The sequence below is a fragment of the Schistocerca americana genome, chromosome 2, assembly GCF_021461395.2.
Source record: "Schistocerca americana isolate TAMUIC-IGC-003095 chromosome 2, iqSchAmer2.1, whole genome shotgun sequence".
Lineage (NCBI taxonomy): Eukaryota > Metazoa > Arthropoda > Insecta > Orthoptera > Acrididae > Schistocerca > Schistocerca americana.
In genome coordinates this window covers 1,051,729,910-1,051,801,998 of record NC_060120.1, presented here as the reverse complement: position 1 = coordinate 1,051,801,998, position 72,089 = coordinate 1,051,729,910, and the positions used below count along the sequence as shown (strand labels likewise).

At 41.1% G+C, this 72,089-nt stretch overlaps 1 long non-coding RNA gene and 1 pseudogene across 1 annotated transcript; one reads left to right on the top strand and one right to left on the bottom strand.

Moving 5' to 3' along the window:
- Window positions 1-13,435: 13,435 nt before the first annotated feature.
- Window positions 13,436-28,129, bottom strand: LOC124594669 (annotated as a pseudogene).
- A 5,114-nt stretch (window positions 28,130-33,243) lies between these two features.
- LOC124596464 lies at window positions 33,244-67,989 on the top strand. The gene is made up of 4 exons (XR_006978302.1): window positions 33,244-33,296; window positions 52,565-52,603; window positions 61,946-62,073; window positions 67,884-67,989. It is a non-coding gene; the product is annotated as an uncharacterized LOC124596464 (long non-coding RNA).
- Window positions 67,990-72,089: the final 4,100 nt, after the last annotated feature.

The following is a 72,089-nucleotide window of genomic DNA, read 5'->3' as shown; positions in this document are numbered from 1 at the left end:
GGAGATATCCAAACTTACCTCTTTGATCAGGGCATCACTGCAGTCCACTGGGTAATGAAAAATGTTGAAGCAACTTTAGTGCCTACAAGCACTCTTTTTCTCATGTTCGATTGAGTGTCTTCCATCAAAGGTAAAAGCAAGCTATGAAATCATCAGAGTCTGACTGCACATCCAAACACGATTTGTTGCTACCAGTGTCAACATTACCACCATACCCACATGTCTTGTAAAAGCACAGCCAAATGTTTAATTGTGGTAGGGATGGGCTGTAGCATCCCCATCACTCTCTGCCCCAGCTGTGCAAAAAGCCACCACATCTTTACCCTGCAGATGAAATCGCCTGCTTCACAATCAGCAGGCCAGAAAGGACAAATGGAACACTCCCGTGAAGACTTCTTCCGCCCCTCCAGCCAAAAAACACATGGAGTCTTCATCTGCCAGCTGCAAAGGTTCTAAGAAATCAAACAAGGCAAATGGTCTTCTCCTTCCCCGACTCTGATGTCCTCTCCATCGGTGTCGCCACGTGATACCCTCACCTAACCAACCTCCATTTTGCCAGGCACACTGCCCACTGTTTTTCTGCCCTGGAATCTGTGGGCCGACCCAGAGAGAGAGCCAGTGCCTCTGTAGATCTCATGAAACAGCATCCTCAAGCCTCTGTGCCCTGTAGCAGTGAGTCTTCAAAGATTGGGATTCAACAGCCACCAAGAGGACAACCCTTCATTTGTTCTCTCCTCCAGTAGAACGTTCATGACATTAGATCGAACAAGCTGGAATTATGGCCGCTCTTGGAATCGCACCGTCCATGTGTTTTCTGCCTCCAAGAAACAAAATTGCATTCTCACAACCACTTTGACCTCTCATATTTCCTTCTGGTCCACTTTGACCTTCCCCACGAGGATGGCATTTCATCTCAGGGGGGAGTCATGCTGCTGATCCGATATGATGTTCATAGCCAGACCATCACACTGAACACTTGGCTGCAACATGTTGCAGTTTGCATTATCCTTCCTCACTTCACCTTTTCTCTTTGCAGTTCTGCGTCATTCAGTTTCGCCATGGCAGACTTCCTCCACCTTATTGGTTAACTCCCTCACTCACTCATTTTTGCTGCTTGGTTACTTTAATGCACACCATCCTCTTTGGGCTCTTCCAGAACCTGTCTGAGAGGTGCCCTCTTGGCTGACCTTCGCAATCAACTCAACCTCATTTGTGTTAACACTGGAGCACCCACATTCCTTTCAGACTCCACCAACACCTATTCCCATTTGGACCTCTTGTTCTGCACTGCCCAGTTCGCCCATATTCTCAAATGGTCCATTCTCTCTGACATGTACTTGAGCAACCATTTCCCATGTGCTGTCTGTTTGCTGACTCCTACCTCACCTATGTGTAAACTCAGTTGATGGTGTTCTGAGGCTGACTGGAGGCTTAACTCCTCTCTGATGACTTTTGACGAACAACATTTCCCCAGTTGTGATGATCAGGTAGACTACCTTACAAATGTTATCCTTATTGCCGCAGAACGTTCCATACCTCACACTTAATGTTTACCACACCATGCCCCAGCCCCTTGGTGGATTGAGGTGTGCTGCATCGCGATTCGTGTGGGGAGATGTGCTCTCTGCATTTGTAGCTATCATCCTATGTTGGTGAACATTATTTGTTATAAACATTTGTGTCATCACATTCTTCGGGATATCAAACAAGCTTGCTGGATTTCATGTACTAGTTCTTTTAACAGTTTCACTCCCTCTTCCATCACATGGGGTAACCTCTGCCGGCTCTCTCGGACCAAGGTATATTCCCCAATTTCTGGCCTGACCACAGCAGATGATGTCATTGTGGACCCTGTTGCTATCTCCAAGACCTTATGTCACTATTTTGCAGAGATTTTAAGCTCCACCCAGTATCATGCCACCATGCTCCTCAGTGGAGGCGGCTCAGGTGATACCCTTCTCCTCTCTGAATTGTGAATGTTATGTGCCACTTTAATGAGGGAGCTAGATCATGCTCTCACTTCATCCCGATCTTCCACCCCAGGGCCGGACAATGTTCACATTCAGATGTTGCAGCACCTCCCTCTTGCGGGCAAGCTCTTTCTTCTTTGCATTTGGAGAGATGGCACGTTTCCCAGATGCTGGTATCAAGTGACAAGCCCAGTAAGTTGCTTATAGTGACTGCCCCCTTTCTCTCACCAGCTCTGTTTTGCAAGGTGATTTAACATATGGTTCATGGCCAACTGGTATGGTGGCTCAAATCTTGCAATCTACTAACCACTGCCCAATTTGGTTTTCGGGCTCACCGTTCAGCAGTTGACCATCTTGTCATTTTGTCCACCCATGTCGTGAACGGTTTTCTGTGGAAATACTAGACTGTGGCTGTTTTTTTTGATTTAGAGAAAGCCTACAACACCTGCTGGAGGACTGGTATCCTGTATACTCTGTATGCGTGGGGCTGCAGAGGCCACCTGCCCTGTTTCATTCAGGTATTTTTAAAAGATGAGCATTGTTATCTTTGCTATAGCCATTAACCTTAGTAAGGATTGTCTCACGCAGGGCGTCTGTGGATTCCATTTTGTTGACAACTTTACGATCTATTGCAGTTATCCATGGACTTGTCTCCCTGTGCGGTATCTTCAGCAATGTCTTGATAACCGTTACTTGTGGAGCATCGACAGTGGCTTTCGCTTTTCCACTGATGAAACTGTTTGTGTGAATTTATGGCAGCACAGTGGGTTTCTCCCACCGCCTTTACATCGTGGCCTGTTGCTCTTCTGTTCACTGAAACTATGAAATACCTGGGGCTCATTCATGATAGGAAACTTTCTTGGTCTTCCCACCTGTCTTGCCTGGCTGCCCACTATAAGCATAGCCTCAATGTCCTGTGTGTCCTAAGCGGTACTTCCTGAGGAGTGGATCAGACCACCCTCCTTCGTTTGTCCCTTCGAAACTAAACAATGGTGTTTCATTTATTCAGCTGCACATCCATCCATCCTATGCCGTCTTAATACAATCCACCATCATGGAATTCGTTTGGCCTCTGGCACCTTTTACACTAGCTTGGTTGAGAGTCTCTATGCAGAAGCTGCTAAACTACTGGTGTGATGTTCTCCTCAGTGGATATGCATGCTGTTTGTCTTCCATGCCCGACCATACATCGTATGCCTCCTTTTTCAATGACTCCCACTGTGGGGCATGTCTTTCTTCTCTGTTACCTCTGGGAATTCACTTTTGGCTTTTGCTCTGGCAGCTTAACTTCATGCTACCTGCCATGTTCCTGATGGGTGTGAACTGTTCACCACCTTTGCTTCATGTGGTGGCGCGTGTTCATCTTGGACGTCATTTGCTTCCTAAGGAAACCACTACAGATTTGCTCTGTCGCAGTAACTTTTTTGACCTTCCCACGCAACTTAGCAATCGAACCCTCATTTACTCTAATGGCTCTAAGGCGGGCCATGCTATTGCATGGGCCGTGGTCATTGGCTGAATCATTTTTGGTATCAGCCTCCGAAACACTGCTCAGTATTTACAGAAGAGCTCTTCCACCCAGGCTTTTCAATTGTGTCATATACTCATGATTCTCTTAGTGCCCTTCAGAGCCTCTGTGTGCTGTTCACAATACATCCCTCTGTGTATCAGGTCTAAGAAAGCTTTCTCTTGCTCACTATTGTGGGAACCACAGTGATGTTTTGTGGGCTCCTAGTCATGTCAGTCTCGTGGGAAACAAGGCTGCTGACACTGCTGCCAAGGTTGCAGTCCTCCTACCTCGGCCTGCTTGCTCTTCTATTCATTGAAATGATCTCCGTTTTGCCATCTGTCGGCGGATGAAGTCACTTTGATATCACCACTGGTCTTGTCTTCTTGGGAGCCAGCTTCAGGAAACTAAACATCTCCCAGTGGCTTGGCCGACCTCCTCTTGGCCGTCTTTCTGTGAGGCACTGTGTATTTGGCACTGTTGTTTTAGCCATCATCATTTGTTAGGTGGTGATCCCCCACCACTGTGTACTCATTGTTGTCAACCTTTTGCCGTTTGCCATTTCCTGACTGAATGCTCTCTCTCTCTTTTTTAAACCTTTCTGTACTAGTATATTTTTGCCCTTTGAGTTATCGGCCATTTTAGTGAATGACGCATGGGCTGTTGATTGCATTTTGCTTTTTCTTCATTGTAGCAATAATGTGTGACCTCCGCTGTCTCTGTGATGTATTTTGTGGAGGAAATCTGTGTTCTTAGATCTCTTTCCTTCTGTTGATTGGGCCTCTTTCCTTCTGTTGATTGGGCTTAATGTGTAGTTGCTTGTAACTTCTTTTTCATATTAGTGTGCTAAGGTTACTTTTTCTTATTAGTGTTCTAAGATTATGACATGGGTGCTTTGACCTCAGTTGTCTTTTCACAAAAAAAAGAAAAAAATATTGTGGCTCTGTGAATGGCCTCCATGTGCTGTTTGGTAGTCAGCTGTGCTGGCAATGCTGTTGACCTTCCATATGCCCAGAAGAACTTGTGGATCTGAAAACAGGATGGCTACACTATCCTCCTGGCAGTGGCCCTCCATTCCCCCATCAGGTGTGTGGGTTTCCAGACATCACATCAGCTGTAAAGTTGCGACTGACGATAGCAACAAACGTGCTAATGTGGACGAAGAACTTTGTCATAGGTAGCTTTGTAGACGTGGTGAAATATCTCAGTTTCATGATTAGCCATCTTGGATTGAATGTGTGTCCTAACTAGAATGATGTCTCCTGCTGTATACCCTTTCTCATGCTGCACTTTGCTAGAATCAGATTTCTTCATTTGTTTTTGTTCCAGCTTGCTAATCTTCTCCTACCAAACCAATTCTTCATCAGGCAAGTTCCTTAGGATTTTTCTGATCAGACTGTCAGGCTCACATCTATTGGTACATACCCTGTAGAGTTAGGTGGCACATTATCGATTATGTCCTCAAACTTACTTATTACCTGACCATCATGTTATTGCACTTGGCTTCGTACATGGCACTGTGAATGATTTCAAAACAGTTATACATATACTGTTAGGTGTTTGAACATGCCCTCAAGAAATATCATGACAAAAACTTAAGCTGATCAAAGTGCCCTCACTCCCAGGGGCAAAAATATTGTGGTTGACTAATATTAACTGACCACAATTGCCGTGTTTATTATGGCAGTACACCAGACACAAGGTTTTATCTCCTTTGAGGTAGGGCTATAACATGAAATAAACACTAACTCTACATCATGTGTTCTGAAAGTGTCAGCCTGTTTCTTACAATTAAACTGGCTTCTGTTGTTGTAGATAACTCATTTTGGCATACATATGTTTATGAAGTATCCACTTTCCAGTCATTCAGAAACCTTACTCTCCATGGCCTCATTCAGTGAATACAAATTTACATACTTTTAGAAAAGTTCACAAATTACAACAATTATATTTCTCCTCCCGTTGACCTTGGTAAGGATTGTATTTGGTAGAATGGTACTGTCCCTAAGCACTTTCAGCTGTACAGGGTGCAGCAAACCTTTTGTTTCATTACAATAGTTTTTGTTGTCTAGCAGCTTTCAGACATTCTCAATAAGTGTCATATCCTCTTCGGCATGTTGAGGAAGAAACGACTGTTTCAGTGTTTCCTGAATTTCCTTGGGTCCAAAGTGTTCACAGCTTAAGTGTGGATACCTTGTGGCTTCACCTAAGGCATGTTCAGGTATGCGCAATTTCCAATCCACTTCATCCTTCAGTTCAATACCCCTTCATGTACTGGATAGGACATTTGAAATTTTTCTTCTCCACCACATCCATACTTCCTTTTCACCAATTGTACGCACTCATCAGCATTTTGTTTGCAGAGTATGTTTTACATCATTCTTTGGTTTGTTCGTTTGTGAGCCACACCATTTGTTAGGAGTATCCTGCCTTCCAGTGTCAGCATTTGTGCTTTTCATCTTCACAGGCCCACCAGTGAGTGAAAGAGCTTGTGAGCACCAAATTCTGTTTTCCTGCTCTGTACTGCACCTCAAAATCAAATTCTTGCAGAGCTAAGGTTCGTCTTGCTAATCCCCCATGTCAGAGTGTACTTGTGAATGGGAACAATAGTGTCCGGTGGTAAGTTGCCTCTAGAAACATTTGGGTAGATAATAGCCATATTTCTTGAATCCAAATAATAATTGTCTGTGCTTCCATCTCTGTTACTCATTAACATGCTGCTCCTGAAAGTTATTGTTGTGATGGTATCTTGCTACTCTTCTTTGTAGATCTGATAGAAATGCACTCCTACACTGTAGTTGGATCCCTCCCAAGCTAAACAAAAGATTTCATTAAGATGTGTGTGGGGCAATATTGGCACATTGATTAACATTGTGTTAATTTGCCAAAATACTTTCTCACAATCTTCTGCCTATAACCAAATGCTATTTTTCTTAAGTAGGTTGTGCAAGGATTTGTTGTTTATCACTTGATTGTTCATCGAGCTGCTATAGAAGCAGCACAAATCATAAAACTCTTAATTTACGTCTTGGAACTAGGATTCAGGAAACTTCATAATGTCTCTGATTTCCCTTTGTCTACTTTTATATCTCTTGGCATAATTACATCACCCAAGAATTTTGTTTTTCTAAAATCCAGTTTAGCCCTTGGGATTTTATATTTCTGGAAAATTTCCTCTAACATTGTCAGATGCTCTCTTCACGTACTATGCCATGGGAAGGACAAGCCAGAAGACTGAAACATATCAATTTATGCTGTACCTGGGGTATACAAGAACTTATGAAGATACTTTTACAAAGATGAAACCATTAGTCTACTTGGAAAAATAGAAGATAAATTTGAAATGGACTCATTGGAAAAGTTGAAAAATAGATCACTTTTTATTGAACTCTCATCTATTGCACCCTTTCAACCACTTCATGCATGTGAAAGACTGTGTTACATACAAGTGACATTTTACAAAAAATGTTTGAATATGTTACAAAGAGACCTTATGCTCCAGACAGATGAGGAGCTATGAGCTAATCTAGAATGGTTAGACCTGATTCTGTTAAAATGTCAAAAAGACAACAGAATAGTGAGAGATGTTAGCTTTTGAAGGAAATGTCCTCACAGAAAAGTTAAGGTTGTGGTGTATGGGTGTGACAAAAAAACCTTTTGCCCTACTGCCCTTGATACGTTTCTGATGCTTATGCTTTATACATACAGGGTTTTACAAAAAGGTATGGCCAGACTTTCAGAAAACACTCCTCACACACAAATAAAGAAAAGATGTTATGTGGATATGTGTCCGGAAACGCTTAATTTCCATGTTAGAGCTCATTTTACACTCCTGGAAATGGAAAAAAGAACACATTGACAGCGGTGTGTCAGACCCACCATACTTGCTCCGGACACTGCGAGAGGGCTGTACAAGCAATGATCACACGCACGGCACAGCGGACACACCAGGAACCGCGGTGTTGGCCGTCGAATGGCGCTAGCTGCGCAGCATTTGTGCACCGCCGCCATCAGTGTCAGCCAGTTTGCCGTGGCATACGGAGCTCCATCGCAGTCTTTAACACTGGTAGCATGCCGCGACAGCGTGGACGTGAACCGTATGTGCAGTTGACGGACTTAGAGCGAGGGCGTATAGTGGGCATGCGGGAGGCCGGGTAGACGTACCGCCGAATTGCTCAACACGTGGGGCGTGAGGTCTCCACAGTACATCGATGTTGTCGCCAGTGGTCGGCGGAAGGTGCACGTGCCCGTCGACCTGGGACCGGACCGCAGCGACGCACGGATGCACGCCAAGACCGTAGGATCCTACGCAGTGACGTAGGGGACCGCACCGCCACTTCCCAGCAAATTAGGGACACTGTTGCTCCTGGGGTATCGGCGAGGACCATTCGCAACCGTCTCCATGAAGCTGGGCTAGGGGACACTGAATAGTGCACGGTACATCCAAACCGTCATCGAACCCATCGTTCTACCATTCCTAGACCGGCAAGGGAACTTGCTGTTCCAACAGGACAATGCACGTCCGCATGTATCCCGTGCCACCCAACGTGCTCTAGAAGGTGTAAGTCAACTACCCTGGCCAGCAAGATCTCCGGATCTGTCCCCCATTGAGCATGTTTGGGACTGGATGAAGCGTCGTCTCACGCGGTCTGCACGTCCAGCACGAACGCTGGTCCAACTGAGGCGCCAGGTGGAAATGGCATGGCAAGCCGTTCCACAGGACTACATCCAGCATCTCTACGATCGTCTCCATGGGAGAATAGCAGCCTGCATTGCTGCGAAAGGTGGATATACACTGTACTAGTGCCGACATTGTGCATGCTCTGTTGCCTGTGTCTATGTGCCTGTGGTTCTGTCAGTGTGATCATGTGATGTATCTGACCCCAGGAATGTGTCAATAAAGTTTCCCCATCCTGGGACAATGAATTCACGGTGTTCTTATTTCAATTTCCAGGAGTGTAGTTTCGTCAGTATGTACTGTACTTCCTCGATTCACCGCCAGTTGGCCCAATTGAAGGAAGATAATGTTGACTTCGGTGCTTGTGTTGACATGCGGCTCATTGCTCTACAGTACTAGCATCAAGCACATCAGTACGTAGCATCAACAGGTTAGTGTTCATCACGAACGTGGTTTTGCAGTCAGTGCAAAGTTTACAAATACGGAGTTGGCAGATGCCCATTTGATGTATGGATTAGCACGGGGCAATAGTCATGGCGCGGTACATTTATATCGAGACAGATTTCCAGAACGAAGGTGTCCCGACAGGAAGACGTTCGAAGCAATTGATCGGCGTCTTAGAACTGGGGAAGACGTAGAATGACGAGGACACCTGCAATGGATGAGGCAATTCTTCATGCAGTTGATGATAACCCTAATGTCAGCGTCAGAGAAGTTGCTGCCGTACAAGGTAATGTTGACCATGTCACTGTATGGAGAGTGCTACGGGAGAACCAGTTGTTTCCGTACCATGTATAGCGTGTGCAGTCACTATCAGCAGCTGATTGGCCTCCGTGGGTACACTTCTGTGAATGGTTCATACAACAATGTGTCAATCCTCATTTCAGTGCAAATGTTCTCTGTACAGATGAGGCTTCATTCCAACGTGATCAAATTGTAAATTTTCACAATCAACATGTGTGGGCTGACGAGAATCCGGATGATATTGTGCAATCACGTCATCAACACAGATTTTCTGTGAATGTTTGGGCAGGCATTGTTGGTGATGTCTTGATTGGGCCCCATATTCTTCCACCTAGGCTCAATGGAGCACGTTATCATGATTTCATATGGGATACTCTACCTATGCTTCTAGAACATGTGCCTTTACAAGTACGACACAACATGTGGTTCATGCACGATGGAGCTCCTGCACATTTCAGTCGAAGTGTTCGTACGCTTCTCAACAACAGATTCGGTGACCGATGGATTGGTAGAGGTGGACCAATTCCATGGCCTCCACGCTCTCCTGACCTCAACCCTCTTGACTTTCATTTATGGGGGCATTTGAAAGCTCTTGTCTACGCAACCCCGGTACCAAATGTAGAGACTCTTCGTGCTCGTATTGTGGACGGCTGTGATACAATACGCCATTCTCCAGGGCTGCATCAGGGATTCCATGCGACGGAGGGTGGATGCATGTATCCTCACTAACGGAGGACATTTTGAACATTTCCTGTAACAAAGTGTTTGAAGTCACGCTGGTACATTCTGTTGCTGTGTGTTTCCATTCCATGATTAATGTGATTTGAAGAGAATTAATAAAATGAGCTCTAACATGGAAAGTAAACTTTTCCGGACACATGTCCACATAACATATTTTCTTTCTTTGTGTGTGAGGAATGTTTCCTGAAAGTTTGGCCATACCTTTTTGTAACACTCTGTATATCGTCCTGTTGCTCAACAGACCCAAATGCAGAAACTCTGGAAGATCACTTTACAGAAGTTGTCCTTCTGAAGAACCACCATCGTGTGTAGATTGTAAGGAGTGCCATCCTCCACGTTCAGCAGATTGCCTAGCATTAAAATAAAAATTCAAGAATATAAATAAATTGACCTCATGTCATATACTGAGACAACAAAAAAAAAGTGTGAACACATGATTCCACTTGATGCGATAACAAGTTATGCAAAAGTTGCAGCTCACTCTTTGCTTGCCTCAATTTTTCAAAACAAAAACTACCACCACCCTCCCCTCTTACGGTTCCGGAAGCACCATCTTTGGGAACCAATCTCCACTTGCCGCTGGAAATGCAGTTTCCTCTTCCGGTGTATACAGGTGATAGGGCTCTTTCGTGAGACCCCTCTCCCCAGAAAACTGCAGATGAGAGGCCCCCCACTAGCCAGTGGCAAGAGGAGCCACAGACTGTGGGTCCCAGGGCTGTCTGCTCTTCCTCTGTTCCTACACCCACAGAATTCACAAGAATTCCGACCGCTAAAAGTTGAGAAAGAGAACAAGTATAAATCTCAAGAGTTGGCTACTATGGTGACCCGAGGCATCAGATCCTCCACATTGTAGGATTCTGAACTGATGTTCATTTACATTCTTCCACCCCGACCAGTGACAGAGAGGGGTCCTGGGATGTTACCTGTCCTCCTGGACCCTTCACACCTAACCAGGACACTCATCATGATGATCTAATGAAACTGTAATCGATGATCACCATTTGTAACATATATTTATCCTGCGATGGTCACTTAAATACAACTCCCCTTCTCATTTTCTTCTGCTTGAAGATTTCAGTGCCTACCATGCCATGTGGGGAAGCACCACTTGATCTGGTAACAGACTTCGGATTGACCAGCTTCTTTCCTATCTCTATCTGTGTCGCCTCAATGATTGTACTCCTACAGACTTCCGTGCTGCTCACGGCAGAATTTTGGCTATTGATCTTTTCCCTTAATGTTGTCGCTCCAGTGGTCAGTACACACCAGTCTGTGTGACAGTGACCTCATTCCAGTGATCTGACATTTCCTTGGCACCTTCTGACAGGCGAAATACCATATTGGGCACTTCCTCTCCATCAGGTAGCATAGAGACATCTCCAAAAAATCTATCTCTTGGCTGGAACTCCTGTTCCTTTTCTACGGATCCTTTCTGCTGCCAGCTGGTGCCATGACAGACCAAAGACTTTGCAACTGCTGTTCAGGATCACTGAAGAGCCATGGAACATCTTACGCAATGTAATTAACAGACAATACTTCATCACTTTTAAGTGGCTTGTTATGAAACTCGGTGTGTAATTATATGCAGTAATAAGGAATGCTAGGAGGGCTATGCCTCTACATCCCCAGTGTGGGCCAAGCTCCGTCTTTTGTGCTGGCAGGATCAATAAGTTTGCTGGATGTTTCTTTCAAGGTGTCTTTATACTGACATGTCAGTTCTTGCTGAATATCTTGTAGCCCATTTTGGGACAGTGTTGGTGTCCTCTCCTTATCTGGCTGCCTTCCGAACGTCTAAATGACAAATTGAAGACATCTCCCTATCCTTCACCCTCCCCAGCTTGCCGAATTATATATCAGATCTTTCACTGTTGGGGAACTGCTTCAGGCTCTTGCCTCATCACATGATATGTCCCAATATTATATTCGAATCGTAATCAGATGATCCAACATCTGAATGCTACTCAAAGGCTCAGTCTACTCAGTTTCTTCAACCATATTTGTTTCAAAGGCAGTGATGAAAAAGTATCATTGTCTCAATCCTTAAGTCAGGCGAAAACCCAATGTCCAGCAATAGCTACTGTCCAGTTAGCCTCACCACCATGCTTTGCAGACTGCTTGAAAGTATGATTGCCCATGATTATTCTTAATTCTCTTTTCTTGGACCTTTAGTCCATTTAACAGTGTGTTTTCCAGGAGGGATGATCCACATCTGATCATTTGTTTAAGTTCAAAATGGCAGACCAATAGACACTTTCTAAATACCCACCCCTAATTGTGGTCTTTTATGACCTAAATAATTCTTACACTACTACTTGGTGCCATTACATTTTACTTGCCGCCCACGACTGGGTGTTTTGAACCTCCCTATCAGTTTTTATGTTTTTATCCCACTTGTTGATTCAGATTGGAGTTGTTACATCGCTCAATCTCCATAGTTTCAACAGAATGGCATCCTGGAGGACTTCATGCTGACTGTTGCACTCCTTCGTCATCACCATCAGTGGACTTGTCAGCTCTGTCGGGCCACTGGTCATTCGTGTGCTGTGTGCTGATGACTTTTGTGTTTGATACAGCAGCAACTCTGTATCCTCAGCTGAGCACCAGGTACAAGACACCATCCAACTCTGCCTTTCTCCTTTCCCATAGTTTCCGATTCTCTGCTGCAAAAATGCTAGTCATGCATTTCTGTTATCATAGCATGGTCCATCCTGACCTGGAACTCTATTTGGGTTCCTAGCACTTGGATGTTGTTGCACAGTCTCAATTTTTGGGTCTCCTCTTTGATAAAAAAATTCACCTGCTCATGCAATATTTACCAGCTAGAGTAACACACTCTTTTTTTCTTTGCCCACATCTCTCTGGCTGAGGATCGCGTATCCTGATTGGATTGTGGTTGCCACGTTTAAGACTCGGTGGCACATTCAACCTTGAAACTGTGTGCTGATGACTTCATTGAGTAGCGCTGACCACACTAACCCTATAGACAGCTCCTTGCTGAAATAGGGACCTTCCCTCTTCAGTTCCAATGGTACCAAACTTTACTCACTTATACAGCCACCACCTGAAAATTCCCCAGTCATTCAATTTACTACATCCTTTTTGCATTCTCCAGGCATCAGCCTACTGACACCCATTCTCAGGTGGGATTACCAGTTGGAATATGCCTCGAGGTGCTCGACCAGGACCTCCTCCTGTCCTCTTTACAGTGTGCACCTTGTGATTCGCAGCGCACAACCCCTCGGTTGGTATTGAAACTGTGAAATTGGATTGATCTACTTGATGGTACTAATGTTTCAGGCAGTCCCATGATCTTTTGCTATCGTTCCTTTCATTTTTTCATGAGTATCAGGTTGCTCTCATTATTTACCCTGACAGCTGATTGTACATCTCCTTTTAGTGTTTTTATGATGGAGCTGATACTTATTAACAGCCCCCACATTTTATTAAGCAGATGACCTTTGGCTGCATTTTAATTTTTAGTGACCCAGTGAGCAGTCTCCAGCCCATTGATCAATGTTGCTTTTGCTACCTTGTGATGTGTGCTATTCATGACTTTCTCCCTGACCTTAGATGTACTGCCTCCTGTTCAGGTGTCTTATTTTGGGTCCAAGGGCATGTGAGTATGCCAGGAAATGACTGTCTGAGTGTTTGGCTAGAGAAGCAGTTAAGCAACTACTTGCTCAACATTTGCTTTGGCAGTCCCAGGTACTGATTTGCAGCTTCTCCTCACTCAGAGATGGAATGTTATCTGGTGGGCCACAACCCTCTTTAATAAGGTTTGCAATATCGAGGACACTACTGCTGTATGACAGCCTTCCTGCCATTCTGTTGTGTCTGTAATGGGAAACAACAAATAACAGTAGGACTGAGTAGACAGCAAGTTTATGCCACAACAAGGGAAAAGTTAAAACTGATCTGGAGGTTGAAGGTGTCGAAGGCACTAAGACCAAAAATGTTAGGACTGTGACGGGAATTGCCTTAGATGTAGATCAGTACTTCATCTGTAGAAGACAAGTGCCTAGGATTGCGTTGCGATCACCATTGTATGTGGTGATGGCCTGCATGGCGGAAATACTGTAGCAGGCCTCAACTGGCAGAAACAGAATGGTTCATGTGTGTGGCATCGTTGACAGCAATCTGATGGACATCCGTTGCCTCAGAATTGTGAGAGGACATGGAAACAGCCAGGCCCTCAATTTCTTTGAGCAAACCTCTTGGGTGAGCCCATACTTCTGGAAAACAAGCATTTGGCTCAGCAGAAATGACAAGCGTCCCTATCGTGAGAGTTGTAGCACTGAGGGCAGGATTGCAATTTGCCACCATTCCAGAACTGCCACGGGTGTGTCATAGATTGTTTACAGTTCCTGGAAGAAGCGGACTTATGTGCTGGAATGTGGAGGAGAGGGGGGGGGGGGGCGGTGGGTGTCTTAGAGTGGCCTCCACAGGAGCCAACATTTCCATCTTTGCTGTGTCAAACAAGTCCTATGCCTCAGCATCCTCATGCGAAGGGCCTGACAACTTGAGGACCTTTGCTCACAGTCTGGAATCGGTAACATTCCAAACGATAGAGATCCACAACATGGCGTCTGTGTAAGACTTATCCCGAGGACATGTCTGATGACTACAGCAGCAGACATGTTTGGCTCCACCAGCCCACAAGTTTCACACTGCTGTAGAGGAATGGACAAATTCAGACTGCAACTGTTTCAACACTTTACGGCCTACATTTCAGATGATGTTCAATGCTAATATCTCTTTTCTTGGGTTGGCATGGATATCTGGCACATTTGCATTAAGTATTTACCCCTTACTCAGCTCAAATCCGTTTGTTTCCAGAAGTCATTGCCTCTCTCAATAAGTATTTCGACTCACAGGTGTCGTTCGCCACCACTCCATATAAGTTCTTTATAAAGAAGCATCAACCTATCCAGTCCTAGCGGCAGTGGCTCACAGAGTTATGTGATATGACCTACACCTGCAAATTTATATGTAAAGGCAAATGTCTACTTGTGTCTGTGTATGTGTGGATGGATATGTGTGTGTGTGCGTGTGTATACCCCTTCTTTCCCCCTAAGGTAAGTCTTTCCGCTCCCGGGATTGGAATGACTCCTTACCCTCTCCTTTAAAACCCACTTCCTTTCGTCTTCCCCTCTCCTTCCCTCTTTCCTGATGAGGCAACAGTTTGTTGCGAAAGCTTGAATTTCATGTGTATGTTTGTGTTTGTTTGTGTGTCTATCGACCTGCCAGCACTTTCGTTCGGTAAGTCACATCATCTGTGTTTTTAGATATATTTTTCCCACGTGGAATGTTTCCCTCTATTTTTATATATATATATATATATATTTTTTTTTTTTTCTTTTTGCTGATGATACAAGTATAGTAATCACACTTGACAAGCAAGAATCAGCTGAGGAAATTGAAAATAATGTCTTTTAGAAAATTATTAAGTGGTTCTCTGCTAATGGACTCTCACTAAATTTTGAGAAAACACAGTTTATACAATTCTGTACAGTAAATGGCATAAAACCATTGATAAATATAGACTGTGAACAAAAGTCTATTGCTAAGACAGAGTAGTCAAAATTTCTGGGTGTGTGCATTGATGAGAAATTGAATTGGAAGAAACACATTGATGATCTGCTGAAACAGTTAGGTTCAGTTACTTATGCTTTATGGTTATTACACATTTTGGTGATAAACATATCAGTAAATTAGCCTACTATGCCTATTTTCATTAACTTCTTTCATACGGCATCATATTTTGGGGTAATTCGTCATTAGGAGAGAAAGTATTCATTGCACAAAAGTGTCTAATCAGAATGATAGCTGGAGCCCACCCAAGATCACCTTGCAGACATTTATTTAAGGAACTTGGGATATTCACAGTACCTTTGCAATACGTATATTCACTTATTAAATTTGTCATTAATAACCCATCCCAATTCAAAAATAACAACGAAGTGCATAGCTACAGCACTAGAAGAAAGGATGATATTCACTATTCTGGATTAAATCTCTCTTTGGCACAGAAAGGGGTGAATTATGCTGCCACAAAAATCTTTGGTCATTTGCCAAATAGTATTAAAAGTCTGACAGATAGTAAACCTACATTTAAAAGCAAATTAAAAGAATTTATGAATGACAATCTACTCAATAGATGAATTCTTACAAGGGAATGGTCAGACTTGTCATGTCGAAATCTGTGTTGCTTTTTTTACCACTGTGAGTTAACATTGCAAGAAGTCTGTATGCAGAATTTTAGCTGCTGACATGACCTGGAAGTCTGTAAACAATTTTATGAAGTAAGACATTATTGATGCATGGTTTCCACGCTTATAACTGCCTCTTGTACAACCCTGACCTCTCTCGCTACGTTATACCAACGCCATCTAGGGACAAGGTGGCGTTAGCTACGTGCCGCTCTCTTGCCACAGCGGTGAGAGAGCTGATTCCCCCAGTGAAAGCGATCATATGATAATTAAACATTCGTTGACAAATATGGCTGATATGTTATCTACGACATTCTTTCCAAATAGCTATGAAATAGACACAAATAAATATATGGTTTAGAACATGTCCAAATTTTATTTCTTGTAATTACCATAAAAATGCGAAACATTGATACAATGTTCAAAACATAGGTTTTTTTGTGCACCAAGAACATACAAGCAAAGACGACATATGACAGCCTTATGAATCACAGACGTTGTTAGATGTCCGTAGACAAAACTGGGCTGGTGTTAGGAATGAATCAGGCCTAATATCAGCATATTTCGAGGAGTGCCATGCATATTTAATCAAATTCTGAAATCGTGGGGAGGAAAATTGATAATGTACTACTGATTGCAGCTTGAAAATATTGTCACGGTGATAGACAGGAAATTGCAGTGATCAGCACACAATAATTTTCTCTGTTAGTTTTCTGTAAAAGGCCTTCCACTGACGGAATAATTCTCTGTCTAAAGGTTGAATTACGTTGGTCGTGCCTGGTGGAATCTGAAGCATCTCTACTTCTTTGTCAGGGTGGGCTCGAAATACAGCTTTTAATGAATCAGACCTTTTATGACCTAACCACGAATCTAGAAGGAGAAGAGATTTGTTCCCGCAGAACGGAAGAAAAGCATGACGCATGAAAAGTGTAACGCTTTTTTCCCATTTTTCCAGACTTCGATGCGTCTACTACAAGACTGTTTGCATAGAACATTGTTTTTTTGACACGTGGTCCAAAACGTCCAGTTGGTTCTTGAAGACACACATATATTTTAGGCAGCAATGAACCATCCAGACTAAATATGGGCACTATAGTGTATGAATGGATGAGTGCAGTCGTGGACTGTGCAATCGCCTCAATATGTTTTTCCCGTTTGAATGACAGTGTTCTTTTCGCACGCAATTTATTTTGAAAACCTGACTGATCTGCATTGTACACGTATGATTCACTAAAACTAGCGATCTTATTTTTTGCATTTGTAAGAAAAGCTTCTATCATTTCGATTTGTGTCACTTCATTTTCCGACCAGTTTCTCGATACAAATTTTGTTATTTTTCTTGCCACAATTTTATGTTATCTTTTGAAGTGACTAATCCAACTTTGAGAAGCAGTAAATTCTTTAGTGCCTATCGCGTTGGCAATCTGTAACGCCCAATCACACAAAGTTGTATTGCTCACACCAAATGACTGTTGTCTGGCATCAGTAAATAACTCAAAAAGTCGTGCATTTATCTCCGTCACAATTTCCAGTCGACTATTACGTCGTCGAGCGACTTGCTTTTTCCATCTATACAATTCACGTTCAGAACGGACAAAGCGATACTTATTTTGAACAGTACTGACACGTAGGCGTTTCTTACCAATTTCGTTCAACCAATATGTCACCGCTTTTTCTTTGTCTGATAAAGTAATTATAGTTGCTGGTGTTACTTTCAGAGATAATTGATGATGGTAAGTGGCACTATCACTCGAAGAGTCTTCATGAGTGCAACTTTCGTCGGTGTCTTCGCCGTCTGTAGAGTCACAGTCTGCAATATCGAGTGTTCCAGTTGTTTCTAGCCCACATGTCTGCGCCATTTACATGCTCATCTAGAAGTTTAACAACCGTGTCGCACAACACATAGTCTTCACGCGTTTTCTGTTGATTGCTTCATTTGGCGTCTGTGGTATATCTCTATGGCAAGCAGCAAAACATTTACAGGGTTCGCCATCACCTGTGAGGGGAGATTGAATGTTCACCGTAAAGTGGCTTGCGGAGTATAGATGAACATGTACAGAACATCTTTCATATCTCTAACCAGTTTCAGGACGGTATGTTTCGAAATATGTACCAGAAATTAAAAGGACGTGCATGCCACAGAAACGAATATTCGTTTCCCCTTTCCACCAAAACCTTGCAGCGATATTCCTCTTTAGTGAACGCTGCGATAAGACGGCCGCACTTCTCGACCATGTGCACAACGCTCGCGACTCGCCATTTCCAGGGGTGGCCAGCCGTCACTGCAAGTGCCAAACAGAAAACACAGCCATGTTCCTGATTTTTTTTTTAGGGACTTCCAGTTCATGTCGGCAGCTACAATTTTGCAAATGAACCTTTTGCACAGTTAAATAACAGTGCTAAAAAAATCAATACATGTTTGAGCATGACAAGTCTGACCATTCCCTTGTTAGATATGAAGTAGTAACTGTAAAAAAAACAAAAATTAATTAATTTTGTGTAAAGAAAACTTATGTTAAAGTGACACGTCCCACATCATTACGAAATGTCGTATTCATGATCTATGGATATATGCTCTTCACTTTCATTTCCATTTCCATTATAGTCGAATGTGTACGTTCACACCTGTATGCTGCAAATGGAATCTGTGTTTTTAAAGTTCTTCCAATAATAATAGCTACCAATCACCGATCCAATAATAATAGCTACTAATTGCCGAAATTTCACTAAATTACTATCTGTTCCGTTTCAAGGAAATCTGGAGTGTGTTGCCTTTTTGAGGTGCAAGAAATAGTACTTTCGCATGAATTTCATTGACTGAAACATTCTGTCAGTCACATAGTCTTATCTTAGGGCTCAGATATTTACTTTCCACTTTTCCCAAGAAAATAAAAGTAGTAGCTATTAGAATTTGTTATTGACAATGAGTGATAACTAGTACCACTGGATGGACAGCAAAAGAAGTAAACAGAAAAGTTAAAATGGTCTCGAGTGCTCATGACCCTTTACAGTGAGCCCCAGCCTTGTAACATGAAAACCATTCAAACTTTGGGGGATACTCAGCGATGCATGGAGAGATGCAGGTTGCATATTACTGGGAAAGACAAGAAAGCAAATGAACAGGTTACGGAGCAGACCAAAGTCAAAGACGTAATTGTGATAGAGACTGAAAAAGGTGGAAGTGGGGTGACAGCTGCCAGGAAGGTGGATGGTACACAGCCAAAGGATATTCTCTTACGGATTCCAAGAAATAACTGAAGACAGAGAAAAACTAAAGGAAGGTGGATAGATAGATCATCATCATCATCTTGGACAGTTTCCAGCCACTGGCTGGGTCTGTCGGGAACACAAGCCTCTCCATCGTGTTCTGTCTTTCCACCATTCCCCCTCTTCTACCTTCGTCCAGTTCTCTCCTCTTCTCATCACACATTCCTTCACTCCCTTCACCCATCTATCTCTTGGTCTTCCTCTGGGCCTCTTCCCCTCCAGTTGCAGATCAAACATCCTCTTTGGAATTCTTCCCTCATAGGTAGATAGATGGCAATAGAAAATAATCAGGAACCACCAAGATTCATATCGCTCAAAATCACAGTGCTCAGAAATATATAGAGGAGGCTTTTATTCAGCAGTGGATATGAAATAGCAGATTATTAGAGTGTACCATAATAGTGATTACTTTCAAAAATCATTTTGAGTGATAACTAAATCATCAATGAATCCATTTTGGTTTCATCCCTCAGAAAGTTTCATTTTACCCCTCTGGGGGTAATTGCTCCTGGTTTGGCAACCACTGAAATAGGTGAACAAACGCTATCAGCCGATGGATACCACATCAGATGCTGGTGAGTTTCAAAATAGTACAGTCCACTCTGAGTATGTGATTTCCCAAGTACCACCCAAGTCTAGGAGGCTGACCCTGTCCGCCACTGGAAAAGGCACCTGATGGGCGATCCAACAACCACACACAGAATATTTTGCGATTATTTGCTGTCAGTCTCCAGTATATACTCAATAACAACCTCTTAAAAACCAGCACCCACACCCATTCCCATGACCGAACCCTTCATGAGCTATTGAGGCTATAGACCACAAAGGCAGAGAAACTGCCATTGACGCTTTTGACCACAAAGGCAGAGAAACTGGAAAAGAAAGTAATGCAAGCTCATGTTGGGCAGGCAATGTTGCCCCTTATCACCCTGCTGTTTAACTTGGATGTCTAATAATTGATGAACAGAAAGTACATTGTCCCAATGATAGATTGTTCAGTGAAGAATTTGTCAGTTATTGGTTTACCCTTTGTGAGATAATTTGCAAGAAGACTCCATTTTGTGTCCCAGTGTCATCGTAACTACCATCTGAGTCACGTCTGCTGTGCAGCGAGCTACATTAATTTAAGTATTAACTGTATTTTTCTTACTTGTCACTTCTTCTTCCATGTGTTTTTGCTTTTAGGAAGCTTTAATTGTCGAGTGCTAGTAATAGTGTTCCATAAATTTCATGTTTGTTTTGAATACAGTCAGAGAGAGCCCCTTTAGTCAGCCACAGTGCCAGTAGTGCTAGTGTTTGTTTTGAATACAGTCCAGAGAGAGGTAGTGCTATTTTCATTGTTTTCTGCAAGAAGAGTCTAGTAACCACAGTTTAGTCAACTATCAGCCGCCTTTAGTGAATTAGCAGTCTAGTTAAAAGTTGATTAACTCTCTACAGTAAATTGATTTCTTAGGATGGATAGGATGTGTGACTGCTGTGTATGGACGCAGGAGGAGCTGGGCATTGTGCACGAACAGCTGAACGTGTTGATGGCCACAGTCAGCCGTCTTCAGGCTGCTGCCTCAGAGTGTAGCGGCAGTGGGGAGTCTGGTGCGTCGCATGGTTACATGCTTCACCCACTGTCCCTGCTGTCGAGACATCTTTGCAGGTACCCGACGCGGTTGGGCCACCCTCTCCCCAAGTAGAGTGGCGGGTTCAGCGACGTTCGCGGCGCACAAGGTGGAGGGTCAATGTGGAGGCTGACCGTGTGGCATCGCCCGCTCTGACTGTGAGTGGACATGTGGCCGCTCCTTCAGCAAGGTTCGAGCAGGCACACGGGGGGAGGGATTTATTAGCGATTGGGAGCTGTGGTGTCACCGCCATACACCACACTTGCTAGGTGGTAGCCTTTAAATCGGCCACGGTCCGTTAGTATACATCGGACCCGCGTGTCACCACTATAAGTGATTGCAGACTGAGCGCCACCACACGGCAGGTCTAGTCTAGAGAGACTCCCTAGCACTCGCCCCAGTTGTACAGCCGACTTTGCTAGCGATGGTTCACTGTCTACATATGCTCTCATTTGCTGAGACGACAGTTTAGCATAGCCGTTAGCTCCGTTATTTGCTACGACCTAGCAAGGCGCCATATTCAGTTACTACAATCTGAACAGATAATATTGTGAATCATGTACCGTCAAGAGTGATGTTCATCATTAATGGATTAAAGTTAAGTATCAAATTAATTATGTCCGCTTTCTGAATTCTAATTCCTTGTCATGTTCCAAACCTCACGTCAGTATAGTCCTTCCCTCCTCACACCAGCCTGTGTGCGCTAAAACGCGTGCATTTCGGCCTCCTCTAGTAACACAGTGTTGGCTCTTCTGCCAACACAACAGGAGCTCCAACGTTAGGCGGGTGATGGAGCCCCTTAGGGAAATAGCGGAAAGGTCGGGGAAGAAGGCCAGTGTTCACTCTGTCTGCTTACTGGGGGGGTCTCATCCGAGATGTGGAGGAGGCCCTGCCGGCGGCGATAGAGAGCCCCTTAGGGAAATAGCGGAAAGGTCGGGGAAGAAGGCCAGTGTTCACTCTGTCTGCTTACTGGGGGGTCTCATCCGAGATGTGGAGGAGGCCCTGCCGGCGGCGATAGAGAGCACTGGGTGCACCCGACTGCAAATTGTTGCTCATGTCGGCACCAATGACTCCTGCCGTCTGGGTTCAGAGGTCATCCTCAGTTCATACAGGCAGTTGGCGGAGTTGGTGAAGGTGGAAAGCGTCGCTTGCAGGGTGGAATCTGAGCTAACTATTTGTAGTATCGTTCCCAGAACCGATCGCGGTCCTCTGGTTTGGAGCCGAGTGGAAGGCTTAATGCAGAGGCTCAGACAATTCTGTGGAGATCTGGGGTGCAAATTTCTTGACCTCCGCTACCGGGTGGAGAAATGTAGGGTCCCCCTGAATAGGTCAAGCGTGCACTACATGTAGGAAGTGGCTACAAGGGTAGCGGAGTACGTGTGGAGTACACATGTGGGTTTTTTAGGTTAGAGAATTCCCCTCCCTCCCTAGGCCCGACAAGACGCCTCCTGAGACGCGGCAAAGTAGGAGTAGGCAAAATGCAACAGGGAATAACAATATTAATGTGCTAATAGTAAACTGCAGGAGCGTCTATAGGAAGGTCCCAGAACTGCTCTCATTAATTAACGGTCACAATGCCCATATAGTACTAGGGACAGAAAGTTGGCTGAAACCAGATGTAAACAGTAATGAAATTCCAAACTCAGATTGGAGTGTATACCGCAGAGACAGGCTGGAAATTGACGGAGATCCGAAATGTGAAATAATTTGGGTGAAGGTCACGGTTAAAGCAGGTTCAGACATGGTAATTGGATGTATCTATAGGCCCCCTGGTTCAGCAGCTGTTGTGGCTGAGCACCTGAAGTATAATTTGGAAAATATTTCGAGTAGATTTCCCCACCATGTTATAATTCTGGGTGGAGATTTTAATTTGCCGGATATAGACTGGGAGACTCAAACGTTCATAACGGGTGGCAGGGACAAAGAATCTAGTGAAATTTTTTTAAGTGCTTTATCTGAAAACTACCTTGAGCTGCTAAACAGAGAACCGATTTCTGGCGATAACATATTGGACCTTCTGGTGACAAAACAGATCTGAACTATTTGAAACAGTTAACGCAGGACAGGGAATCAGCGATCATAAAGCGGTTATTGCATCGATGATTTCAGCCGTAAATAGAAATATTAAAAAAGGTAGGAAGATTTTTCTGTTTAGCAAAAGTGACAAAAAGCAGATTTCAGAGTACCTGATGGCTCAGTACAAAAGTTTTGTCTCAGGTACAGATTGTGTTGAGGATCAGTGGACAAAGTTCAAAACCATCGTACAATATGTGTTAGATGAGCATGTGCCAAGCAAGATCGTAAGAGATGGAAAAGAGCCACTGTGGTACAACAACCGAGTTAGAAAACTGCTGCAGAAGCAAAGGGAACTTCACAGCAAACATAAACATAGCCAAAGCCTTAGAGACAAACAAAAATTACGCGAAGCGAAATGTAGTTTGAGGATGGCTATGTGAGAGGTGTTCAATGAATTCGAAAGTAAAGTTCTATGTACTGACTTGGCAGAAAATCCTAAGAAATTTTGGTCTTATGTCAAATCGGTAGGTGGATCAAAACAAAATGTCCAGACACTCTGTGACCAAAATGGTACTGAAACAGAGGATGACTGACTAAAGGCCGAAATAGTAAATGTCTTTTTACAAAGCTGTTTCACAGAGGAAGACTGCACTGTAGTTCCTTCTCTAGATTGTCGCACAGATGACAAAATGGTAGATATTGAAATAGACGACAGAGGGATAGAGAAACAATTAAAATTGCTCAAAAGAGGAAAGACCGCTGGACCTGATGGGATACCAGTTCGATTTTACACAGAGTACGCAAAGGAACTTGCCCCATTCTTGCAGCAGTGTACCGTAGGTCTCTAGAAGAGCGTAGCGTTCCAGCGGATTGGAAAAGGGCACAGGTCATCCTCGTTTTCAAGAAGGGACGTCGAACAGATGTTCAGAACTATAGACCTATATCTCTAACGTCTATCAGTTGTAGAATTTTGGAACACGTATTATGTTCGAGTATAATGACTGTTCTGGAGACTAGAAATATACTCAGTAGGAATCAGTATGGGTTTCGAAAAAGATGATAGTGTGAAACCCAGCTCGCGCTATTCGTCCACGAGACACAGAGGGCCATAGACACGGGTTCACTGGTAGATGCCGTGTTTCTTGACTTCCGCAAGGCATTCGATACAGCTCCCCACAGTCGTTTAATGGACTATCAGACCAATTGTGTGATTAGATTGAAGAGTTCCTAGATAACAGAACGCAGCATGTCATTCTCAATGGAGAGAAGTCTTCCGAAGTAAGAGTGATTTCAGGTGTGCTGCAGGGGAGTGTCGTAGGACCATTGCTATTCACAATATACATAAATGACCTTGTGGATGACATCGGAAGTTCAATGAGGCTTTTTGCAGATGATGCTGTGGTATATCGAGAGGTTGTAACAATGGATAATTGTACTGAAATGCAGGAGGATCTGCAGCAAATTGACGCATGGTGCAGGGAATGGCAATTGAATCTCAATGTAGACAAGTGTAATGTGCTGTGAATACATAGAAAGAAAGATCCCTTATCATTTAGCTACAATATAGCAGGTCAGCAACTGGAAGCAGTTAATTCCATAAATTATCTGGGAGTACGCATTAGGAGTGATTTAAAATGGAAAGATCATATAAAGTTGATCATCGGTAAAGCAGATGCCAGACTGAGATTCGTTGGAAGAATCCTAAGGAAATGCAATCCGAAAACAAAGGAAGTAGGTTACAGTATGCTTGTTCGCCCACTGCTTGAATACTGCTCAGCAGTGTGGGATTGCTCAGCAGTGTGGGATCTGTACCAGATAGGGTTGATAGAAGAGATAGAGAAGATCCAACAGAGAGCAGCGCACTTTGTTACAGGATCATTTAGTAATCGCGAAAGCATTACGGAGATGATAGATAAACTCCAGTGGAAGACTGTGCAGGAGAGACGCTCAGTAGCTCGGTACAGGCTTTTGTTGAAGTTTCGAGAACATACCTTCACCGAGGAGTCAAGCAGTATATTGCTCCCTCCTACGTATATCTTGCGAAGAGACCATGAGGATAAAATCAGAGAGATTAGAGCCCACACAGAGGCATACCGACAATCCTTCTTTCCACGAACAATACGAGACTGGAATAGAAGGGAGAACCGATAGAGATACTCAAGGTACCCTCCGCCACACACTGTCAGGTGGCTTGTGGAGTATGGATGTAGATGTAGAACCAAACAACTATTGACACATGAACTAGATTTCGCCTTTTTTGTGCAGGGGTATCGGCATCCACCAACGGCTTTGATTCCTGTTTGGTTTGTGGTGAAGGCAGTACACACACATTCTGGTCACAGTGACACATGGACGCACTTTATTTGTGTGATTAATTTCAAATGGTCCAAACGTTCATGACAAGTGTGAATCGAATTTGCTTTTGGACAGCATTCAACGAATGTGGCTCCAACCTTGCGCAAACTTCCTCATGGTTGATTTCTACGAGAATCGTACATAACAAGCATCATACTGTTTCTTCTGGTACATGTAGAGCTTATACGTATTTAATAGCCAATTGTCCAACACCTTGTAGTGCATTCTCTCATTGTATTCCTCTTTCGGCTGTAGGTGTACCACACTTGTCATGTGTGTTACATATGCAATACAAAAGAACCAAGTAAACTACTGTAATCTGTTTGTGTGGAGGAAATTAATATACGCATCATTGATTTCTCTTTGTTTTAAACATGGAGTGCTCCTTTGTGCTGATGTTAGGATGCCTCCACCTTCCTGTGAGTTTTCATTGAAATCAAAATTATTTTCAAGAGAAACAAACAAGTGATATATGCCCTAGAGAATGAGCCAAGTAATGGAGTTGCAAAGTATTGTTATTAGGGTGACTTCTTTCTGACAGTATTTTCCAAATTAATCTTCATTTATCTGTAGGTGGTCCTTCATATTCCTGAAAACTCCATTTAGTTTTTCTAGTTTCGGCATTCACTGCTCAACTGTCAACAAACACTGCTGAGTCGGATTCACAAACAGCAGAACTATTCACATCACTTGACTGCAAGTCAAGTGCAGGTTTAAAAATAGCTGATAATCAAATTTTCACTGACATTAATAAATGGTTTAAAGCTAATTTACTGTCATTAAACTTTGGAAAGACCCACTATATGCAGCTCAGAACCTGTAATAGATTTCCTTCCAGCATGTGTATAACACATGAAGGCATGCAAATCAAAGAGGTTGACAGTGTTAAATTTCTGGGATTACAACTCGATAGTAAACTCAGGTGGGAAGGGCACACCACAGAATTGCTTAGGTACCTAAACAAGTATGTATTTGCAATGAGAATGATGTCAGATGTAGGGAAATACAGTATAAATATATAAAAATAACTTGTGTACTTTGCTTACTTTCATTCTATTATGTCATACAGGATCATATTTTGGGGTAACTTGTCAAACTGAGCAAACGTTTTTAATGTGCAAAAGCTTAGAAGAAGAAGAATTTGTGGTGTAAATTCAAGAACATCATGGAGAAACCTGTTCAAGGAACTTTATATTCTAACCACTGCTTCTCAGTACATTTATTCCTTAATGAAATTTGTTGCAAGTAATGTATCTCTATTTCCAACCCATACTCAATACATAGTACCAATACTAGGAGTAAGAACAATGTATATAAAGGCCAAAAATCACTTACTTTGGTCCAAAAAGGGGTCCAATATTCAGGAACCATTAAAAACTTGGTTTCAGATAAAGCACAGTTTAAACAGAGTTTTAAAAATTTTTTTATAGGCAACTCCTACTCCATAGATGATTATTTCAGAAGGGTCTGCTAGACCAGCTTAAGTAAAAATGTCTGTTATGTTTCAGTTTTGACAGCACTTGGTCATAACAGTCAAGATTACTTTTTTTGTGTATGATAAATTTATTAATAGTGCATAACAGACTTCCATTCTGACAGTGTGTTAATTCTGTAAATATTAGCTATTCCAGTTTTCCGCATTGTTTTCACCTATTTCGACAATCTCCTGACAAATGATCAGGGTAGTAAGTATTAAACTCAAATGTTTTACATTTTTATGTTGTATTTCCTGACATGTTTCATACCCATGAGAATCATCTCATTTTTTTGGTCTTTGGAAAGAAAACTGAATCTAATATAATCTAATTTTCATTCTTCTGCAACTTGCAGTGCATCAGCCAAAAGCCTCTGCCCTTCTTGTTATTCTTTTTCGTGGGAATGTGTTTTTTCTTCCACCTCCTTGACTGCATTGCATACTTTCATCCACAGCTCTTGTGGGAATTTGTCTTCTAACTCTAATCCATTAAATCTGTTTCAGACTTTCACTGTGTAATCAAAAGGTATGGTCTTAAGGTCATATCTGCAAGATGGAACAGCTTTTGCTACTTTTCTCAGTTTCAGCCAGAATTTTGCATTTAAGAGCTCGTAATCTGATCCACAATCAGCTCTGGGTCTTGTTGTAGTTGACTGAACCACTTTCTTCCACCTCTGATTACAAAGTATTTGATCTATTTGATTCAGGTGTTGCCATCTGGCAAAATCCAAGAATATAGGCATCATTTGGATAGCTGAAACAGTGTGTTACTAATGACCAACAAATTGTTTTGGCAAAATTCTAGGAGTCTGTATCCTGCTTCATTTGTTGTACCAAGACCAAATTTTGCCACTACACCCTCTACCATTTGATTTCCCACTTCTGTCTTCCACTATGAAGATGACATCCTTTTTTGGTATCGATGGAAGTAATTCTTGTAAATCTTCATAGAACTGATCAATAGCTTCCTTTTCAGCATCGATGGTTGGTGCATAAACTTGAATGACTGTGTTATTGAGGGGCTGACATTGAAATCTGATGGACATTATTCTATCATTTTTATAGTTGCATCCCATTGCAGCTTTTCCTACTATGTCGCTAACTATGATGGCTGCTCCATTACTTCTGTTGTTCTCTTGTCTAGAATAATATTCCATATGGCTATCCAAAGAAAATTCTCCCATGCCAGTCCACTTCATTTCACTTATTCCCAATATGTCAATGTTAATCCTCTTCATTTCTCTTTTGATTACATCTAATTTTCCTGGATACATGGATCTTACATACCATGTTCTTATGCAGTGCTTTTCCTTGCAGAATCTTACTCTTTGTGAAGTTTCTCTCAACCTTGTTCTCCTCAGAGATCTGAAAGGGGAACTTTAAACTCTGGAACGTTTTGAGTTGAGCAAAGCCGTTGAGTTTTCTTGGGGTAATTGCAGTGGTGGTTTCCTGTTGACTTCCACTGACCACCAAATCCTGTCTGCTCACAAATTGAGTTTCCCACAGATGTTGGTTACCCAGCCTCCTGCTGAATTGCTCGGCTTAACAGGGGCACCATGTGCAGGTAGGAAAGAAGAGAACTGAAATGGCAGGGGGTGTGAGAACTCTCTTGCTGAGTTCTTGTAATTGCATATCACGCCTATTTTATGCCAGAGTCTCAAGGCGTTTGCAGAGATTCCACCAGGTATTTTGTGGGCCCATTCTGAGGTTAGATTTATTCAAACATGAAGGTTTTGGGTATATTGAAATTCATAAAAGTTCCACTCTCAAGCTTTTAGTAGTGCTGTGTATCTAATTTGTGAGAAACTACTACTACCCCATTTTATTTTTTAGTAAGTCCTTTAATTGATTGTTAACTTTGTTGGTTTCATTCTGAAACTGAGATTCTGTCAACTTGTTTCAAAAGCAGATTGCAGTAGCTACAGGTAACGTTACAGGTCAGTCTGTGACTACAACCAAGATTTCAGATTTTGGAAAGATGGAGGGGGGAATATCACACTATAAACAAATATATGTAAAAACAAAGATGATGTGACTTACCAAATGAAAGCGCTGGCAGGTCGATAGACACGCAAACAAACACAAACATACACACAAAATTCTAGCTTTCGCAACCAACGGTTTCCTCATCTCCTTCCCTCTTTCCTGACGAGGCAACTGTTGGTTGCGAAAGCTAGAATTTTGTGTGTATGTTTGTGTTTGTTTGTGTGTCTATCGACCTGCCAGCGCTTTCATTTGGTAAGTCACATCATCTTTGTTTTTACATATATTTTTCCCACGTGGGATGTTTACCTCTATTATATTCATATCATTAATTTGAACCCAACAATTACACACTATAAACAAACACATACATACTGTAATCTTCTTTACATTTCATAAGCAGCTGCTAAATAACATCAAAAGCTAAGATAAAATCTATAGATACCTTATTTATCACCAGTGTCACATTTCCCAACTGTTTACCACAACCGAGTGTACTAAAAGACACGTTTTGGAGAGATCGTTATTGTGGTGTATGCTAGCTTCATGGCATGCGTATAGTTTTTGGTGTTTTCATTTCTAAACTTCAGACTATTACCATGTTTTGTGTATTCAGACCATGGCGTCTGTAAGTTCACGTGACGGAAGACCGTATTTGTCGTATCTATTCTTGTGTAGTCCAAAAATATGCATTTTATGTGATGTAGCACACACACCACTCAGCTGCATTGTTCATTGCTCTGTTAAAATTGCATGTATACTATGGATTTAATCTGTTCTTGTTCTTAATTCATGTTTACATTGAAACTGGATGTACCTAGTTCCTTCACTTTTATCATAACCGCATTGCACATTGAGTTCATATTGTTTTGTTTTTGAATTTGTGGTATGCTAAAAAGAAAGTAAAACATATTAAACTTGTGCATAATAAATTCACAAAAAGGAACTTGCTAATAATGCACGTTACTGCAGTTAGCAGACTAGGAAACTAAAGTAATGGGACATATTTTGCACAAGGCAAGACTGTTGAGGTAATTTCGCGCACTTTTCCCTCTAATCTTTCGTGATACTCTCACTAGGTGGTGATACTTATGTTACCATACGCTAATGCATTCTGGAGAGACATTTGCAAACTTATTCTGGAGATGGACAGAATAGGAAAAAAAAACCACTGTCTAAAACAGTATCAAAACAATGAACTTCAATTGAAGACACATCAAAGCTTAGTAGAGATATACAGAGAATATACAGAGACAGGGATTCAACAGCGAAGTTTCAGCAACTCTGTTCTTTCTCTTTTGGTGTAAGCAGTGGAACATGAAAATTGTGTGCAGGTTGGTAGGACACCCTTATGCTGAAACATTAGAGCTGTTGGGATGCTCATAAGAGCTGTACTCCAAGGAAACCACACCCCAAAACGTCTAATACATGGAGCCAAGCGGTATTTCATGGTGCACCCTTAAGACCAGCTACTACCTGTTCAAAAAACATCACATGACATCACATATCAACAGTTCCAAAAACATTGACCAACATTAATTAAATGTTTGCTAAACATGCGAAATACATTCTGATAATTTAAATTCAGTAATACATTATAGAGAAATTTCTTTTAGTACATATTTTGGAGTGGTTCCACCTCAAAGTCTTTAATTACTAGCTGCGTCTGTTCCAAAATATTAGGCTCTTCAGATCTCATGTGGAAGCAGTATCTCCTTCATAAAGCAACCTAATTTCGTTGGCAACAGTGAATTCACCTACACAGTGAAGCGTCTTCTTATTAACTTCAACACTGCCATGATGCAAACCATTTGCATTTCAGTGACTACAATGTTGTTCCAGAAATGTTTTCTTACTGTCTCCTCAGTTATACTGTAATGATAACATAGCCATTACCAAACACATACTAACGTGAAAATTATTACAAAATGGTCAACACGTACCATAGGCTTAACTAGCGGAATGTTACTATTAGGTGATATATAGTTTGACTCATTTCTGTTAGTTGCTTGACTTTAAAAACTGCTGGCTCTCATAAGTTTTCGTGTAAGTGTAAGCTTACATGTTTTCACATGTCAGTAAATATCCCACAGCTTTAATCTGTATCCTTTCTCCCTAAATTATGAGCTACTACTACTATAAATAGATTGAACCTGAGTGGGTGACTGAAGCTTGTTGTCATTACTGAACATGGAACTTCCCTACTTTTCCTTCAATGAGCTGCAAGGGGGTTTGCCATTGCCTTCCTCTGACCTATGTGTCAAATGTGTTGCAGTGCTCTGTGATTGTCTACACGAGTCCTTGTGTGATATTGTGTTATGTGTGTGTATTTGTGGTTGATAAAATAAATGAAAGTAAGGTAGTGGTTGAAATAATAGTGACTGCACATAACCTAATCTTGTGGAGTTATACCTAGAGCTTCCTGTCTGGCAGACATCACCATCAACAGTGTCACATGCTGTCAGTTTTTGTGTAATGTTGCAGAGGGGTTTGGCATAACCACAGGATGTAGGTGCACAGTCTCCTAATAAGAAACATTGTGCTACCACTTATTGTTCCCTTGCTGACAGTTTACTAGAGACAAAAATCTTCCCCACCCACTCCCCCCTCGAGGATTTGCACTAGCTAACTCTGTGTCAAACACAACTACTAACATGTGGTAGCATCCTCAGCTGTAGTGGCGAGTACCAACTGAATGTCTTGTGTGAGAAATCAAATTTTGTAAGGTATGGAAAGGGCAAAGGGCAACCACTCACCTATAGCAAATTCACTTGTGTCACACAACAGACGTAGCAGAAAACAGTATTCACTAGCTTTTGAGCTTTCACTCTTCTTCTAGAATAAAGTACACGCACACCGTGGCCGCGATAGTGTGCATGTGGGTGTCTATGTGGTTGTTTTTGTGAATGTACTCTGTGCTGGAAGAGAACCAAAGATCAAAAGGTAGTAAGAGGGTTGTTTGAAAAGTTCTCGGAATGGAATAGAAAAAAAGTACTTACATCACTGAAACTTTTTTTTATCAATGTAGTCTCCTTGTAGGTTAATGCACTTGGTCCAATGATGTTCCAGTGCCTTGAGCCTATCTCAAAAATGAATTTCCTCCAGGCCTGAAAAGTAGTTGTCAACTCCCGGCTATCAATTCTTCATTTGAAGTGAATCTGTGTCCACCAAGAAAAATTTTCAGTTTTGGGAAGAGATGGAAGTCTGTCAGAACATATCAGGTGAATAAGGCGGGTGTGACAACAATTCATTCATTATTTCGTGTAATTTTGCCATGTCGAAGGCACATGTGTGCGGGCCCGCATTGTTTTGCTGGAAGATGACTTTCTTCCTTGCTAAACCTCATCTTTTTTCGCAATTTGTCCAGGAAGTTAGCATAGTATTCAACAGTAATTGTTTGCCCAGTGGGGAGATAATCTACAAACAGAATCCCCTTCGCATCTCAGAACACTGATGCCATCACCTTTCCTGCCAAAGGAATTGGCTTTGCTTTCTTTTGTGGCGGAGAATCAGCACGTTTTCACTGCTTTGACTCTTGTTTTGTCTCTGGGGTATAGTAGTGCATCCAAGTTTCATCTGTGGTCACAAACTAACACAAAAAATCTTGTTTGTGTCTCCTAAAACAGGCCAACATTGTTCAGATATGTCCATTCTCGTGCGTTTTTGATCCAGCGTCAAGAGCTGTGACACCCATCTTGCAGATAATTTTTTCATTTCTAATTCTTCAGTTAAAATGTTATATACCCTTTCAGATGACATCTGGCAAGCATGAACAATTTCATGCACTTTCAATTGGCGATCCTCCATGACCATTTTTTGCACTTTTGCAATGATTTCTAGGATAATGGCACATCTTGGCTGACCACTGCGTGGATCATCATTTAAGCTCTCCCGACCAAATTTAAATTCATTTGTCCACTTGGCAACAATTGAATATGAAGGAGCAGAGGTCCCCAGTGTATTCTGGAAATCGGCATGAATGTTGTTTGCTTTCATACCTTTCTTTACGAAGTATTTAATCACTTCTTGAATCTCAATTTTTTCCATCTTCACAAGTCACTATGCAGGAACAACAACAGAGTCATGTCACTGCCACAGCTCTCTTCCAAGAGCACTGACATGTCATGTGTTTACAGGCAACAGTCCAGTGAATGTCACGTGAACAACTCATTGCGCTAGTACTGACCTCTCATGGTGATTCCGAGAACTTACTAAACCATCCTCGTAAATACAGTTTTCTGTTACATGTGTCCATGCACCACACATCATCTGCTATTAGTTTATGTATTTTTACGTCCAGAAATTTTCATTATTTTTATAGAAAGCACTTTTTATTGTAACCTGACCTCATTGTGTTCCCCTCCATGTTACAGCAATGATGTGCTGTCAAATTAATATAAATGAAGAATAGTTTCATCTTCTCTCTCTCTCTCTCTCTCTCTCTCTCTCTCTCTCTCTCTCTCTCTCTCTATCTCTCTCGCCCCCACTTCCCCCCCCCCCCTCCCCCCCCCCCACCCCCCAAATGTAACAATGATACTATCTGACATTTGAAAGAAGTCAATATCTCTAAATTGTGTTGCTTTTGTTGTCTGTCTGTCTATACCATTATATTTTTATTGTGTTAGAAGGAACTGGTCTAATTCTTTGTCACACTTGCAGCATGGATGTTGTAAAATCAGAAGCAAGAAGCCCAGACAAAAGCAGGATTTTGGAAAACTTTTCGGGATATGGAGTTATTTCTGGTAAGCTACTAGTTATTCCGAAGAGAACTGGTACTGATAATATGCTGATAGCACAGTGTAGGCTTTCACAGCTGGTAATGTGTTCACGTAAAACTTTTGGGCGGATAGGCCATTGTCAATGTATAAAACTCTCCCCAGATGTTTCGTCTCCGGCTGCGGTAGATGACTCCAAAGTAAAGTGGCAAACAGTTTGCCACTTTACCTCGGAGGATGTCTTCCGCATCCAGAGACGAAACATCAGGGGAGAGTTTTAAACATTTCCCGTGGCCTATCAGCCCGAAAGTTTTTAGTGAAGAAATATACTGCTCAACTCTAAAATTTGTTTTCTTAGGAATAAGCAATCATGAAAGTCTGTAAGAAGTTGTAGGGTGACTGGTAATCTAATTATCCATATATAATTAGCTACAGGTTCCATATATTATTAGAACAATTCTTTTATTGAAATGATATGGAATGAGACAGTTTACAGGATTTGATATGTGATTAGTGTTAACATTAATCAATGCATTATCTTTTTATTGCTGCTCATGCAGCTGCACTTAAAAACTTTTTTTTTGTACTTTCTACAACTTTTTAAGTAGAAATTCATCAGTGGAGTAGAAGGAAATGTCCAGGAAAAATGATTTTAAATTAATTTAAAACTTGTGTCAGACATTTTGTCTTATTAGGCAAGTGACCAAAATTGTTTATTGCTGCATCTTGAACTCCTCCTTGAGCTACTGACAGTTTCAACAATGGGTGTTGTAGGTATGTAGATTACTGTTCTTCCCAAATTCTTATTAATTATTTATGACAAATTTCATTAGCGAAAGTATGTATTGTGATGGTGCAGTTAAAGTGTCTAACTCCTTGAAGAGGTGCTACATGACACCCTTGGGTAAACAACATCTGTTATTCTTACTACTCGCTTTTGTGCAATCGTTACTTTTGAAGGAATGGTTTAATGGTTCCCTTCTGTGCTTCTAAGGGCACACGTGTTTGTAGAGGCATGCTAATCAGTAAGTTCAAGCAATGAATAACAAGGTATACTGAGAGGGGTACATGAGCTGGTTTGAGATATTTATTTCTAAAAACCAATCACTACAACAAAAATTTAATGGGTTATGACCTCTTAATCAAGGGAGCAAGGGAGACTCCTCGCTCATGGTGGGGTCTTTGAACGAGGTGAACAAATATACAGTTTACAGAATACTGTTCAACGTTGTCTGGCAGCATGAGAAGACAGGTGCCAAGAAGGGGGTCATTAACACAGGGTTTCGAAGGAGTGGTGTCCGTATGCAAGACTTTTGTATTTGTGGCAGGAAAGCCGTAAGTTTGATAGCGAGACACTCACCTGATGGTCAAGGGAGCCAGTACAGTGTAGAGAAAACTCATTTCAGTGGCATGCTTGGCAGTAAGGGTTGCCAAAAACAGCCAGAGATAAAATGGCAATAAACCTGCCTGGTACTTCTGACAGTAATTGAACTTCACCGCACTAAAGTACACTAAACTCCCTACACTACACCGCAAACAGTAATCCAGCTGCCGATACTTGTGGGACGAACTGGGCATCTGGCATTAGACTTCGTACAGTCGCAGTCAAGGACAGTCCCTTGAGAAAATGCAGCTTGGGAAGGCAGCGCAGGAGCCTGCTGTTAGTTTGAACTCTGGCAAGATATGGCAGCTGATAACATGAGCCATGTGGCGTTGCATGGGAGGTGCCAAGTGCACAATTTGGAAGTGTTGCCTCATCAAAGTGGGGGCAGTGACTGTTCGTGTGGTGACTCAACACACGTGACCCCCGGAAAGTGTGGCAGTCTAAGGCAACACCAGTGCCAACTGTGCAGAGGGGTGTTCAGAGCTGACAGACAGTGCTTGCTGGGTGGCCTGTTTGGGCTGTCTCTGTTGTGCTTGTGGGAGTGCTGTAGTTTCTGGTGAGTGGAGGGCGTGGGCAGCTCTTGTGCATGGCACTGGAAGTGAGTGAAACAGCGCCAGTACTAGCACATGCTAGGAGTGGTATTGGTAGCACTGTGTCAGGAGTGGTGGGATCCTGTTGAAGGGGGGGAGGGGGGGGGGTGGCAGTGTCTGCATTGGCTGGAGGCTGTGAAAAGGGCAGTGCAGTGGCAACATTAGGGTCCCAGGCACTGGGGGGTGTTTCAATGGTGTAGTCAGACAGTGGTGGGTCAGAGGCGGTGTCAGGGACAGCGTCAGCTGGTGGTATGTCAGACTTGGTGTCGGGGGTGGTGTTGGCGGATGGCACATTCAGAATAGCATAGGGGCTGGTATTGGCATGCATCAAATTGGAGGCGGTGTTGGTGGTGCTGCGACTGGGGCTGGTGGCAGGTGAGGGGCAACTCCATGTCAACAGTGCTGCTCTAGTTGGCTGGAGGTGGCTCTAGTACATAGGCTGGCTTGAGCCTGCCTTTAAAGGCGGTTGTTGTGGCCCTGTGCAGACAATTGGAGAATGTCATGACCCCACATTGCAAAACCAAGTGCGGGCCCAAATATTGTGGGTGATTGGATGCATACCAGCCACCACTGCAAAGCAAGACATTTGTGCATGCTGTGATGTCATGATGGATGAAGGTATGGTGTTCATCATGACATTGTAAAGATGTTGGTCACAGTGGGGCCATGAACGTTTGGAGGTGTTGCATGAAACTTGGGCTGATGCTGTTGGGAGGTAGTGTGGTTGTCTCCAAAAATTCACCACGAATGGGGTGTGGCTGTCTGTATACCAAGTCGGTGGCAGAAGTTCCCAGGTTGTTTTGTGTGTGATTTGTAGGCCTAGAAATACCAGGGATAGGACAGCAGACCATTTGAAAGAGTAACATGTAAGGGTGGAACCACTCCATCATGCTGTTACCTACAGGGCGGTAGCTGGTGATAAGGTGGATGTTGGAGCTGCAGGTGGCTGTCAGAGATTGGAAGAGGGCAAAGGTGAATTGGCACCCACAATCTGGAGGGTGTTACAGGGGCATCCAAAGTGGGACATCCAGGTCCAAATGGGGGTGCAGCAACAGTTTCAGCTGAAATGTCAGGGATGGGGGTGGCCTCTGGCCGGCATGTAAATTGTTCATAATTATCAGTAGGCAACAGCTATTGGAGGAGGGTAGTGGGCCAACATTGTTGAGGTGTATGTGCATGAATCGGTGTTCTCTGGGGGAAAGTGGCCATGGGGAAGTGAACTCCCCATCCGACCTTGGCACGCTGGTGAGGTGTACAGGACTGGGCCTAGTTGCTGCAGTTGCAGTGAATGCCCAGCCAGACAAAACATTGTTTCATAAGGGTGACAGAAGTATAGATGCCTGGATGTCCAAGGCTGTGGACATGGTGAAATGCTGGTTTTTGGAAGGCGGGAATGAGGAAGGTGTGGGAGTGATTTTTGGAATCATTAGGCTGTTAAGGATCCTCAAGAATGGCACACCAGATTTTTCAATAAGAGATGGATATGGACCTTAGCTGGAGGTTGAGGCCACAGTCAGCATTCTGAAGGTTGTGGTCAGGTCTGAGTCACCCTCTTGAGCAGTGGCGAGGACGTTGTAGTCTAAGCATTGGGCGACAGTGCGGCAGCAGCTAAGACAGTCTGCCACAATGTTATTGATGCCAGCAACATGCTGGATATCGGTAGTGAATGTTTGATGTACTCCTGTAGCCTAAACTGTCAGAGTGAGATCTGGTCCATGTTTTACTTACTGTAAAGATTGAAAAGACATGCCCCTCAACTAAAGGTCAGAAATAGTGGATGGCTTCATGGACTACGAGCAGCTTGCAGTGATAAGTGCCCCAGTGGCACTATGCAGCAGACAAAAAGAGGGCAAGTGGTTGCAAGATGTACAGGCGTTGCTGTAGGGTGGCCCCAATAGCCGTCTGGCTTGTGTCCGTCACTATTGCGATGGGGACACTAGGGTGGGGTTGGGCCAAAAGGGCTGAATTGATGAGATCCTGTTTTGTTTTTTCAAATCTCTTGATGCTGGCCTGGGTCCAAGAGACCAGTTTGGTTGCCATTGTTTTTATTGCTCCGGAGTGCTACAGGATGGTGCTTTTGGGTGGCAACGACATTGTGAAGATGTCAATGGAAAAAGTTGAACATGCCAGAGATCTTCATAGGTAGTGTGGAAAGTCCATTACTGCCAGTGCTATCTCAGAGAGAGGACAGAGGGAAGGGGGGGTGTGGTGGGTGGACCCCGACATTAGAGCCTAAGTTTCCGAGGAATTCGACCTCACTTGACCCAGAAATGCATTTTGCAGTGTTGAGGATCACTCCAGCTTTCTGTGGGTAGGAAAAAATTTTGTGTATGTATTGCAGTGGAGCAATTTAGTATATCATCTAAACAGGCAAAACAACCCGGTGCACCCCAGAAGTTGCTGTCCAAAAATTGCTGCCAAGTTTGTGTGGCATTGTGGAGACCAAATACCATGAATGCACTCTCAAACACTCTGAAAAGTGTGATTATGGCTGTTTTCTCAGTATCTTCCAGGGCGACTGGGATTTGTGTGCAGGCTTTAGCGCAGTTTCTCTTACTGAAGATATTAGCTCCCGAGATGACGTCCATCGTAGGTGTGGGGAGGAGTGGCATGAATAGTGTTCAGGGATGCTGAAGGCATTTAATTTGTGTTAATCACACCAAGGGTATAAGGAACTGTCCTTCTTGGGGGCGAGGTGAAGAGCTGATGCCGAGGAGCTACTGGAAGGACGAGGTACATTGGCAGTGAGCAAATGTTTGAACTCATTTTGTGCGATTTTGTGCTTGTGAGAAGGAAAGAAGTGGGCATGGCAGGGATCGGTTGGTAGGACATGTTCTGAGGCATCAAGGGATCACCAATTTAGTATTGGAGGGCAGCGTAGAGGGTAAAACTCGTAGGGGGAGACCAAGAGATGAATACACTAAGCAGATTCAGAAGGATGTAGGTTGCAGTAGGTACTGGGAGATGAACAAGCTTGCACAGGATAGAGTAGCATGGAGAGCTGCATCAAACCAGTCTCAGGACTGAAGACCACAACAACAACAACACATAACATGAAGATGGCAATCACACTGAAATAGGCCTTTAGTAATAAAAAATATAATTGAACACAGCAGCATCTTGATCTCGTAGCATTATGTGTAATGTCCTAATATGAATGTAGCGTGTTGTTTCAAAAGTTAGGGAGAGTCTATTTTCAAAGAACCACTTACCTATTCTTTGGAAAATATCATTTACTAACTCTTCTGTTGATTTCTCTTGAATGGAATTTATTGTCACACTAGTATCATTTGCAAAAAGTACCTATTTTGCTTGTTGAATGTTAAGTGGAAGGTCGTTCACATATATTAGGAATAGGAATGGACCCAAAATATTTGCCACAGTTATGCCAGAACACAGCCTGTTATATTTTCTTGTGGGTAAATTGGCAGCATCATAAAATGGAGCATTGTCCACATGACATGTGCTGAACAGTAGAAGATTACTGAATGAAAAGAACCAGGTGTACAACATATATTGATTTTTGCGACTTGCAGACTACAGAACACGCGCTATTATGCAAATATGAACGTGCCCAGCACGCTGAATAGTGTGCTGCCTTCTAGCTACACTGTTCAGCTGTGTTCAGAACAGTGGAGCCATGGCACCACCACACAGACCAACAAACAAGTCGTATTGCCAGTGGAATGAACTGAGTGGATATTGACGAGGAGTCCATAGAATCTGCATCTACTTCTATACTGTGCGAACCACTGTGAAGTGCACTGCAGAGAGTATGTCCCATTGTATCAGTTACTATGGTTTCATCTTACAGCATTCATGTACCTATCATGTGAAGAATGAATGTTTAAGTGCCTCTTTGTGTGCTGTAACTAATCTGATCTTATCCTTACGATCCCTATGAGAGCAATAACTATCGGGTTGTAGTATATTCCTAGAATCATCATATAAAGCTGGTTCTTGAAACTTTGTAAGTAAGCTTCTGAGGATAGTCGTAAAGAGTCTTCCAGTTCAGTTTCTTCAGCAACTCTATGACACATTTCCATGGGTCAAACAAACCTGTGGCCATTTGTGTTGTCCTTATCTGTATACGTTCAGTATCCTCCATCAGTCCTCTCTGGTAGGGGCCCCACACAGTTGAGTAATATTCTAGAACAAGTTGCATGAGTGGTTTGTAAGTGATCTCCTTTGTAGGCTGATTGCATTATCCCAGTATTCTACCAATAAACCAAAGTCTACCACCTGCTTTACCCACAACTGAGCCTATGTGATCATTCCATTTCATATCCCTACAAAGTGTTACACCCAGTTTTACGCTTCTGAACACTTCACATCTGATGATGACTCTCCAACAAAGATAACATGCTGCATTCTTCCTACCAAAAAAAATCCTTGATCTAGTCACAAATTTTTGCTACCCCATATATTCATACTTTCGAACATAAGCGTAGATGTGTTATTGAGTCAAATGCTTTTTGGAAATCAACAAAACTGCATCTACCTGACTGCTGTGATCCAAAGTTTTCAGTATGTGATCTGAGAAAAGTGTGAGTTGGGTTTCACGTGCTGGTGGGCATGGAGGAGTACATTGTTTTCAGGATACCTCATTGTTTTTGAGCTCATAAGGCGTTCTAGGATACTACAACAAATCAATGTCAAGGATATTGGGGACTGTAGTTTTGTATGTCACTTCTTCTATGCTTCTTGTAAATAGATGTGTCCTGTGGTTTTCTTCAACTACAGGGTGTGGTTTTTAGTTCGAGGGATATATGATAGATTACAGGTAGAAGAGGGGCTAACTGTTGCAAATTAATTATAGAATATGATAGGGATTACATTGCACCCTAGTGCTTTGTTCATTTTTAATGATTTCAACTAATCCTCAATGCATCTGGCAGTAACATCTATTTCACTCATCTTTTCAGCGATAAGAGATTAAATTGAGCCAATTCTCTTGGGTTTTCATTTGTGAAGGCTCATTTGAAAATTGAGTTAAGCAGTTCAGCTTTCGCGTTGCTACCCTCAATTTCACTTCCTGACTCATTCGCAAGTGACTGGACACTAACTTCAGTGCCTTTACATATGGCCAGGATTTATTTGAGTTTTGTGAATGATTATTTGACAATATCCTGATGCGATACTCATTGAAGGCATCATGCATTGCTCTCTTGTCAGCGAAATGCATTTCATTCAGCAACTCTCTATCTATAGCCCTATACTTTGTTCACACCTATTAAGCAGTAGTCTTTTTTTTTCTTAGAAGTTTCTTTACAGTGACTGTATATCACGGAAGGTCCCTCTCATTAAGAACTGTCCTACTGGATACATTCTATCCAGTGAATAGTCAACTATTCTTTTAAACATGCCATAGTTCCTCTACATGCTCCTGGCCTGTGCTGAAAGTTTCAAGTTCTTCATTGAGACATGAAACTACTGCTTTTTTTATCTAGTTTACTGAATTTATTTATCTTCATACTTGTTTTAGTTGCTCTTGGTACTTTGGTAATAGTTGTTGCCACAACCGCGTCTTGCTCACTGATACCAGTTTTGATTTAGACATCCTCAAAGAGGTCAGATCTGTTTGTTGTCATTACGTCTAACTTATTTCTGTCTTGAGTGGGGTTCCAAACTATCTGTTCTAGCTAGTTTTCAGAGAAAGCATTTAATAATGTTTCACAGGATGCCCTGTCATGCCAGCCACTAACAAAACCATAGTTTTCATACCTAATTGTTTGATGATTAAAATCTCCGTCGATGATCACAGTGTGATCGGGGAACTCCTCTGTTGCATCAGGAGGTGAGTCAGGTGTTTGATGTGTCTGCCACTGGTGGGCCAAGTAAATAGCTCAGATGTAGGGAACAAAGAAAAGTTTATTGAACACAATATCCACAAAAATTTTCCCCACAGTGAAACGAAATCAAGTAGGGTTCATCAATAAGTGAAACAAAATTGATGCTAGTCATTAAGTTAAACAAAATAAGTGGGCACTTGTAAATCACGTAACCTCTTATGCTTACAGAACTATAAAATAAATAAATAAATTCCATGATACTTGAAAGAGTTACACATGCTTCAGTGAACACAATCTTAAATTGTTATGAGCTTTATGCTGAAAATAGTGAATTACGTTTCTGTTGTCACATGCTTTTTAATGAGCAGAATCTTGAGGTCCTAATAACTTCTGGTTAAAATAGGTATCACACTTCAGGTTTAAAACTGAAGCCCAAATCCAAGCTTCAGTTAAGAAGAATAAATATTTAACAGCTCTTATACTTTACTTCACTGAAAGAGTGTCGAGGGCCAATAGTAATGAAATATGTAAGTCCAACAAGACAGAAACTTCCAGTCTGACGCTATCTTGTTGGCTAGAAGAACAGTATAATTGTACCAAATGTCAACAAGCATATTGCTGATCATGTAAGAGTTCCAGCTGAGAAGACAGCATCCTGAAGACGATAGCCCAGTCTTTGGAATGGAGTAATTGAGAACTTCAGATTGCTGGCTGCGATGGAATTGCTCTCCAGAGTTCGTGTGCAGGCCTAAATTTCTGCCTCATCGACGGATAAGTCCAGGTATATTTTTGACATGTGACATGGCAGCTGCATGAAGAAGTGTGGTTTGCCAACCACCTCTACTGTGGCCATGTACGCCACCGAGTGACATGGCTGGACTGTTGTTGACACCCTCTGCTGATCTGGCCATGGAGTTTTGGGATTGTGAAGTTACATGTTGTCTGCACTAGAGGGGCTGAGCTCTCTGCAGTCTGCACAACAAATAAGCTGTGTGTGGTGGTGCCATCACTACCTGATGTCTAGGGCAACATGGCAAAAAGGATCAAGTTACCATTTCATGCCCACTCCAGATTCTTGGTCTTGCCCAATCAATCTCCCATTCATTTTCAGTTTCTATCTCAGTGGATTTGAGTTTTTTGTCTACTGCGACAAACACACCATCTCATTTTCCCATTACTGTATTCTTCTGATAGACACTTACATTTTCCTCAAATATTTCTTTGCTATTAATTTCAAGTTTTGACCAGCTTTCTGTACTTTGTATTATGTGAGCTTCACTGCTTTTCAGGGATGCTTCAAACTCTGGCTCTTTATTGCGATTCATTGGCAGTTAGCTGCTAGGATTTTAATCAGTGCTGATCCATTCAATATTTCTCGAATCCTCAGTTGCCTGATGTTAGAAGGTAAACAGCGGAATAGTTGGGGCTGCTAGTATTTTGTGTCAATTGAGGGCCGATCTTAGTGACCAAAATAAAGTGCTGTTGTAGCCATTGTTAAGTGCTGTATTTAATTTCTCTATTCTGTGTTCCTGAATCTATCAGGAAGTATGTCTTATTTGTATGAACACTTCTAAGTTAGGTTAAAAATATTATTTTCAGTTTGGTTTAAGTTTCATATTACCTCATGAACTGAAAACATTGTACAATACACACATGCAAACATCTACTTATAAATCAAGTGTTTTCGTTCAATGACATATATGAATCCTGCTGTATAAGTTATACATGAAATTCTATACTGGATAGATAACTTGTGTTGTACATTTCATACTAATATTTTTAATGGATTTCTTGATAAGTCTTAAAGACACAGTTTTGCGGATGATTAATATCTCATCTTTATTTTGACCTCTGTCATTTTACATGATGAGCTAATCCTTGAACTAGTCAAACAATAAAGTTTTTAACACAGCTGAGATGTGTTCCTTGAGATAAGATGATGTTCCTCAAATCTATACAGGCTGCAGAGCACAGCACAAAATGTTTTGTACATCTGAAGCCCTCAAATCACCATATGGGATATATCAGAGGATACATTGCGTACCATAATCATTTTTCAAGCATTTCATTTCATTCTACATCTGCATCTACATCTGCATCTACAAGGTTGAATCCAAAATTTTTGGAACTGGTGCTGCCATCTGGAAAGCAGTAGTAGTAGTAGATCTTTGCACCACTAGGTGGCGAGAACTGCATATCTAATGAGTCAGTATGTGCAGTGGCATTCAGCTGGGAGGACATGTTGCGTGTCCATAGTGATTTCCGTAATACACTGTGTTTGCTGTGTGGCGTTTTTATGATGGATCCGCGAACAGAACAGCGCGTGTATCTGATGATCCAACCGTCTTGTCATGGGTTATCACCAGCAACAAGAGCTGGATTTACGGTTATGGCCCAGAGAGAAAGCAACAATCGTCCCAGGGGAAGAGCCCGGGCTCTCCAAGACCAAAAAAAGCGAGACAGGTGAAGAGCAAAGTGAACAGCATGATCATCGTTTTCTTTGATACCAAGGGAATTGTGCACAAATAATTCATCCACCCAACCAAACAGTGAATTCTGCGTACTACTGTGAAGTTTTGCGACGGCTCCGTGAAAATGTGCAGCAACGACGGCCTGAACTTTGGCGTCACGGAAACTGGCTGCTGCATCAAGACAATGTGCCCTGTCACATGTCCTTGGTCACCAGGACCTTTTTGACAAAAAACAACATGGCGGTTGTACCCCACTCACCATACTCGCCAGATTTGGCACCTTGCGACTTCGCGCTGTTCCAAAAGCTGAAACTCAAGTTGAAAAACCATTGGTTTGACACTCAAGAGAGGATTCCAAAAGCATCACTGGCAGTGATAAACACCCTCAAAGAATAGGACTTCCAAAAAACATTTGACCAATGGCAGAAACGCTGGGATTGGTGTGTATGTGCAGATGGAAACTAGTTCGAGGGTGATGGTGACCATTAGCCCAAAGGTAAGGTTTTCAACAGATGGCAGCACCAGTCCCAAAAATTTTGGATACCACCTCATAGATCTGTACTCCTAAAACCACCATGTGGTGCATGGCAGAGGGTACGTCACATTGTTATTAGGGTTTCTTGCTGTTCCGTTCATGTATGGAATGCAGGAAAAATTATTGTCTGAATGCCTCTATGCATGCTGTGATAATTCTAATCTTATCCTCACAATCCCTATGTGTGTGATATGTAGGGGATGTAGTATATCCCTAGAATAGACATTTAAAGCCGGTTCTTGAAACTTGGTTAATGGACTTTTTCAGCATAGTTTACATCCGTCTTCAAGAGAGTGCCAGTTTTGGCGCCGTTCAGGCTCCTTGTACGACCTATTGGGCCTGGTACTGACATTAAACACAAATACGTGTAAGTTTTTGTATCCCGCCTGGAAGGCAGTGCATGGGTCTGCTCCTGAAATATGACAAAGAGGCCAAACGAAAGGAAGCGACTTGGAGCAGGTGAAGTAAAGCATGTCGGTACTGCAAGGAAAGTAAAAGAGGTTTTTACTGGTGCATGAATATTTATAAATGTATACATAACTTTGTACAGATGAGCATGTAGGTGTGCAGCCAAAGTCCAGATAAGAAAGTCTCAATAGCAAGCTAAGCTAAAGTGATGGTTCTCAGCTGTCTGCTCTTCATGAACTGGGGAGAAAGTAGAGCAGCACTTGTAGAGCTACACAGCGTCGGCTGGAGGGCGCTGTGGTTGGCGAAGATCTTCCGCTCTTGTAGTACCAACGTATGCTGTAGCATCAGAACTATTGATACCACATAAGTCACTCTGATGACCATTCTACCTGTCACAGAGAATTCTGTTCTTATTGTTTATGTACCCACATCAGCGTGTACGTGCATGAAGTTACGTTGACATTCGACTATGTCTTATGGGTTCATAACTTTTTTTGTCAGACAGCATATCTATTTTTATTCTAGGTGTCATTATACACAATGTAATTTGGTGAAAGTAATATGTTTAATGACCCCCAACACAGGCTCTCACAATGTTGTCTGTAAGTTTCTCTCCAACACAGAAAACCATTCTTATTGTGTTTTGAGCATGTCTGTAATGTTGCCACATTCATTAAACAAAATCATTATAAATGTTGCAGACTGTCTTTTCAGTATTTTGCTATGTGTATTAATCTTGCATTAATCCATCTCGGTAAGGGCCCTAAATACTCAAGATTGGTCGAACATGCATTATACTTGTGACGTCTTTCAAAGGTGGATTACTAGCCTTGTGTCTTTGTGTGTACATTACCGGCCATACTAATGGTGATAACAGATGACAGTAACACAGAACAAAGCAACTAGTGACATGTATCACATTGGTATATGTTGTTGTGCCTTCTCTGCAGCAAAAGTTTATTTTTTTATTTTCAAGGAGGGCCACAGCCAAAACAATTTTTTTGAGTGATAAGTATTGGCTTGTGTTGTTTTATAACAATGTTGTGGTGATAGACCTCTTTTTACATGTCTTGCCACATAGCTTGGCTTGGAGCAGTCTATTCAGTTCTCTCTGTTAATATTCACTTTGCCTCATGTGAATTTTAGTGTAATTTAAATATTGCTGTGTTTGATTCTTTCTGAAGTATTTACATTACATTTTGAGGCATGTGCTGCCTCCATGTTGCCTCTTTTCAAGTTGGTCTAGTGTATGATTATTCTGCTTTCCTGTGTGTTTATGGCATATTTCATTCACGAATAATAGCATCTAACTTATTATGGTACAGAGGTACCTGCTTTCTGTATTTTATTATTGTACTTTTTCACCGTTGCATTTTTCATTTTCTTATTTATATGCATAGTTTTTTTATTTTTTTTTATTGCTGTACTATGGAGGGACCAGATTAACACATGGTTCTCGAAGAAGGGCAGCAGCCTTTATTGTAGTTGCAGGCTTATCAGGCTGAATGATTGACCCATCTGGCCTAATAACAAGTACTGATTGGCCATGATATGTTCGTACTGTGAAAAGCCAAAAACAAAGTAACCACAGGTGCAACATTTCCCTAGAGCATAGATCTCTACTAAAAACCTTAATGATCATGGCATCCTCTAGGATAAAATATTCTGGAGGTTTAACAGTCCCCATTTCGTATCCACTCATTGAGCTGTTTGGGAGGTTGTCATCAGCAAAAACAAAACTGGCATTATGCAGGTTGGAGCATGGTATGTTGAATTCCTTTTTGTAGGTGGGTTGGGTAATTTAAAGAGAGAAATCAGGTGGTTGAAGTTAGATGTAGAATTATAAATGCAAAATCAAGTAGATGTAGTGAGTGAGTTGGTCTAATAATATATACGAAAACAGCTCTACAGCTAATCTACAATTAACAGCGTAGTGAACACATCATCTTAGAGAAGACAGGCATGAAGCCAACATACATCACAGTAATAAAAGTTTGTATCCCAACTAGCCCAACAGATGATGGAGTGATTGGAAGAAAGTATGATGAAAAAAAATAAATTATTCAGGTAGTTGAGGGAGGCAAGCATTTAATTGTGATGAGGGAGACGAGCATTTAATTGTGGTGGGGGACTGGAATCCAGGAAAAAAATGAGAAGTAAAACTGAGAGAAAGGAATGAAGGGAGAAGCTTGCCAGTAGAATTTTGGACAAAGCATAGTGTAGTAGTCATTGGTAAGGATTGAGATACAGGTGAGAGTGTTTTGCTCTTGGACAGTTTGGCACTCTCAGATACACTTGGGATGGATTTTTGCTGATATTTACTTGTGATTACTCTCTGTAAGTGTGTGAGAGTTTTACTATAACAGATTCCTGAAATGTTTATACGTAGCAGGGTGAGAGAGACTGCGAGAGCTGAGATATTGCGCTCCAAAAGATTTTTCACTTGTAGTTCTGTGCATGAAGGAACAGGTCACAATGGAAAAGCACCGGGGCTACAGCTGCACTTCTAATAATGTTAGTGGCAAAGAAAAAAACATTAAACAAATGGGCGTGTTCATGTTGGATAAGAGAGTGGATTAGGTGGCAGGAGTTGTGGAATTGTGGTTTATTCATCTCGTGATGTACATTTGCAGTCCATTTGATTTACACAGAAGAGACAGTCAAAAATTTATAATAGACTAACAGCACTATAATGATATGTCTTGTGTATCCAGCTCAAATTTCCAGTTCATTGTGCATGAATTCATCCACTGAATAATAACATTTCGGTGTCAGTGCCTCATATAGATTTCTTTTAATTGAAACTATTATTTATTTATTTATTTAGCGTATGGCATTACATATGAACAGTGACTAGCAATTGTGGATTATATAGTTTTACAAAATTTTGCAAAAATATATTAATTTCATAATTTATAATTTAAAAAATAAGTCTATAAATTAATATCTAATTTGTCAATCCATTCAAGGGCTGCCTGTGTCACTTCAAGGAAATCTTTCAAGTTCCCATGGTAGGCTCTCCTGCTACAGCTTGTTACAATGTGGTGGATCGTCTGGTGTTCATTTCCATAGTCACACTGAGAAGATGAAGCCCTTCCCCATCGGTGGAGGTTTTCAGCACAGATGCCGTGGCTTGTGCAGATCCGATTGATTGTTTTCAAGGCACGTCGTGTTAGTTCCGTACTGGCTTGTGTCAGGTCTTTCGAGGGTCTGGTGTTCCTCATAGGCAATAGTGTTCCACATTTCTGTCCACTTTTTGTTGATACTGAAAGAGGAACTAAATTCATCAGCATTAACTTGTTCCCTCTTAATTTATTATAAATTTTCATTCTCATGTATTGAGGTCCCTGGGCATACAGTTTGAGGTGATGGATGGGAAGTGTAAAATTTTGTTTATTCCTTGTATCATGTGAATGAACAAAATGGTTTCATGATTACAGTGAACATATTTCGAATGATTTTTGTATCCACACTATATTTGTTGAGTTAACCCAAAAAACAATACCATACCTAATAATGGCTTCAAAGTAGCTTGTATAACTACTTTTCCTGTGTGCATGTGAGTTGCAGTTGTTAATATTTGCTTTGCAAACACAAAGGTGCTCAGTTTGTTTGCTAGCTACTCAATGTGTGCCTGCCAGCTCAGATTTTTATCCAGATTTAAACTTAGGAATTTGACTGAGTCAACTTCTTCTATGCCTTGGTTGTTGTGAAGAATCTAAATATGCTCACATTTTGGTTGTTTGGTTTTGAATTGCATTTTGTGAGTCTGATATATGTTTAGATTCATTCCATTGAGCTGAAACCAAGTTTCTAATTTACTAATCATAGATCACTGGATTGCTAATCTTTTCTGAATCCTGATTTTCAACTAAGACAGAAGCATCATCTCCAAACAGAACTGATGGGGAGCTGATATTTAATGGTACCTCATTATCATGGAAGATAAAGAGGACTGGGCATAGTATGCAGCCTAGTGGAACAATCTGAGATTTTTCTTCCATTCAGAATAATAATTTCCCCCATTTAAAGAGAAGATAACTCTTTGCTTTCAGTTTGATAAGTAGGATTTAAGCCATTGTAGGGCATTGCCCACAATGTAATACTATTCAAGTTTGTAAATAAGGAATGCATGAAACTACATGGCAGGTTACAACTGTGTGTCAGACTGAGACTTAAACTCGGGACCTTTGCCTGCAGAGTGAAAATTTCATTCTGGAAACATCTTCCAGGCTGTGGCAAAACCATGTCTCCGCAATATCCTTTCTTCCAGGGGTGCTAGTTTTGCAAGTTTCACAGGAGAGCTTCTGTGAAGTTTGGAAGGTAGGAGATGAGGTTCTGGCAGAAGTAAAGCTGTGAGGACGAGTTGTGAGTCTGCTTGGGTAGCTCAGATTGCCTGCGAAAGTCAAAGGTCCCGAGTTAGAGTCTTGCTCTGGCACACAGATTTAATCTGCCAGAAAGTTTCATATCAGCACACACTCTGCTGCAGAGTGAAAATTTCATTCTGGAAAGAATGTATGGTTTACAGAATCAAATGTCTGTGTGAAATTGCAGAAAATTTCTTCCACCTTATTGCTCTTGTTTAATGATATACTTATTTTCTCAGTGAAACTGTTCACTGCCATCTGTGGTGTTTTTCCCCTGTTGAAAACCAAACTGATTGTTTACAATAATATCAAACAATGGAAACTCCAGGTAAGAATATCAACAATGTAGGAAAAGGCAGATTGCTACTTACCATAAAGAACACATGTCAAGTTGCAGACAGGCACAGTTAAAAAAGACACTTACGTAAAGCTTTGAGCCACAGCCTTCATGAGTAAAAGAGACACACCCACCATTCACACACACAATCAAGTACAAGTCCGTTACACACGACTGCTAATTCCAGTATCTTTGGCTGGAATACCCAGACTGGCAGTTTGCATGACAAAAATGTGAGTGATTGCCATGTATCACTACACTGTTCTTGCAATGCTGCACCAATCACCATATGGCTGTCATCAGCTACTGATGTCAAAGGGGCAGTAGACTCAGAGTGTGCCAGTAGTGCAGCATCTGTGATGCCCTTTTTGGCTGCTTCAGACACTACACACATGCAATCAGCCTATGCTATAGACGAGTTACCCTTGTTCTTTGGGCTGGTGAGCACTCCAATTAATGACTCCTGTAACCTGTCAGTGTGTGGCAAGTGACGGTGTAAAAATTTAACATATTGATGAATCAACGCAATTCCAAGGCCTATTTTGGTGAGAAATCCGTAAGATGTTTTCCACCTTCTCAGTCAGTGGTTACTTGATACCCATACTCACTCAAAAGCCAAATAGGGTGGTTATCTGATAAACAAAGCATTTTCAGATTATGTTTATTGGAATTTGTTTACTTGTATTGACTTAATGAACCTCTTGTAAATTACTGAATGTCCTCCAACACTCAATATAATTAATAAAGCACTAGTTTCTCTTAACTATGCAGATGGGAATTGTCTCTTCACCAAATCGTGCACACTCTCAATCCCCCTGGGCTAAACTTCTGCTAGAATGGAATTGACACGTACATAAAGTAGCATCCATCGTAAAGTCCTTAAAAATCCAAGTATTCTAGTGGCTATGATAACATATCAATGAAGTTAATCAAAGAGTGCTCATGTGAGTTGAATTCTGTCTTAAAGTTATTTGTATACTCTTATCTATCCCTTATCAGGGGGCATTTCCAGGCAGGCTAAAATATGCTAAGTTAAGCCTCTTTACAAGAAGGGGATAAAGAGATACCATCAGACTATCAACCAATTTCACTATTGCTGGCCTTTTCAAAAATATTTGAAAAAGTTGTGCACAAGTGTGTTTTTAAGCACCTTACTGCAAATATTATATTGTCCAAGTCACACTTTGTGTTTCTTAAGGGTTCCAGTATAAAGAAGGCTATTTACACATACAGTGAGAATATACTTAATTCATTAGATAACAAATTAAAGGCTACTGGCGATTTCTGTGGCCTGTCAAAAGCCTTTGACTGTGTGAATCACAGCATTCTATTAAGTAAATTAGAATATTATGGTGCCACGAGCAATGCTGCAAAATGGTTCAAGTCTTACCTAACTAACAGGAAACAAAGGATACCATTCTGAAATACCTGTGGAGTAAGCAATCAGTCTTCATCTGATTGAGAATTAATTACATGTGGTGTTCCTCAAGGTTCCATCTTGGGTCTGTTGCTGTTTCTTGTATACATTAATGACCTCTTGTGTGTTACAAGCTAAGTTTTTTTTTATTTCCAAATGATAAAAACATTGCAAGTCAGGTACAGATTTAGAAATGGCTTTTAATCAAATTTTCATAACATTAATAAATGGTTTAAAGCCAATTCAGTGTCATTTAACTTACAAAAGACCCATTATATGCAGTTCAGAACCTGTAAGAGATTCCCCTCCAGCATGTGTATAAGATATGAAGACATCAAGATTGAAGAGGTTGACAGTGTTAAATTTCTGGAATTACAACTCAATAATAAATGCAGTTGGGAAGGGCTTACCACAGAATTACTGCAGCACCTAAACAAGTCTTTATTTGCAGAGATAATGATATCAGATGTAGGAGATATAAATATAAAAAGCTTGCATAATTTGCTTACTTTCATTCTGTTATGTCATACAGAATCATATTTTGGGGTAACTCGTCAAACTGAGCAAAAGTTTTTAGCATGCAAAAGTGTGTAATAAGACTCATTTGTGGTGTAAATTCAAGAACATCATGAAGAAACCTGTTCAAGAAACTTGGTATTCTAACCACTGCTTCACAGTATATTTCTTCCTCAATGTCTCTGTTTCCAACCAATATCTCTGTACATAGTATCAATACAAGAAATGAGAACAATCTACATAAAGACCTAAAATCACTGCTTTGATCCAAAAAGGAGTCCAGTATTTAGGAACACACATTTTCAGTAAATTACCAGGCAACCATCAAAAACTTGGTTTCAGATAAAGCACAGTTTAAACAGAGTTTGAAAGACTTTTTGAGAGGCAACTCCTTCCACTCCATAGATGAATACCTTAAAATCTGTTAGATTTCAGTTTTGACAGCACTTGGTCATAACAGTCAAGATTAGGTATTTTGCGTATGATAAATTTATTAAAAGTGCTTAACTATGTTTCATTCTGATAGTGTATTAATTCTGTAAATATTAACAGTTCCAGCTTACTGTAATGTGTTCTCACATATTGACGATCTCCTGATAACTGATCAGGTTAGTGAGTATTATATCCACATGTTTTATGTTTCGTAGGCTATACTTTCTGATTTGTTCCATACCAGTGAGAATCATCTCACTTTTGGGTCTGCGGAATGAAAACTGAGGCTAATCTACTCTACTCTACTCTACTCTACTCTACTCTTCTTCCCTTTCCTTCACCTCTCTTCCTCCCCCCTCTCCCTCCCCCTACCTCTTATATGCTGTACCCTCCTAAACATTTCATCTTGTGGTGCAGACACTGGATCATCTGTTGAAAGACCCGACTCACACTGTCCCATTACTGCACTTGGCCTTGTGTGTCTTTCCCTACCGCTCTCTCCACCACTATCTGCCATGGAAGCTGCTATTGATAATCAACAGTCACCCCTTCCCCCCTCCTTCCCTGTGTGTGTGTGTGTGTGTGTGTGTGTGTGTGTGTGTGTGTGTGTGTTTGTGTGTGTGTGTGTGTGTGTGTGTGTGTGTGTGTGTGAGAGACAGAGAGAGAGAGAGAGAGAGAGAGAGAGAGAGAGAGAGAGAGAGTGGGAGAGTACTTCCACTAGAGAAAGAGCGAGAGCTCGAAAGGTAGAAAATACTGTTTTCTGTTGCGTGTTTAAGTGTGCCACATACCAATCAGCCATTGGTGAATGGTTGCCTTTCTTTATTGGATGTGTTATTCCGTCCAGGAATTTCTGTTGTTGTTATTCACGAATTAGACGAATTTAAAATGCATAAAACAAGGCATGCCCTCTCCCTCACACTTTCCTTCTTCCTCTCTACTGTATTTATTTCTAAAGATGCTAAGTGTACGAACTGACTTGGTTTAATAGTTGCATAACACTGTATGTCCATATTAAATAATAAGAATGCTTCTATTCTTTTTTGCAGTAAAGGAAGAACTATTTCCAGATTTATCCACCATGAATGGTAAACTACTTTTCACTTGTACATTCTCATTACATAAGATTGCATTGGTGTAGGGTAATTAAGTGTATCCTCTAGTAAGTAACATTAACAGCCTATTTCTGTGCAGAAAAGTCGTTTGCATTGTCATGCATCCTGCAGTCTATTTCCAGTTTGTATTTTCTGTAGTACTTAATTTATTTTATTTATTTAATTCTTGGTTACCATCTGTGCATTTTCACTGCACCATCAACCTTCATGATGTCTTTTTTCCCATACATTTACTTATGTAGTATGTAAAATTTCACTAGCATGTATGTAGTGTCACCCATCCATACATCATTACAGAATCACAATTATAACTGCTGGCCATAATTAGTAACCTCATTTGAGGCAGTGAGAAGCCAAGGGGTATAAGTGACATTTTCGGAAAAAATGAGTTAGTGCAGAAATGGGTTCCTAATATTTTTAAAATTATGGTGGCCGAGAGGTACAAGTGTATCTCTGTCTGGTGCTGCGATCTGGTGGCAGAAAATTTAACTACTCGCAGAAATGGGTGTATTGTTTGGCGGGCAAGGGGTATGTGTGAAGCGGCAATAATGGTGGTGCATGTGTGTGAATGCAGTGCTACTGTTACAAAGTGAAGTTTGTTCTTTCATTGCATATAAGTGATAAAACAAACTTCATTTACTGTCTTTCATCAATAAATACGAATATTAATATTATTTTTATTGTAAATTGGACATAAAATATGAGAGAGAACAGTAACTATGTCATCTCCTGAAGGGGACTTTTCTGACAGCTCCAAAGGTGAGTAATTAAGTACACCATTAATATCATTGTCTCGTGTTTAAATAAAACACTTCAAAAATATGTATATTTTATATTTAAAGTGAAAAGCTGATATTTCGTATGAACCAGAGGTAGATAGTGTAGATACTGACTCCAGGGAGAACTCTAGTGATGAAGATAATTTTCTATAATTGATGATGCAATATGAGCAGCAAACTAAGTTACAGTTTGTAAAAATTTTCCTGGCAAAGTAGCTCCTTTCTCCTGATTGATAGTTCTCGGTGGAAGTCAGAGTGCATTGTGCTGTTATCTGCTTGCAGATGCTGCCAAACATAGTAAGCAACTGATTATAAGTGCTATGAAAGATTTATTCATTAATTCCACATTCATTAACACTACTCTGAACTACATTACTTTGACCGTGAATATCTGTATAATATTATGCTTTCATGGAGCATTGTTACTGCCATGCATCATTAATTTCTACCATAGTGAATTATTAATGTGAAGTTAACAGTACTACACAGAATTGTCTCCCCTCACCTTTCCTCACCCCACAGCCATGTTGGTGGATTTTCTTGTTCACATTTTCGCCGTACTGCCCAGAAAAGTTTTACAAGCTGTGTATTTACCATTAATTAACAAATAATGAGAAATCTAGACAACTTTCATTACCTGAAAAAGTAAAACTAGCCAGGTTAACGTACTGCTCTATGCTTCTTCATTTCAAACGAAAATGAGGGGTCTGATGAAAGTGAGGTAAGCAGTGGAGGGCACAAAGCTTCTAACAGAGTAAAGCATGTTGGGAGAAAAAAAACACAAATGACTCATTTATGGAAAATAGTAGTATCATCTACAAAACGTAATGAAGGCAAAGAATACGTGGATCGCAAAGGAAAGTTGCACAAAGAAAGAAAGGTAAGAGTGTACAATCACAACTGCCGATTCAAATGCAATCAAAACATCAGTCAGCAAACAAGACAGGAAGTATTTAATGAATACTGGAATCTTGGTAACTGGGACTTACAGACCTCCTTCTTATACTCTTCTGTTACTGTCAAAGAGCCAAGTAGCAGGAAAGGAACTGCTACAAAAAGAAAATCTATTAGTTGTCAACATTCTCTCCAGGGCAAAAGAGTTTGCAAAGAGTTCTTTTTGAGGACCCTATATGTGTCAGAGAGTAACAAATGTGGTACAAAAGAAAACCACTTCAACTACAAATATTTCACTTAAGGACAAGTGAGGCTATAAAACCCCTGGAAATAAGATTGATGAAGCTAAAGTAGGTTTTATAAAGGAACACATCAAAAGTTTTTCAAAGTACAGTAGCCACTATTCACGCCAAAAAGCACCTAATAAGAAGTATCTGGTAGGAAACCTCAACCTCAAGAATATGTATCAGCTTTATAAGGAGTTCTGTGAAGAAAAGGAAACAGAGCCAGTACGGGAAAGCTTTTACTGCCATGTTTTTAAGACACGCTTTAATCTTAGCTTCCACAGGCCATATACAGACACATGTGCTACATGTGACAAGCTGCAAAATACCATTGATCATGGATTGCTTGATGAAAAATGTGGTGCTCTTGTTGAAAAGGAACTCCATCTACAGAAAGCAGAAAGTGCTCGGAAACAAGTAGTGGATGCAAAAGATCTGGTTGCTAAAGAAGCTCGGCATTTGGCTGTATGTGTTAACTTACAGAAAATGCTCCCAACACCAGTTCCAACATGTTCACAAGCTTATTACTCTTGACAATTATGGACTTATAATTTGTGTGTACATGATTTGGGTACAGGAAAAGCCTTCATGTTTATGTGGCATGAGCTTCAAGAGGATGTCAAGAGATAATGTCTTGCCTACTGAAATTTATTAACAGTTTGCCGCCAACCATCATGCATCTCACTGCATTTAGTGACAATGCAGGAGGACAAAACAAAAGTCAACACACAGTGAAATTTTTGCTCTATATAGTCAACAACACTCACATTCAGACCATTGACCATAAGTTTCTACTTTCTGGCCACTCATTTAATGCTTGTGACAGAAACTCTGGAATTATTGACTGCAGTAGAAAAATTTCACGAAGGGGTATTTACGTTCCTAAAGACTGGATTGATGTAATCACCAAGGTGTCAAGACGTTTTGAGGTAGTGAAAATGGGTGACAAGGATTTTGTCACACTAGACGTGATTGAACCATTTTTTTCTAAAATGAACCATGGACATTGTTTTTCAAATCTACCTTCAATGAAGATTTTGAATTCTACCCCTACAATGTCAAAGCAAAAAGCATTGGAAGACATGTTCAGATAGTCAAAAGACTAACTCACAGAACAACTCTGCCTAAAATTAAGGAAAAAAAGTACAAAGACTTACTGAACCTTCTACCATATGTGCCTCGTGTGCATCACAATTTTTACACAGAACTAGGTTCTGCAGTCCATCCACAAGAGGAAAGAAATCTATTAATCCTGCAGAGGGAAACCACAAGAGAAACTAATAAGTGTCGGCCCTTGTCAGCAGCATGTGCAGCACACCATCAAGAACAGTCAATAACAGAGAGTGATAACTCGAAAGGTGAAAATGACAATATTTTTGACAGTGATTCAGATTAAGAATGCAATAATAGAAGAAAATTATGATAGTTATTTCCATTACTTTCCTTAATTTATTTTTTAAAATCAAAAGGAAAGATTAGGCATTTTCAGTTTTTCTATAATTTGCAAAGAAACTTTTTCTAAATTTTTTTCAACATTAATTATTACCGTATTTAATGTGCATTATGTATTATGACTCATAATATACTAAATAATTTGAAAACTCTTTTAATATTTCTTTGAGATCATTCCTTTCTAACTCTCACTTGGAAGCCAAGGGGTACAAGTGACACGTGTCATCAAATTATCAATGACAATTGTTAAATGACTAAATTTTTTGCTGTTGAAATATGAGGGAGATAAACATAAAACTATATCTTCAAATGATATGCAATAATGTTTTCTATATTTATGTCCTAGAATTAACTATTCAACTTTAACTTTAAACTTGATTGCACCAAAACTAACTTTTTGTCACTTGTACCCCTTGGCCTCTCACCCCCTCATTTGTCTTAAATTCTTCTGTACAGTTCTTCTCAGATTAGTCAGCTTTAGTTGCAGTTGTGTGCATTTTCTGGACAAAGTGATAAATTTGAGCATATGTGATGTCCATCTACAAGGCTAAGGCAGCCACTGGAATTGACATCAGTGGTGGTGGAACTTTTGTAAGACGGCTGTGATATGTTAAGGTTGTATGGATCACAAGTGACAGCCTTTTTTAACCCGTGTCATTCCAAATGACATTGGTTCACAATATAACCTCACCAAGAGGAACGGTGTCTGAGCACAGCTGCATTCATATCGAGCATTATTATACACTACTGGCCATTAAAATTGCTACACCAATAAGAAATGCAGATGATAAACGGGTATTCATGGGACAAATATATTATACTAGAACTGACATGTGATTACATTTTCACACAATGTGGGTGCATAGATCCTGAGAAATCAGTACCCAGATCAACCACCTCTGGCTGTAATAACGGCTTGATACGCCTGGGCATTGAGTGAAACAGAGCTTGGATGGCGTGTACAGGTACAGCTGCCCATACAGCTTCAACGCGATACCACAGTTCATCAAGAGTAGTGACTGGCATGCTGTGACGAGCCAGTTGCTCGGCCACCACTGACCAGACATTATCAATTGGTGAGAGATGTGGAGAATGTGCTGGTCAGGGCAGCAGTCGAACATTTTCTGTATCCAGAAAGGACTGTACAGGACCTGCAACACGCAGTCGTTTATTATCCTGCTGAAATGTAGGGTTTCGCAGGGTTCGAATGAAGGGTAGAGCCACAGGTCGTAACACATCTGAAATGTAACGTCCACTGTTCAAAGTGCCGTCAATGCGAACAAGAGGTGACCAAGACGTGTAACCAATGGCACCCCATACCATCATGCTGGGTGATACGCTAGTATGGCGATGACGAATATACGCTTCCAATGTGGGTTCACCGCGATGTCACCAAACACGGATGTGACCATCATGATGTTGTAAACAGAACCTGGATTCATCCGAAAAAATGATCGTTTTGCCATTCGTGCACCCAGGTTCGTTGTTGGGTACACCATCGCAGGAGATCCTGTCTGTGATGCAGCGTCAAGGGTAACCGCAGCCATGGTCTCCGAGCTGATAGTCTATGCTGCTGCAAACATCGTTGAACTGTTCGTGCAGATGGTTGTTGTCTTGCAAACACCCCATCTGTTGACTCAGGGATCGAGATGTGGCTGCACGATCCGTTACAGCCATGTGGATAAGATGCCTGTCATCTCGACTGCTAGTGGTAAGAGGCCATTGGGATCCAGCACGGCATTCCGTATTACCCTCCTGAACCCACCAATTCCATATTCTGCTAACAGTCATTGGATCTCGACCAACGCGAGCAGCAATGTCGCGATACAATAAACCGCAGTCGCAATAGGCTACAATCCAACCTTTATCAAAGTGGGAAACGTGATGGTACGCATTTCTCCTCCTTACACGAGGCATCACAACAACGTTTCACCAGGCAACGCCGGTCAACTGCTGTTTGTGTATGAGAAATCAGTTGGAAACTTTCCTCATGTCAGCACGTTGTAGGTGTCGCCACCGGCGCCAACCTTGTGTGAATTTTCTGAAAAGCTAATCATTTGCATATCACAGCATCATCTTCCTGTCAGTTAAATTTCGCGTCTGTAGCACATCAGCTTTGTGGTGTAGCAATTTTAATGGCCGGTAGTGTACATTGATGACAAAAATTATGAATAATTTGTGCAAGAAAGATAACAATATATATACATATATTGTATCTAATGATATCAATATAATGGAAGGAAACATTCCACGTGGGAAAAATTATATATAAAAACAAAGATGAGGTGACTTACCGAACAAAAGCGCTGGCAGGTCGATAGACGCACAAACAAACACAAACATACACACAAAATTCAAGCTTTCGCAACAAACTGTTGCCTCATCAGGAAAGAGGGAAGGAGAGGGGAAGACGAAAGGAAGTGGGTTTTAAAGGAGAGGGTAAGGAGTCATTCCAATCCCGGGAGCGGAAAGACTTACCTTAGGGGGAAAAAAGGACAGGTATACACTCGCACACACGCACATGTCCATCCACACATACAGACACAAGCAGACATCTTGTCTGCTTGTGTCTGTATGTGTGGATGGATATGTGCGTGTGTGCGAGTGTATACCTGTCCTTTTTTCCCCCTAAGGTAAGTCTTTCCGCTCCCGGGATTGGAATGACTCCTTACCCTCTCCCTTAAAACCCACTTCCTTTCGTCTTCCCCTCTCCTTCCCTCTTTCCTGATGAGGCAACAGTTTGTTGCGAAAGCTTGAATTTTGTGTGTATGTTTGTGTTTGTTTGTGTGTCTATCGACCTGCCAGTGCTTTTGTTCGGTATATTGTATCTAATGTGTACAAGAAAGCACAACAACAAAACTCAGTCAATAATGTGTGTAAATTCGTATATAATTAGGATAGATGAAAATAACAAAGCTTGTAAGGAAAAAAAATTAATTGAATGTTGTTTTGATAACATTGTGATTCACTCTGCATTGTACTTCATTTTGCTGGTTGCGTAGCAACTATTTGCCAGTCACAGAGGATAAAGTAAAATTCATATTAACAAGGGAAACGTAGGTTGCAGAATGCACACTACTAGAAGAGGTAGCGCTTGTCCAGTTGATTTTTCTGTGCTGGTTTGCTATATGATATTCCTGTGTGTGATGTTGTAATAAGTAAGATAATTCTATCATTGTAAATCGAGTAATAAAGTTAATCTGCATTATAGATCACATTGTAAACGATGTACCAGTGTTTTGGTCATTTTAGCATGTGTCCTATATCGGAGGTTTTGGTGCTATTGGGCGATGCGACATCGTTTCTTCATGTACTGTCTTCGCTTCTGCCAATATAATTCCTTACAAGGAGGAAAATGAATATTATCATACCATTGGTTACTGGTTGAGGAAAGGAGTGAGTGTTTTCTAATGATTGTAATGAAAGAATGAATTTTATTAGTCTTCATTGTCAAATCAGGAGGGAGCTGCTTATGATTTATAATACTGCACCTGCGACTTCTGCTGGTAATTAAGATGGTTTAGTATATTGTGAGAAAGAAAGTAATGAATGTAAAAACCATCTCAATGTGGATAGTAACAGAATAAGCTGTGACTAAGTGCCCTGTAAGTACTGATTATTAAAGTAATCTCTCTCTCTCTCTCTCTCTCTCTCTCTCTCTCTCTCTCTCTCTCTCTCTCTCACTCTATGTATGCCAGAGCACATTACAGCTAATAGGACAGCTAAGTCCACCATCACATCACAGCAAACGAGTAAGGAAAAATTATTACCATTGTAGGAACAATAATCCTTAATTGACTGCATACATCATAAATATTACAACTTTATTACTTTAGTTGTCAACACCATTGCTGCAGTGTTCCTGTCAGATCACCGAAGTTAAGCACTGTTGGGCTTGACTTGCATATGGATGGGTGACCACCTGCTCTTCCGAGTGCTACTGGCAGACGGGTTACACTCAGACCTTGTGAGGCAAATCAAGCAGCTACTGGATTGAGAAGTAGTGGCTCCAGTCACGAAAACTAATAACGGCCGGGAGAGCTGTGTGCTGACCTAATGGCCCTCCATATCCACATCCAGTGATGCCTATAGGCTGTGTGTGACACAGCAGTCGGTCAGTACTGTTAGGGTCTTCTGAGACCTGTTCGGATGAAGTTTAGTTTTAGTTAATTACATTAGTTAAACGTAACATCAAGGGAACAAAATACTCTCCAGCAAAAACAGCTAGATCTTATGAAAGCAAGGAGAACACATAAACAAAGGTACTGTTAACTCGTCCATCATATAGACACAAAGATAATCCACATTTCCAGTTAATTGTTGAACTGCTGGCCCCTTCATGGAGAGTGGGGCTCCTAGAATGAAAGGATATTTGTGTCAAATTATTCTACATGCTCCTGTACGAATTGGAGCTGCGCGCTGCTTTCAGTGAGTGCGGTTACTCGTTGAGAGGAGATGTGCATGTTGAAAAGTGTGTGTCTGCAGTGGCTGACTCCATTGATGATGACAGCGGGTGGGCAGTTGGAGCCAGTGACTTGGGGCTTGGGAGCCTCGTCAGTAGGAGAAGATCTAAGAGTGGACATTCTCTGATGGACAGGCTGCTGTTGTGCAGTGTCGTGTGATGGAAGCAGGTGTGCTAGTTTCACCCATTCAATGGAAACCCCACTTGGTGTGGCATTAATCATGAGGGTCATTGTGTGAATGTCTCTTTCTAAAATGTGAAAGAGGCCGCTGTAAGGCAGTTGCGAGGGTGCTCTAATGACATCCGTACAGTGCATGACAGGGTTTTGCCATACACAATTTCTGCTGCTGAAGTGACAGAATCAGTTTTGAAAGCAGTCCATAGCCAGTGTAATACCAGTGGCAATGTTCTCAACTGGGAAGACCTGTGACACATGAATACCAACTTGAGTGTGCTTGCTGGATGGTAGTTGGTGGAATGATGATCTGTGAACCCACATAAAGCAGCTAGTTCATTGAACAAAAAAGACTTAAATTGTCTGCCTTGATCTGTTGTCACATCTCTCAGGCATCAAAACCTGGCATTCCATGTTGTCCGAAAAGTTATTGCAACTTTCTCTGCAGAAATGTCCATAATAGGTGTGGTTCTGACCCAGCGGGTACACCTACAGATAGCCATGAGAGTTAATTTGAATCCTTGCATTGGGAGTAGTGGACCTGCGAGATCTATGTGGATGTGAGAAAAACAGCCTGTTGGTGTTCGAATGGAACCAAGAGGTTTTTCGATGTGCCATCTGAGATCGGCTGACTGACAAGGGAAGCGCATCTTAAGCCATAAATGACCATCATTTTGTATCCTTAGTCAGGCGTATCTGTTTGTTAACATACAAATAGTCATGTTGGCTCCAGATTGTGCGAGGTCTTGTATCACATCAAAAACTTGCTTTGAAGGAATGAATGAATGGTCGACGTCAGTTCTGTGAAATGTCACACCATTTGAGGAAGTTGCCCATACATACTTGTAGTTGCATTCCCATCGTTTGCTTCATAAGGAGCTCATGTAAGTCCTTGTCCTTTTCTTATGCCCTAGCCAGCTTTGTTAGATCCACTGTCTTGCAGAGAGTGTGTTGATTCCTGAGAAGTAGTTGACAATTACATTTTCAGTGCCTTAGAGGTGATGGAATTTGGTAGTAGAATCATGCAATGAATTCTAACTGGTAAAACTGCCTACAAGAGCAGGAATTGCGATGATTTTTAAATGCAAATGCATTGTGGTCTGTAAAGACAATGAAATGGTGTACTTCAGCTTGTGGTTGGAAATGTCTAATTGCTTTACAGGCTGCCAGCAGTTAATGGTCATAGACACTCCACTTAGTCTGCGTGTCAAACAATTGTGGGGGAAAAGAATCGAGAAGCTCTCATGACCCTTTTACCTTCTGTTGCAGCACAGCTCCTATAGATACCTGGCCAGCATCTACAATGACAGCTAGTGGTGCTGAAGACAGAGGATGAGCAAGGATAACTACATCTCGCAAGGAGGATTTCATTTTCTGGAAAGCAGACAATATTTCAGGTATCCACACAATGGGGTAGTTTCCTTGTGAAGTGTTGCTGGAAAGTGCTGCTGTGAGCAGTGCCTGGATGGCCACTTCTTGTGGTAGGTGGCACCTGTAGAAATATGCCATACCTGAGAAACAGCATAGTTGCTGATATGTTTCTGGCAGGGGAACAAATTGAAACAAGTCCACCTTAGATTGTAAAGGGTTAATACCTGCAGGAGCCGCCCAATGACTCAAAAAGTCCACTGCCTCTTTGCAGTGCATGTACTTGTTACTGTTATCTCCAATCCGTAATTGTAAAGCCTCTCCAGAATAGTCTGTAGCTGAATTTCGTACTCAGCAGCAAATGCAGAAAAAATTAACACCTCATCAAGGTACACAAAGCAGAAATCCTGGCTGTAGAGAACCTCATCAGCAGAACATTAATCTGTTTGTGTGGCATTCTTAATGCCAAATGGGATGTGAAAATATTCAAAGAGGCCTGAAGACTTGATTACTACTGTTTTTTTTTTTTTTGGACATCCTCTGGTGCTACCAGAATTTGATGATAGGCCTTCTAGAAGTCAATAACACTATATATTTGGGAGCCTGCCAAAGTGACCATAAAGTCATGCTAGTGTGGAATAGGATAGCAATTTGTTGTGGTTGGTGCATTCAGAATGTAACAGTCCCCACAGACAACATGAACCATCTTCATTTTTAACTAAATGGAGGCGTGACAACCCCCATAGCCTGCAATTCTTCAAACCCTTTCTTTGCAGCAGCATATTTAGTAGGAGTCAACCAATGTATGGGCTGGTGTTCTGTTGAACATGCTGAAGTTCTCTCATTAGGGGGAGTAGTTACTGCCAACCCTGAAGCACGTCATACAGTTATCATATGTCTGTGTACAATTTCAGTGTTCATTGTTCATGTGGAACACAGCACCTCATATGGACACAGTTATGTTGTTATAACAGTGGAGAAAATCTGCACCAAGTATGGGCTCAGCAGCGACAGAGATCAGGAAAGTCCATCAAAAGTTCTGTAAGAATCCTGAATTCACAACTGCATCTCCTTGGCCAAAAATAGGAATTCTCAAATTTTTCATTGTTGTGAGCTATGATTTGACAGATGAACAACTTGATGTTGCAGGTAGGACACTAACATCTGAGCCTGTGTCAATCAAATAAACTTGCTCATTCCATCTGCCGTTGACATACAGTCGACGTGATGTTGGAACACTGTGAAGAATGGAGTGTCCGTCTGCTGTGTTTGAGTCAGATACATTGCCAACAGGAGGGAGTACGCTGTTCTCACATGGCAGAGAATTGGCAGCACACTTTCTTCTAGTGGGGGTAGAACTGTGTGCAGCAGAGTGTAGACACTGTACAGTGAAGCATTCTGTCGTGCCTAACTCTGATCGCTGCCCCATGTGGGTAATCACATGGCTGTATGCATTTATGCACCAACTGTCTGAAGTGCGAATGATACCAACATAGTTTTGTATGCTGGCTAATGTTACCTTGTGCATTGCATTGTCTGGTAGGTTGAGGAATGCTGGAACTGGTTGGAGCTCCTCGAAGTTGCTGCTGAAGAGCATCAACACTGCAACATAGTGCACTCGTTTGTTTTGCAATTGAGAGCTGCTGCTCCTTAACGGTGTTGTTCTTAACCATACCCACAATGCCATGTTGTCAAGTTAGTGGGTCGTCCACTTGCATCATTCAATGACAGAGCACAATAAAATCGATCCACGATCACAAAATTGCAAGTAGAAAGGTGAGGAGGTACTGGAAATCACTGCACTTTTCACCACAAAAGGTAATAGGCTCATCCAAATCTGTTTGAGGGTGGTGTTGGAAACCTCATTTGTGGAAACCAGTGGTTGCAGGTGACGTCAGAAAGTGGAAAGTGCCTTGTCACCAATAATTGCACCTTGCCGCACTTTTCGAATGCAGATGTCTGTCTATTGTACACTCAGTGAAGTACACTGTTCTTGATGTTTACCCTCAGGATTCACGTTGTGTGCCGCATTTGATAATAACAGTAGAGTTTGTGAGTCCAATGCTCCAACAGTGAGGACAAATTGCATGATCATCTAATATGCCATACCTCTTGAAGGAAAGCTCAAGAAGCTGGAACCAAGGATCAGGTTGTCGCAGCAAACACGGCGATGCAGCGAATTTACTACACAGCATGGAAGATGCTATGCAGCTTGGTGGCGAACTGTCTATGAACAGCATACAACACAAAGTGCCCGGGACGTGCTCAGCAGTTAGCACCACTTATGAAGTAGTCTGAAGGTGCCCTGAAACACCTAATAAGTGTCTTGTAGGTGTAATGTCCACATTAGTAGGTGAACTGATCTCACTCTTCATTAACTTACCATCTGCAATTGTCGGGGACATCACCTGTGGGAACTATAATCTACAACTGAATACAGATATTGTAAATATTACTAGGGCTATCCACAAAGTACATTACGTTTTGGAATTAAAAATAAATAAAGTATTGAAAATTTTTTTAATTATATACAGATGAAAGCCACACTTAAATACTACTTTTCTACATGGTTGCCATTTAAATTAAGGCACTTATCGTAGCGATGGACGAGCTTGGAAAATTCTTCGTCGTAAAATTCGGCCACCTGCGCCTTCAACCACATAATGACTGTCTTTTGGGACAGAAAAGGTGTGATTTTTGTGGATTTCATGGAAAGAGGCACTACAATAAACTCTCAAAGGTATTGCCAAACTGTGCACAACCTCAGAAGAGCGATACAAAACAAGCGCAGGGGAAAGTTGGGCTCAAAGATCTTGCTGATTCACGACAACGCCCGGGCCCACATGGCAAATGCCACTCGTGAAGTTCTCGAATCTTAAGTGGGAGTTGTTTCCTCATCCGCCATACAGTCCCGACCCGGCACTGAGCGACTTCCACTTATTCCCAGCAATGAAGAAGTGGTTGGCTATGCAGCGTTTTGATGACGACACACAGCTTCAAGAAGAGGTAACCACATGGTTGAAGGCGCAGGTGGCCGAATTTTATGCCGAAGGAATTTCCAAGTTCGTCCATCGCTACGATAAGTGCCTTAATTTAAATGGCAACTATGTAGAAAAGTAGTATTTAAGTGTGGCTTTCATCTGCATATAATAAAAAACTTTTCCAATTCTTTATTTATTTTTAATTCCAAAACGTAATGTACTAGGAGGATAGCCCTCAAATAACTTTGTTACTTTAGTTAAACGCAAAAATCAGAGAAACAAAGTAATCTCCAACGTAAGCAGAAGTAGTAGTATACAGTTAAATGGATTGAAGTCATCCAGTCACCCTTAATTGGCTGTGTTGGACAAATCACATCCAGAGATAGATAGATGGATAGATAGATAGATAGAGAGAGAGAGAGAGAGAGAGAGAGAGAGAGAGAGAGAGTTGGTTAATAAGTTGGGAATGAGCTATTCAAGCTGTCACATTTGTTGATACCAGAGGCCAAAGAATGACTCCATCTTCAATGTATGTTGCATATAATGCCCTTCCATACTAATCTAGTTGCACAGTGTTATAAGGATTTGCATAAATAATACAAATGTAATTTAACAGGTATGAGATATCCTCCATAATTGTCTTAATAAGTTTTAATCAATTGCTTTCAATATTAATCAGTTTTCCATTATCTCCTAGTAAGTTTTTGTGCCATAAGTACAATGGACATGAGCATGAATTTTTGTGGGAACAGTAAATTGCTTTACCACATTTGGCACTATTAGAAATAACATGTGTGAACTAATTTAACCTATCACTCCACCAGTATTAGCATATGTGACTAATACTCTGTCTTAATAGGAAGGCAGTTATTCATCTGACAGTCAAACCATGGTACAAAGTCTGGCCAGAGTAAATTCTGGGACTAAAATGGATGTGGACAATAGAGTGTTCTAACTATAGTGAAACTAAATGAAGTGAGTCATGATAACTTTCACATTCAAATAAAATTTATTGGGCTGAATTTCCCATACTGATGCGAAAAGTTGAAGTGGCAGTGAAAAGATTAATTGGTGTGTTTTGCTACTTCCATTCCTTCATATGCCCCTCCTTTATCCATGTCAATCTGTATGATTCTTTCTACTCCTCTTTCTTCCAGTAAAGGAAGAATTGGGGATCAGAATACCTCCACCTTCTTTCACGAGCATATAAGGTAAACATTGTTTGTACTCTTCGACAATGAAAGCACAGTGTAGAACCCATGTACTTAAATGGTTCTTTAATTGATGTGGGCTTCACTTAAATTGTTTGATCTGCATTACTTACCAAACGGGAAAGCGCTGGTAGATAGACACAATAAAAGAACACACAAACACACACACAAAGTTTCAAGCTTTCGCAACCAACGGTTGCTTCGTTAGGAAAGAGGGAAGGAGAGGGAAAGATGAAAGGATGTGGGTTTTAAGGGAGAGGGTAAGGAGTCATTCCAATCACGGGAGCGGAAAGACTTACCTTAGGCGGAAAAAGGGACAGGGGTGGCCAAATCATTTGCTTGAACTGTCCACATTTTTCCAGTCATCTAGAGCACAACCAATATGGTCACAAGCCCAGGAGAGGCACTAAAGACGATGTCATGCTGTTAGCAAAGGCACTAGCATCAGTCATCTGCTGCCACAGCCCTTTAATGCCCAATTTCACTGCTCTATCCTAATGTATATGTACTTCATATGGCCCAGATTGGTTTCTACAGTTCTTTCATGCAGTGTTGCTTGTCTGTTACCAGTGATAACACTATGCAAATGCCCCTGCTCTCGCTTGTTAAGTGTTGTCCATGGTGAGAGATAATGCCTGAATTTCGATATTCTGAGCACTTTCTTTATACTACGTATTTCAAGAAATTGAATTCTCTAATTATTTCCAAAATGGAATGTCCCATGTGTCTAGCTCCAACCACCATTCCACATTAAAAGTCTATTGATTCCCATCGTACAGCCATAATCATGTTGGAAACCGTGAATCACCTGAGTGTAAATGACAGCTGCACCAACGCACTGGCCTTTTATAACTTGTCTATGTGATTCTACCGCCATCTGTATAAGAGCGTATCACTATCCCATAACTTATTTCACTTCAGTGCATATCTGTTGGGGCTTCTCACCCTCGGTATGTGCCCATTTCCCTAGAGGGAAGAAGGTACTCTTTTCGCAAAACATTATTGAGAGAGTTTAGAGAACTGACATTTATGATTGTAAAATATTCAGCTATCACAGTGCATATCTCGTGTAAGGGTCACCAACATTGTCTCGGCAGGTGTGTGGACACAGAGGTTAAAGAAGTGTCCTGCATGCCTAATTGTGTTGTGCACTGGTGTCACCTGAGTTGCTGCTTGCATATTAAGAGCTATCCCACCACTTTTCTGCAAAGTTATGCAGGTTAGAGTGACTCTCAAGTCTGCGGAATAGGAAATGTGTACATAATGTGTTTCTCAGAATGCATAACAATTATCTGTCTTGCACTTCTATGCATTACATTTCAAACTCACCCCTCCAAAAATAGTTGCTTTGATTACATTCCAAGAATCATGTGCAAAACATAATTTTTCACTCAACTATGCAGCTCAGGATAGGAGTATCTCTATATGAGAAAGCTTTTTAAATGTTCTCTCTATCATTGTATCTGATAACGTGAATTGTGCATATTTCTGTGACCTTTGTGAAAAGTTGAGGAGGAATGAAAAACAAACTTTGATCTTAAGCTAATCTTGTATTTAAATAAGAGTATGAGTTTGCTATAATTGCATCCGAATTAAGGTTGTGATTGTAAATACAGTATATCATTATTTTCTTCTTGTATTTAACAGTTATAGATGTCACTAAAGGTGGTGGTGGTGGTGATGAGGATGATAATGACAATGATGATGATCAAATGGGTATAACATCACCATCACTGGAAGAAGCCAACATCTCTACTATTGATAGTAAGTTCATATTCCTATTGAAATTAAAGTGTTTAAAAACTTGTTATTGATAGCATTCAATTTAATATTGTGTTTGTAAATTTAATATTTCATTAATTTGTTCTTTTTGTTAACAGTTTTAGATCTCACATAGGATAGCGTTGAATTTAAACAGATGTGAAACACATTCTGCATTGTTCCTAAGTTTCAGTTACACTGCCAGCAGGAAGACTTAGGGGCTTGGGGTAGTTACTAATAATACTCAGATACATTGACTGCAAACTAAACATCATAAATCAATATCTGTTGCAGTAACTTATGTTTTTCTTCCTTAAGCATACTGAAAACTTCAAAACTCATTCACTGGATACAGTTCACTGTTTTGGAGCATCTCCACTAGTTATATTGTAAACGTTATGATTCGGCACTACATCTTTTGACCATTATAAACTGAAGAAAGAACACTTTCAGTGGCATCATCACTAAAACATAGAACCCGAATGAAAATACGACGACACAGCATTCACTGCAAATTGCAAACAATCACAGAGAGACTTCCTAAGTGATGAATAACATAAAGTTCCAAATCAAGAAAGTCTACTGTGCAAGAAAACCATATGCAGTAACTGATAAAGTGTGCTCTGAATGCTGTGAAGAAAAAGAGACCAGTGAATGTGTGCAGTACTTCGTGAGATTGTAGAGAGTTCATGTAATTGCACTTTGATAATTCCCATAAAAATATTCTGTGATTGGATAAAGGAGGTGTCAGTGTGAAACAGGCACTAAATTAAGACCAAACTGCAAAAACATGAGGAACTCTGCAAGGACTGTGCCCTTCATTCAGTTGGGTGTACTTCAGATTTTTATTTTAAATCATCTCTTTCTTAGGGATACTGCAAATAGAAACTTTCATTCATCAGGATTTTTTGCTTGTGCACATAATTTACTGCTGACTATGTAAGTAAATGTAGTGTGCAGATATCCTCACTTCTTATGAGCAACAGTTGTGATTAAGCTATACCTATTTCACTCTCTCCTACAAGATAGCATCCAATATGCTATGAATAGGAGTGCCTATCCTGTTACACTGCCTCATGTTTCCTTCAAGAAGAAGCAGAGAATGGAATCACAAAACATCTAACACTTCATAAGAAACACCTGTCAATATGGTGAGCTCTTGGGTTAAGGGAAGAAAGATAGAACAACTGAGTAGAAGTGCAAATAAATTTTTGCCAGTATGAATCTTGTTGTGAATTGGAAAAATGCTATGGAATGGCATGACATATTCCTTTTCAAATGAAATTATTGTTTTTCTAGTTCTGTTAGTGAGTGAGTGCTATGTCAAATGACAGTTACATTCACTACCAGTTAATAATTTTCCCTCCATTGCCATTTAATAATTTTTTGGTATTGTAAAGACAATGTGTGTACTGTTGGAGTAATTAAATGCAAGCTTCTGCCTATGTGATCAAAGATAAAATTTGGCATAGCTCTTGGATATGTAACACTTCTGGCAAATTGACTAAACCAATTACTGCTACTTTCTGTATGCATTTGAATGTAACAAGGCATTCTATAGGTAGACAAATGATTAATTAAAGATCCATATATCATCACTGTGATGATTCAGATTATTTTTTGTTTATTTGTAGGAAATCACAAATAAAATTTCCATGACAGGTTTACAATGTAGTACTGATAAACAAAAAAGTTAAATTTGTCCTGTGTAGCTGGAATACATATTTATACTGTAATTTAGTGAAGTGTATACTGGCATTCTTGTGGCTGCAATTTCTCATAAAATAAATAGTTGCTGTAAATAATAGCAGTGAACAGAGCTTTGCTTCACACTTTTTCTCACCAGTTTAGTAGCATTTTTGTAAGTGTAATGAATTTTTGTGTACCACAATTCGAAAATAGTGTTGTTGGATATTATATGACACATTCAACATTGTTCACTTTGCAGTTAGATAATTTTGTACTGTTTCCAAAATATACATCATGATTAATTTCAAAACAATCTCTCTTGTAAATGGCATCAATGCTGAATAATTTGACGTAATGAACATAATCCTCAGTTCGTGAGTACTAATGATTCAATGATGATGACATACGAGGTGGTTCGAAAAGTTCTCAGAACAGAATAGAAAAAAATCACTGAAACTTTTTTTGTTTTTCATTGAAGTCTCCTTGTACATTAATGCACTTGGTCCAACAATGTTCCAGTGCCTTGATCCTATCTCGAAAATTAGTTTCCTCCTGGCCTGCAAAATAGTTATCAACTCTGGCTATCAGTTCTTCATTTCAAGTGATTCTTCATCCTCCAAGAAAGATTTTTAGTTTTGGGGATAGATAGAAGTCTGATGGAGCCATATCAGGTGAATAATGTGGGTGTGGCAACAACTCATACCTTAGTTCGTATAATTTTGCCATATCAATGGCACAAGTGTGCAGGCGTGCATTGTCTTGATGGAAGATGACTTTCTTCCTTGCTAAACCTGGCCTTTTTTTTCTGTGCATATCCTTTGTTGCAATTTGTCCAAGAGTTTAGCATAGTATTCTCCAGTAATTGTTTGCCCTGTGGGAGATAATCTACAAACAGAATCCCCTTCGCATCCCAGAACACTGATGCCATTATACTTGCTTTCTTTGGTGGCGGAGAATCAGCATGTTTTTCCCTGCTTTAACTGTGATTTTGTCTCTGGGGTGTAGTAGTGCATCTGTGGTCACAAACCTGTGCAAAACTCTTGTCTAAACTCTTGTCTAAAATGGGCCAAACATTGTTCCGACATGTCCATTCTCATGTGTTTTTAATCCAGCATCAAGAGTCGCATCACCCATCTTGCAGATAATTTTTTCATTTCTAATTCTTCAGTTAAAATGTTATATACCTTTTCAGATGACATCTGGCAAGTGTGAGCAATTTCACGCACTTTCAATCGGCGATCCTCCATGACCATTTTGTGCTATTTTGCAATGATTTCTGGATTAATGACACATCTTGGCTGACCACTGTGGATCATCATCTGAGCTCTCCTGAACTGCTCGCATACATTTCTTTACGAAGTACTTAATCATTGCTCGAATCTCTGTTTTTTCTGTCTTCACACATTACTACACAGGAACAACAACAGAGCCATGTCACTGCCACAGCTCTCTTGAAAGAGCACTGATGTGGCACGTGTTTACAGGCAACAGTCCAATGAATGTCACATGAACAACTCGTTACACTAGTGCTGACCTCTCGTGGTGATTCCGAGAAGTTTCCAAACCATCCTCATAGTTCAGTGTTGTGGCAATTGCATTAATTCTGCAGCTAATTGTAAAACAAGTGATACCATCTGCTGTGTAGCTGAAATAACAGCCACTGCACAGTTTCTGCATGTTACAGTTAGTTAAGTAATCAGCTGATTGTTAAGCTACTTACACTGTTCGGAAGTACGCTGACTGTTAGTTATTAGAATAAATAGGTGTTCTACATAACACAGATGCCAAAACAAATGTTTGCAATTCACATGTATTTTGTCTCATTAAATAAATAAATTAATTAATTAAACATAAAAATAAGACGTATGCCATCCAGTGGATTACACTTCATTGTGCTTTCAGCAAGATGAGGCAGTGCAAAGGTTCCACCATCTAGATACATGTTTTTACCTTCAACTTGCAGAACTCCCCACTTCTTCCAGAAGTTCTTCCTGAAAAGTGTTTTTTTACAAAGAACAACTATTTGACTCTTCTGGAAGATTATTTGATTTTATATGCCAGGTTACAAAAAGACTTGAATTTACAACTCAGTCTGCAACTTATTAGTAATACAAGCATGACTGAACTGTTCTAAGTTTATTGACAGACTCCTGCTGTACTTCATTCAACACTCTTAGGTCAGCATTAACCATTGTCATGGAATTTCATGATGGAAAGGCTCCATTGTGTGACGCATGGTGCTGAAGACTCTGTGACTGCTTGTAATGGTAAGGTTTCATCTTAAGATGGTCTCAACAACATCTCTAACAAAAAGTTCAAACCTAATGAACCCAGAATCAGTTCAATACTCTGAGGTTGCCTACAATGTAGCTATGATTTCTCAGTTGTATCAACCATTATGGG